Source organism: Sphaerodactylus townsendi, linkage group LG17, assembly GCF_021028975.2.
Source record: "Sphaerodactylus townsendi isolate TG3544 linkage group LG17, MPM_Stown_v2.3, whole genome shotgun sequence".
NCBI lineage: Eukaryota > Metazoa > Chordata > Lepidosauria > Squamata > Sphaerodactylidae > Sphaerodactylus > Sphaerodactylus townsendi.
Window position 1 is genome coordinate 9074291 of NC_059441.1, and position 69959 is coordinate 9144249.

At 48.0% G+C, this 69959-nt stretch overlaps 3 protein-coding genes across 8 annotated transcripts; 2 read left to right on the forward strand and 1 right to left on the reverse strand.

Moving 5' to 3' along the window:
* Positions 1-10221: 10221 nt before the first annotated feature.
* Positions 10222-29047, forward strand: BNIP2 (BCL2 interacting protein 2). 5 transcript variants are annotated; one of them, XM_048481831.1, is made up of 11 exons: positions 10222-10343; positions 13524-13655; positions 14094-14158; positions 15559-15726; positions 17988-18164; positions 18256-18358; positions 19917-20048; positions 21541-21627; positions 22558-22656; positions 23786-23821; positions 27414-29047. In XM_048481831.1, exons 2-11 carry the CDS (start codon positions 13570-13572, stop codon positions 27460-27462), a joined length of 1002 nt encoding a protein of 333 aa, XP_048337788.1. In that variant the 5' UTR covers positions 10222-10343; positions 13524-13569; the 3' UTR covers positions 27463-29047. The 5 variants fall into 5 exon arrangements, with proteins under 5 accessions (XP_048337788.1, XP_048337790.1, XP_048337793.1 ...); XM_048481832.1 differs by having other exon boundaries at positions 10282-10339; XM_048481833.1 differs by lacking the exon at positions 23786-23821.
* A 1832-nt stretch (positions 29048-30879) lies between these two features.
* GTF2A2 (general transcription factor IIA subunit 2) lies at positions 30880-37378 on the forward strand. 2 transcript variants are annotated; one of them, XM_048481837.1, is made up of 5 exons: positions 30880-31028; positions 32679-32821; positions 34559-34663; positions 35760-35886; positions 37062-37378. In XM_048481837.1, the coding sequence occupies exons 2-5, from the start codon at positions 32750-32752 to the stop codon at positions 37085-37087; spliced, it is 330 nt and encodes a 109-aa protein (XP_048337794.1). In that variant the 5' UTR covers positions 30880-31028; positions 32679-32749; the 3' UTR covers positions 37088-37378. The 2 variants fall into 2 exon arrangements, with proteins under 2 accessions (XP_048337794.1, XP_048337795.1); XM_048481838.1 differs by lacking the exon at positions 30880-31028 and adding an exon at positions 31127-31308.
* A 12764-nt stretch (positions 37379-50142) lies between these two features.
* Positions 50143-52139, reverse strand: GCNT3 (glucosaminyl (N-acetyl) transferase 3, mucin type). The gene has a single exon (XM_048481940.1). The coding sequence runs from the start codon at positions 52015-52017 to the stop codon at positions 50701-50703; it is 1317 nt and encodes a 438-aa protein (XP_048337897.1). The 5' UTR covers positions 52018-52139; the 3' UTR covers positions 50143-50700.
* Positions 52140-69959: the final 17820 nt, after the last annotated feature.

A 69959-nucleotide genomic window follows, 5' to 3' on the forward strand; every position in this document is an offset into this window, starting at 1 on the left:
TTGGATTTATATCCCCCCTTTCTCTCCTGCAGGAGACTCAAAGGGGCTCACAATCTCCTTGCCCTTCCCCCCTCACAACAAACACCCTGTGAGGTAGGTGGGGCTGAGAGAGCTCCGAGAAGCTGTGACTAGCCCAAGGTCACCCAGCTGGCGTGTGTGGGAGTGCACAGGCTAATCTAGTTCACCAGATAAGCCTCCACAGCTCAGGTGGCAGAGCTGGGAATCAAACCTGGTTCCTCCAGATTAGATACACGAGCTCTTAACCTCCTACGCCACTGCTGCTCCCTCTGTCTGGTGTTCGCTAGTTGAATTGGGGACGGGCAAGCTAAGAAGAAGAAGAGGGGGAGGAGGAGTTCGGATTTTTACCCCACCTTTATCTCCTGCAAGGAGACTCAAGGTGGCTTACAAGCTCCTTCCCCTTCCTCTGCCCACAACAGACACCTTGTGAGGTAGGTGGGGCTGAGAGAATCCTGAAGAACTGTGACTGGCCCAAGGTCACCCAGAAGGAGTGCAGAAACACACCTGGTTCACCAGGTAAGCCTCTGCCACTCAGGTGGAGGAGTGGGGAATCAAACCCGGTTCTCCAGATTAGAACCCACCTGCTCTGAACCACCACACCACACTGACAACCAGCAAGGATGCCGATGGAGCACATCCATTCCTGTATATGGCCTACTGTCTCTTTCATGTTCTGCGTTTCTCTAAGGCAGCGGCCCCTAATGTTTGAGGCTGTGAGTGTGAGCATTTTTTGGAATTTTAAGAGGGGGTGGTGAGCACCCAAAATGGCTGCCACGGGAGGTGGAGCCAAACCCAAAATGGCTTCCACAGGAGGTGGAGACAAACCTAAAATGACTGCCACAGGAGGTGGAGACAAACCCAAAATGGCTGCCACAGGAGGTGGAGACAAACCCAAAATGGCTGCCACAGGAGGTGGAGACAAACCCAAAATGGCTGCCACAAGAGGTGGAGACAAACAGAATGCCTTCCTTCTCACACCATCTGGGAGAAAGGGAGAATGGAACTACACACTGAGTAAAGAAAGCTCAGTCCTCCTTATCCTCCAGCGGAAAACTCTCCGTTGGAATGAGGGAAACCAAGAACAAGCTGTGCTTCGCACCGGCCCCATCTCCTTTCTGAAATGCTTGGCGGACGCCAAGGGCAGCCATCTTGGCATCGAAGAGCGCAGCATCAAGGAACCCTGCTGTAAGAAATGAAGCAGCTCCTTCACTTTTCCGACTAGCCAATCAGTACCATCAATTCCTCTCGGCCTCCGAAACAGGGGGAAGGGGTGAGTCAGTCAAACTCTTAACTCGCCATCTTTCTTTTTATAGCTATTTGTTAAGTTTACCAAATTATGTAGGGTGGTGAGAACCACAAAGGATTGCGAAGAGCTCCAAGCGGACCTTGATAAATTAGGTGAGTGGGCTAAGAAATGGCAAATGCAGTTCAATGTAGCAAAATGTAAAGTGATGCACATAGGGGCAAAAAATCCAAACTTCACATACACGCTACAGGGGTCAGTGCTATCAGTCACAGACCAGGAAAGGGATTTAGGCGTCTTAGTTGATAGTTCCATGGGAATGTCAACTCAATGCATGGCAGCTGTGAAAAAGGCAAACTCTATGCTGGGGATCATTAGAAAAGGAATTGATAATAAAACTGCAAAGATTGTCATGCCCTTATATAAAGCAGTGGTGCGACCGCACTTGGAGTCCTGTGTCCAGTTCTGAGTGGCAGCATCTCAAAAGGATATTGAGGAGATAGAAAAAGTGCAGAGAAGGGCAACAAGGATGATTGAGGGACTGGAGCACCTTCCCTATGAGGAGAGGCTGCAGCGTTTGGGACTCTTTAGTTTGGAGAGGAGACGTCTGAGGGGATAGGATTGAAGTCTACAAAAGATTAATTGCCATGGGGGTAGAAAAATGTTGACTTACAGAGAAATTTTTTCTCTCTTTCTCACAATACTAGAACCAGGGGGGCATTCATTGAAAAATGCTGGGGGGAAGAATTAGGACTAATAAAAGAAAACACTTCTTCACGCAACGTGTGATTGGTGTTTGGAATATGCTGCCACAGGAGGTGGTGATGGCCACTCACCTGGATAGCTTTAAAAGGGGCTTGGACAGATTTATGGAGGAGAAGTCGATTTATGGCTACCAATCTTGATCCTCTTTGATCTGAGATTGCAAATGCCTTAATAGACCAGGTGATCGGGAGCAACAGCCACAGAAGGTCATTGCGTTCACATCCTACATGTGAGCTCCCAAAGGCACCTGGTGGGCCACTGCGAGTAGCAGAGAGCTGGACTAGATGGACTTTGGTCTGATCCAGCTGGCTTGTTCTTATGTTCTTATGTTTCACTGGTTAGGATGCGGCAGGCATTTCATAGTTTTAATGCCGAGTCCTGTATTTGTTGTTTTATTGTGTTTTACCTGTTGTAGCCCGCCCTGAGCACTTTGGGGATAGGGCGGGATGAAATGCGAATAAACAAACAAATAAATAATGCTGTCACAGCTCAGTGGTTTCTATGCGAGCTTATTTGCTGCTTTAGCAAGAAGGGAATTCTGGCTGTGACTGTTCTGGTGGTTTGAGGAGCAGATAGCCTGCATCCACACTGCCAAGATCCACGTTCAAGCACGAAGCAGGGAACAGAAGACAGACAGCGGGTAACTGGATTCCATGAAGAAGCAACTGGGTTTCAGGACCATGGAAAGTTCCCAAGGAGTTCAGACGTTCCTTCAAATGATCTCTTCCGCTCCAGGTACTGCCTAACCCTCAGCTACGATTCCTAATAAGGCCAAGACCCTGGCACACTGGTGAGCCCCTATGGCTACCAATCTTGATCCTCCTTGATCTGAGATTGCAAAGGCCTTAGCAGACCAGGTGCTCAGGAGCAGCAGCAGCAGCAGCAGCAGGCCATTGCTTTCACATCCTGCATGTGAGCTCCCAAAGGCACCTGGTGGGCCACTGCGAGTAGCAGAGTGCTGGACTAGATGGACTCTGGTCTGATCCAGCAGGCTAGTTCTTAACACTTTATTAAACTTCAGCTGGAAGTTTGCAGAGCTCAATTTCCATGGAAAGAGACAAATACAGATCGTCTGTTTGCACGGAAGCCCTTCCACAGAATCTTTGACACCGAGACTCATGACGCAGCGGAAGTCATAAAATCATAGAATCATACAGTTGGAAGAGACCCCAAGGGCCATCAAGTCCAATTCCCCTGCCATGCAGGAACACACAATAAAAGCACTCCCGACATATGCTGATCCTGCCCCTCTTTAAAAACCTCCAAAGAAGGAGACTCCGCCACACTCCGAGGCAGGGAATTCCACTGTCGAACAGCCCTGACGGTCAGGAAGTTCTTCCTAATGTTTAGGCGAAAACTCTTTTCCTTCAGCTTGAATCCATTACTCCGTGTCCTGGTCTCTGAGGCAGCAGAAAACAAGCTTGCTCCCTCTTCGACATGACATCCCTTCAAATGGGGTGCTGTGTGGTTTCCGGGCTGTATGGCCGTGTTCTAGCAGCATTCCCTCCTGATGTTTCGCCTGCATCTGTGGCTGGCATCTTCAGAGGATCTGAAGATGGAGGATCTTCTATCAGATCCTCTGAAGATGCCAGCCACAGATGCAGGCGAAACGCCAGGAGAGAATGCTGCTAGAACACGGCCATACAGCCCGGAAACCACACAGCACCCCAGTGATTCTGGCCATGAAAGCCTTCGACAATCCCTTCAAATATTTAAACATGGTTATCGTGTCACCCTTTAACCTACACTTCTCCAGACTAAACATCCCCAGTTCCCCGAGTCTCTCCTCGTGGGGCATGGACTCCAGAGCCTTTACTGTTTTGGTTGCCCTCCTCTGGACCGGCTCCAGCCGGTCAATATCCCTCCTGAACTGCAGTGCAACCTCTCCATCCCCTGTATATTCATGCACATACATCCACTCAAACCATGAATGTTTTGACAGATTCAAACGAGGCAAGTTTAAAAGATGTCCATGCTATTTCCCCGCTTACTTGACTTCTACATCTTCTTCTGGGCTGCCTCAAGTTCTACAGCCTAGAGAAGAAGAAGAGTTTGGATTTATATCCCCTCTTTCTCTCCTGCAGGAGAATCAAAGGGGCTTACAATCTCCTTGCCCTTCCCCCCTCACAACAAACACCCTGTGAGGTAGGTGGGGCTGAGAGAGCTCCGAGAAGCTGTGACTAGCCCAAGGTCACCCAGCTGGTGTGTGTGGGAGTGCACAGGCTAATCTGAATCCCCCAGATAAGCCTCCACAGCTCAGGCGGCAGAGCTGGGAATCAAACCCGGTTCCTCCAGATTAGATACACGAGCTCTTAACCTCCTATGCCACTGCTGCTCCTAGAGGGAATATTATTAGCCAGAGAATAAAAACTGTCACATAAATTTGGGGCCACTGGCAGCCTTCGGTTGTGATCCAAAGCGCACCTGCTTGGAAGTAGAACTCAACAATGCATACTTTGTCTAGGGCTGAGTGCCGGCATCTTGCGCTCGACACAAGATGGAAGAAGATAGTTTGGAGGAATAAAAATATTTATGGGGTAAACAATAACGGATGCTTGCCTCTTCCGCAGAGCATAATAGGGTTTTAATGTATTCCTCCTGTCTGCATAGTGTATCTCTGTGATAATTTTATGTGACAGCATAATTAAATTGGAAAACAATTCCCATTTCCTATGTCTTTTATCTATTTATCATCATTTATTTCTTTACTTTCTCCTTCCGCCATAAATATTACTGTAAGAAGAGTTAAATAAGTTAAACCAATGCAATTACTTTTACAGATTGAAATTAACTTCATATATCAATTTGTACCCGTTTGCCTCGTGATTTTGCTTGCCGGGCCGGATCCGTTGCAGCATTATTTCACGGATTGTCCAGAGGGGTTTCCGTGTTTGCATTCGCGCGTGAGTGATGATCTGTGTGTTAAAAGCTGACATTTTAACAGTATTTTCAAACAATTTCATTCATTATCAAATAACCATTTATTACACCGTGGCAATTTCGGAGCGTTTACCGGACCCCTCGGCACAAAGCAAAACAATGATTAATCAACCAATGCGTACATTTTAATGCTTATCACAGCAAATAGGGAAAGTAACATTAAATAGTGAGTTGACAAGAGCAGAGGCTGAATTATTAATTTTTTTTTAAAAAAAACAATCCTGATGAGTCATTGGGTGAAAACTACTTTGCATGGATTTTTTCTCTCTCTCCAAAAGAAGGCTAGATAGAGCATTTAGCTCAGCAGGACTGCACCAAACCAAGGATTTAGGCGTCTTAGTGATGCACATAGGGGCAAAAAATCCAAACTTCACATACACGCTACAGGGGTCAGTGCTATCAGTCACAGACCAGGAAAGGGATTTAGGCGTCTTAGTTGATAGTTCCATGGGAATGTCAACTCAATGCATGGCAGCTGTGAAAAAGGCAAACTCTATGCTGGGGATCATTAGAAAAGGAATTGATAATAAAACTGCAAAGATTGTCATGCCCTTATATATAAAGCAGTGGATGCGACCAAGCATTCTTTGGAGTCCCTGTGTCCAGTCTCTGGTGCATAGCATCTCAAAAAAGGATATTGAGGAGATAGAGAAAGAAGTGCAGAGAAGGGCAACGAGGATGATTATGAGGGGACTGGAGCACCTTCCCTATGAGGAGAGCGCTGCAGCTGTTTGGGACTCTTTAGTTTGGAGAGGAGAGGCTGAGGGGGGGGATAGGATTGGGGGGGAGTCCTATAAAATTATGCATGGGGTTGAAAATGTTGACACAGAGAAATTTTTCTCTCTTTCTCACAATACTAGAACCAGGGGGCATTCATTGAAAATGCTGGGGGGAAGACTTAGGACTAATAAAAGAAAACACTTCTTCACGCAACGTGTGATTGGTGTTTGGAATATGCTGCCACAGGAGGGGGTGATGGCCACTAACCTGGATAGCTTTAAAAGGGGCTTGGAAAGATTTATGGAGGAGAAGTCGATTTATGGCTACCAATCTTGATCCTCCTTGATCTGAGATTGCAAATGCCTTAGCAGACCAGGTGATCGGGAGCAACAGCCGCAGAAGGCCATTGCTTTCACATCCTACATGTGAGCTCCCAAAGGCACCTGGTGGGCCACTGCGAGTAGCAGAGAGCTGGACTAGATGGACTTTGGTCTGATCCAGCTGGCTTGTTCTTATGTTCTTATGTTCTTAAGCAGGGGAGCTGCGGAAATGTGTGATTCCCTGAAATCCTTTCTGTTAAGTCGTCTGTCTTCCATAGTGTCAAAAGGACCAGAATTCTCCCACAAGCCCACTGGCCTAGTACCAAGTAAAATGCTAACTAAAAACAAAGAGCATCAGTGCATGGGCCAGAAGGAACTGAACACCTTGAAGCAGAAGTAACTGAACACCTTGAGGGGCAAAGTCTCTCAGAGTCCGGGTGGACGGCCCCAAGAGGCATCGGCTGTGGATTCCCCACGGCTCTGGCCGTTTTGCTGAAATTTCTCCCTCTTTGGGACACAACGGACTTACTCCAAACTCCTGTGAGCCAGCGTGGTGTAGTGGTTAAGAGCAGGTGCACTCTAATTAGGAGAACCAGGTTTGATTCCCTGCTCTGCCGCCTGAGCTGTGGCAGCTTATCTGGGGAACCAGGTTAGCTTGTGCACTCCAACACATGCCAGCTGGGTGACCTTGGGCTAGTCACAGTTCTTCGGAGCTCTCTCAGCCTCACCCACCTCACAGGGTGTTTGTTGTGGGGAGGGAAGGGAAGGGAAAGGAGATTGTAAGCCCCTTTGAGTCTCCTTACAGGAGAGAAAGGGAGGATATAAATCCAAACTCCTCCTCTTCCTCTTTAGTTCTCCTCCTCCTTCTCCTCCTCCTCTTCTTCTTCTCCTCCTCCTCCTCTCTAACTTTCAATTTGTCCACTCATCCATCTGTCCACTCATTCATATTTGCAGGATATGAAGCTTTGCAACACAATTAGCGGCAACTGCGCGGCCCTCCCCGTTCCCAGAAACAAACAAACAAAGCATCCAATTGACGGAAGGGGAAACGGATTCCTCTTTTGTGCCAGGGTTAATGAAGAATTACGGATTGCTGCCTGGGAATTGGCAAGGAGGGGGATTCGAACTGCTGAACCTGAGGTAGAAAGACTCCGCTGCCGATTACGGGTCCCCCAAGTGGGACCGGCAAATGGCTGTCGCCTCATAATTAGCCATGTGTTAAGTGCGACACGGGTCTCCGTGGCCGGCCTAACACATTGCTAATTACATTAACTGAGCATGCCAGAGAACGCAGGGGAAGCCAATAAGCGTCTGATGGCGCACCAATTAAGAGCCCCCCTGTAATATTTAGCTAAGCAACTCTCTGATGAATGCGTGAGAGTACACAGGGCCACTCGGATATTAATGCAAACGTTCAGTCTAAACAACAGCAGCTCCGGCTGGAGTTTTGTGAGCCACATCAGGGGTGATTTGCAGGGCAAGGCAAAGTTGAGCTACTGCCTTCCAAAGCTACTGGAGCTGACGGCATTAGGAAAGCGTAACTCCACTTAGCTTTCTGTGCTCGGGGAGGGTTTTGAATGTAAGGGCGTTTGATACCCTGCCTGCAGTATGAAGTGACACAGCTCAGGCAAAAGTTTACCTAGTGACAACTAGTCATAGAATCATAGAGTTGGAGGAGACCCCCAAGGGCCATCAAGTCCAACCCGCTGCCATGCAGGAACACACAATCAAAGCATTCCTGACAGATGGCCATCTAACCTCTCTTTAAAAACCTCCAAAGAAGGACACTCCACCACACTCTGAGGTAGTGCATTCCACTGTCGAATAGGCCTTTCTGGCCCCTTCCGCACACGCAAAACAATGCGTTTTCAAACCACTTTCACAACTGTTTGCAAGTGGATTTTGCTATTCTGCACAGCTTCAAAGAGCACTGAAAGCAGTTTGAAAGTTCATTATTCTGCATGTGCGGAATGAGCCACTGTCAGGAAGTTTTTCCTGATGTTTTCCTGATGATCTTTTCCTTCACCTTGAACCCATGACTCTTGGTCCTCGTCTCTGGAGCCACAGAAAACAAGCTAGCTCCCTCACCAACATGACATCCCTTCAAATATCTAAACAGGGCTATCAACATACCCAGCTCCCCAAGTCTCTCCTCGTAGGGCATGGATTCCAGACCTTTGACCATTTTGGTTGCCCTCCTCTGGACCCGTTCCAGCTTGTCGATATCCTTCTTGAATTGTGGTGCCCACAACTGTACACAATATTCCAGGTGAGGCCTAAAGAATGCAGAATAGAGAGGTACAATTACATCCCTCGATCCAGACACTATACTTCTATTGATACAGCCCAAAATCGCATTAGCTTTGTACCTTTCTGAGACTAACTGACAGTAGTGTGTGCAAGCTCACAATAAAATTAGACGATTTTGAAAACTCAAGATGACTTTCATCTTCATTAAGTATGTGTCAGTAGCACAGCGACGGTGCAGGTGGCTTTTTGGGGATTCCCAGAATTCCATCAGCACATTTTCCATTTCTACTTTTTGCCTAAATATGTTTATGTGATTTCCCCCATTTTTTGTTATTGGCTGCCACTTTGTGGCAAAGACAGAGCATTGCATAAGCGACATTTCTCCACAAAATAGCCCCATGGATCTTTGCTGCTTGCAGGTAAAATCTCAGGATCCCAAATAAGTCTCTTTTACAAGACAACTCAGGATCATGGGAAAATCGGCCCTGCGTGTCTGATTAGCAAATCAACTTTTCCCAGGTGTATCCATTTCAATTTAATGGGTGATCAAATACAGTCTTTTAGAGTGGGAAGTAGTGACTGTTCACACAGGGTTTTTTTTGTGTGTCCACCTAAGCTAGGTAACATAACGCCATTTGGTTTCCATTGCCTCTTTACAAGGTATGGTCTAATATTAACCTCCAGTTCCATTCTTCCTCTGTTCCTGAAGGGATTCAAGTATGGGGTCTGAAAGCCATTTGATTGACAGATGTCTGCCATTTTCTGTTTCCCAAAAGAAGAAGAGTTTGGATTTATACCCCACCTTTCTCTCCTGTAAGGAGACTCAAGGTGGCTTACAAGCTCCTTTCCCTTCCTCTCCCCACAACAGACACCCTGTGAGGCAGGTGGGACTCAGAGAGTCCCGAGAGAACTGTGACTAGCCCAAGGTCACCCAGCCGGAATGTAGGAGTGTGGAAACACATCTGGTTCACTCAATCTATTCAAGTCTCCTTGGTATTCTCCACAGGATACAGACAGAAAAGTCTTAAGATCAGCACTTGAACTCCCCCCCCTCCCGCCCCCGAAAATTCAACAAAATCCCACATGTTTTTGGGGCCTAATATCAAGTATCTCATGGCTTTAGCTGAAAAGATGGTTTATGATGTGTGAGTACCATGACTGATGTTTATAAAAAAAGACATGGGTGCAGAAAGTGAAGAACCCCCCCCCGCCTCCTATAAAACTACCTAGCAATGTGTTTGTTGGGAGGGGGGAGGGAAAGGAGATTGTAAGCCCCTTTGGGTCTCCTTACAGGAGAGAAAGGGGGGATATAAATCCAAACTCTTCTCTTCTTAAGTTTTAATGCCATGGCAGCCACTGCAACAAGCGAGCGGTAAAATGCACAGGGATCAACCTTGCAAGTACTTACGTGTAGCCTTGCTTTTTTTATACAGCAGGAGTGGTCTCATGGTAGCTACTGTGATAATGCTTTAATGTTTATATTTCTAGGCTATTTTTTAGCTTATTGTATTGTTTTATGTGTATATAAGCAGCCTCGAGTCCCTTTAGGAGACTGGCGGGAATAGAAATGTAATATATAAATAAATAAAATAAACAGCAACAGTAATAATGACATAACAGCAGTTATTATATGGCTTGAAATGTTAAGCTGTTTTTAAATTTACACCTTGTATGTATTTGCTCAAAATTGTATTGATGTATGTTGCCAGTCGCTTTGGGTCCACCTGGTAGGAAAAGGGGATAGCAATTTGAATAAATAATAATAATGAATAACAATAATGAATAACAATAATAATTACAAGCCACCCACACAAACTAGCAACGCAGAGCCTGCTCCCCCGCGCATGCGCACTCCTTAAGCGACGCTCTCTTTCCCACTGCGCAAGCGCGAATAGCGGTTTTCGCTCTCCGCGCCCGCCCTTCCTTCCCAAAGGGGGTCGCTTTGAGCGTCGCGTTGTGACGTCACGCCTTCCTGTTTCGCGACGTTCATTTCCGGGGCATTGCCAAGAGGGGGGCTGTTGAGGCCGGTTGAGAGCCAGGGTGGGGGGGAAAGGGGCAGCGGAAGCCCCCCTTCAACCCGGGGGTAGGTGAGTATTATGGGCTGGGGGGCATGAAGGTGGGCTTCAGGAGGGGAATGGGGGGGGGTCTCCTGGGGAGGGGTCTCTCCATGCCTAGGAAGTGGGATGGTTCTTGCCTCTCTCTCTCAGGGTGGGGGAGGGATCATTTGTGCTCCCAACATTGTTTTAGTAGGATATCCTTTATTGTATCTTGTTATCTTTATTGCAGTTCGTTGCCTTGGCCAATTGCATTTTTTATTATCTTTTATCATTTATCTTCTGTTATGTTATATATAACATTATATATATATATATATATACACACACACATATGCATATATATATATACACACACATATATGCACACATACATATACACACACACATATATATATGCATATATATATACACATACATACACACAGATATATATACATATATTTAAAAAAGAACATAAGAACAAGCCAGCTGGATCAGACCAGAGTCCATCTAGTCCAGCACTCTGCTACTCGCAGGGGCCCACCAGGTGCCTTTGGGAGCTCACAGGCAGGAGGTGAAAGCAATGGCCTTAAGAACATAAGAACAAGCCTGCTGGATCAGACCAGAGTCCATCTAGTCCAGCACTCAGCTACTCGCAGTGGCCCACCAGGTGCCTTTGGGAGCTCACATGCAGGAGGTGAAAGCAAGGGCCTTAAGAACATAAGAAAGAGCCTGCTGGATGAGACCAGAGTCCATCTAGTCCAGCACTCTGCTACTCGCAGTGGCCCACCAGGTGCCTTTGGGAGCTCACATGCAGGAGGTGAAAGCAAGGGCCTTCTGCAGCTGTTGCTCCCAATCACCTGGTCTGTTAAGGCATATATATCACATATATATATCACATAAAGCCCTGGCCCTTGTAGAAGCCAGCTGACCGTGAGCTCCCAAAGGCACCTGGCGGGCCACTGCGAGTAGTAGCAGAGTGCTGGACTAGATGGACTCTGGTCTGATCCAGCTGGACTGTTCTTATGTTCTTATAGCCCACTGTTCTCATCAGTGGGTTCCTGAAAGCAGCATTGGCTCTTGAAAACTCACAGCCTGAAGAATCCTGTTGGCCTCTAAGGTGCTCCTGGCCTTGGATCCAGCTCTTTGATTGCAGACCAATACAGCTGCTACTCTGAAACTGTCTCATAAGACACAGTGTGTGACAGGCTTCCCTCTGTGATACACCTCTGAAGATGCCAGCCACAGATGCAGGCGAAACGTGAGGAACAAGATCCACCAGACCATGGCCACGCAGCCCAGAAAACCCACCGGAACCTGTCTTATAAGAGTATGCAACAAAGAGAGCTTTGACTCTCGAAAGCTTCTGCCTCAGATCTTGTTGTGCTTGAAAGTTCAACTGGACATAAATCTGAACTCACCCCTGTGTTCAGTCATTTTCTAGTGGGGTGTGCATGAGAATTTCCTAGTGGACTGTTCTCATTTTTATTTTGGTTTGTTTGGGCAACGGGGTGCAGTTTGAGTTTCCTGTCTGGGGCATCCAGGTGTATTTTCTGTGCTATTGAGTGTAGTAGCATGCTTCAGGGCGGATTGTGCAGATAAGCTTCTTGGTAGATGGTTTCCTATGTTAATAGTGGGGGTGGGACTTAATTTGGCACCAAAAAAGGCAAATATATTTTCTATTGGCTTTCCCATTTGCAGTGTGTTGATCAACAGTGGAAGAAGGGGGTTTGAAAAGTTGATCCTTGGGATCTTTCTAGATCACACTAAAAAAAGCACTAGAAACATCGAGGGGCTTGCTCATTTTCAGATTGGAGTATCCGAGAAAGGGGCTATTCAGTGGCCAAGAAGGCATTGCTGATAGGTGTTTTGCAATGTCAGATGTTGTACGGAAAATGACGTATGAGTTGTGAACACCAGGCAGCTTCTGCTTTTGAGCTGAAAAGGGAAGTCTGTCGTTAAACTTATGAGCTAGATTTATTCTGTTTTGTCCAGTGCTTTCTCTGTGAAGCTCAGGTTGGCTTACGTGCTTCTTACACTCCTTAGTTTCATTCATACAACAACCTATAAGGAGGGCGACCAAGATGGTCAAAGGTCTGGAGTCCATGCCCTACAACGAGAGACTTAGAGAGCTGGGTACGTTTAGTTTGGTGAAGAGAAGGTGAAGAGGTGACATGATAGCCAAGTTTAGATATTTGAAGGGATGCCATGTTGGCGAGGGAGCAAGCTTGTTTTCTGCAGCTCTGCTCCAGAGACTGGGACATGGACTAATGAGTTCAAGAAGGTGAAGGAAAAGAGATTCCACCTAAACATCAGGAAGAACCTCCTGACGGTCAGGGCTGTTCGACATTGGAATGCACTACCTCGGAGTGTGGTGGAGTCTCCTTTACAGATTTTTAAAGAGAGGCTGGATGGCCACCTGTCAGGAGTACTTTGATTGCATTGCAGGGGGTTGGACTTGATGGCCCTTGTGGTCTCTTCCAAATCTATGATTCTAAGCCAATGATGGCGAACCTTTTTGAGACCGAGTGCCCAAATTGCAACCCAAACCCCACTTATTTATTGCAAAGTGCCAACGCAGCAATTTAACCTGAATGCTGAGGTTTCCGTTTAGAAAAAACCAGTTGGCTCCCTCTTCTTCCGCCCCACCCACTCGAGCAGGGGCCAGTCTGCTCTAGCTTGCAGCAAGTCCCATGCGCACCGCTCTGTGCCTCTCTAGCATCTCTGCCTCCTCTGCGCCCCCCGCCCCTCAGGCAGCAGCCACCCGGAGCACAGGCACCAGGCCCGCCAGCCAAGTCCTCCCTGCCCACTGTGGTGCGCGCATATCGTGCTCAGAGGCCCAGGCCAGCCTAAATGTGTGTGTGTGGGGGGGGGGGTGATGATTTTCCGCCCCCTACATGAGGAACTCTGTGTGCACGTGCCCACAGAGAGGGCTCCGAGTGCCACCTCTGGCACCCGTGCCATAGGTTTGCCATCACTGTTCTAAGCTATGCTAGCAGTAAATGAATGGCCTGAAGTTGTCCAGGGAGTTCCGTGGCAATCTGGGACTGGAACCCGGATTGTCATTTGTGGTCAAAAATCCTCTCATCTTGCTGCTACAGCCCAAGCGATGTTGACCCATTTCAGCCCTTCTTTCGCAAGACAGTTCTTGTGTTTCTGCATCTTAGTGCTGGTTTCTTTGGAAAGTGACCTGAGTCACGGGGAATGAGAACCAGTGTCAATATTTCACAGTTCTTGGCGAACGTCTTGATCAGGGGAAGGAGGCGCTCTGGATCCCATGGAGTCTTCGTCCTCCATTGAGGCAAAGCTGAGGATGGAGGGAGTGGAGCTGAAAGAGGAATGGCAAGATGAAGACTTCCCACGGTAAGAAGAAGAGTTGGATTTATACCCCCCCTTTCTCTCCTGTAAGGAGACTCAAAGGGGCTGACAATCTCCTTTCCCTCCCCCCACTCCCACAAACACCCTGTGAGGTGGGTGGGGCTGAGAGAGCTCCAAAGAACTGTGCCTAGCCCAAGGTCACCCAGCTGGCGTGTGCTGAAGTGCACAGGCTAATCTGGTTCCTCAGATAAGCCTCCACAGCTCAAGTGGCAGAGCGGGGAATCAAACCCGGTTCTCCAGATTAGAGTGCACCTGCTCTTAACCATTACGCCACTGCTGCTCTCCTGGGTTCAGAGCCGGATGTGGCACACGGATCAGTGCCTTCTCAAAGAAGCTGGCTACAAAAAGCGTTGGGGGTCTTGTGTCAAAGATTATGCACTCTGTTCTTTGTGTGTGTTCTGAAGTATCTTCCTTCTGACCTAGACCTTTGCCGGAAGATGACCATGTTGAAGAACTGCCAGATGCCACAGGAAGAGGAGACCCTTCTGGCAAGTTCTTGCCGTCTAAAACTTTTTAAGCTACAAGAAGCAGGAATTAACGCTTTACTGCCCTTAAACGTTAAGTCGTTTCTAGGTAGTTTTTAGAAGGTGGTAATAGAAGGCTAAGCCCCCGGGCCAGATATCATCACCCCCGAGGTCCTTACATCGCATGTCGATTGGTGGGCCCCTCTCCTAGCCACTGTGTTCACACAAATTAACAACTCTGGTATAATTCCCAAAATCCTGGTTATCGGCGATAGTGGTACCCATCTACAAAAAGGGAGCTACCTCTGACCCCTCCAAGTTCCGCCCCATCAGTCTCCTATCTGTTATTGGGAAGATCTATGCGACGCTCCTTTTACGGAAACTCCAGAAATGGGCTCAACAAATACAAACCATCGGGTCCGAACAAATTGGCTTTACCAGGGGGAAGAATTAGGACTAATAAAAGGAAACACTTCTTCACGCAACGTGTGATTGGTGTTTGGAATATGCTGCCACAGGAGGTGGTGATGGCCACTCACCTGGATAGCTTTAAAAGGGGCTTGGACATATTTATGGAGGAGAAGTCGATTTACGGCTACCAATCTTGATCCTCTTTGATCTGAGATTGCAAAGGCCTTAACAGACCAGGTGCTCGGGAGCAACAGCCGCAGAAGGCCCTTGCTTTCACCTCCTGCATGTGAGCTCCCAAAGGCACCTTGTGGGCCACTGCGAGTAGCAGAGAGCTGGACTGGATGGACTCTGGTCTGATCCAGCTGGCTTGTTCTTATGTTCTTACCAGAGGGAAATCCCCGCTCGATCATGCGATAGTTCTAGCCCACCTAGCAGCCAAATATGCAAGCAGGCCACATTGCAAGAAGGCAAAGCGGCAGTATTGAAAGCTCTGAATATTCTGCCCAGCGCCTTTGACTTTTTCCACACACGCTCCAACCCCCAGTGGGTGGATCCATCCAGTACCAGACAACTCGTTTTCAGTGGATTAGGAAAACGGAAAATAAACTTTTCAGTGGTATCTGTTTAAACAAGACATTTATTACGCAAGTGTGAATATTTCTGGAGCAAACTCCTATTTATCTGTCTTTTACAGTGAGGAGTGTTGTTTAAAATTTTTGTTTTATTTAGGGAATTCAATATGCTTCCTCCCCAGAGCACTGACAGGTAAAAACAAAAAGTTAACATGACAGTGTATGCTTGCAGAGGAACACCAGCCGTTCTTCCAAGAGCTGACTTGGCAACACTTGAGTTTGTTGCATTCAAAGTGTCATGAAAATAAACATTTCACTCAGACTTCCGCTTAGCTTTCAGGCAAGGCAACTATCTCAACTTGTGCCCACCTGGCTTTTAAGCGCTACTCTGTTCTGGGCCTTGGATATAATTGTCCTTTCTCTGCTTTCCTCACCTGTTAGAAGTCAATGGCCACAAAGGGAAAAAGAAGCTGCTGGCCCCGAACATAAGCCTGGCTCTGGATCGCAGCGAAGAGTCGGTTTTGTCAGACGAGTTGGATGAAAGCGGGGAGATTGACCTGGATGACCTAGACACCCCCTCTGAGAACAGCAACGAGTACGAGTGGGAAGGTAAGACTAACTTGTCTCTTGAACGAGCGTTGAGCTCGTGTCTGGGCTGTGGGCTGGTGGAGTGGAAAGCCTGCTTGGAACTCTCTGTTGCCTGCTGCGGCATAACCTTTTTGCAAGGCTGATGAAACTAGGAACAAAGAAGAAGAAGAAGAGTTTGCTTTTATATCCCCCACTTCTCTCAAAGTGGCATAGGAGGTTAAGAGCTCGTGTATCTAATCGGATTCCCCCTCTAGGTTGCCCTTGTGTTGCGTGCCATCATTGGCACGCCTGATATACTATCTAATCAGCACTGTCCCCTCCCGGCCTTGGGATCAGGTGCCATATATTATTGCTGCTGCTGCGTTTTATGGTTATAGATTTGTAAATTGTTTTAAATTACCTTCAGTTTTATGTGTAAAATGTTGTTTTTAGCCTGCTGTGTTTAATGTTATTATGTATTGTTGTTGCAGGCCTGCTGTACGCCGCCCAGACCCCTTCAGGGATGGGCGGTTTAAAATCAAATAAATAAATAAATAAATCTGGAGGAACCGGGTTTGATTCCCTGCTCTGCCGCCTGAGCTGTGGAGGCTTATCTGGGGAATTCAGATTAGCCTGTACACTCCCACACACACCAGCTGGGTAACCTTGGGCTAGTCACAGTTCTTCTGAGCTCTCTCAGCCCCACCTACCTCACAGGGTGTTTGTTGTGAGGGGGGAAGGGCAAGGAGATTGTGAGCCCCTTTGAGTCTCCTGCAGGAGAGAAAGGGGGGATATAAATCCAAACTCTTCTTCTTCTTCCCTTCCCCCCTCTCCACAACAAACACCCTGTGAGGTGGGTGTGGCTGAGAAAGCTCCAAAGAACTTTGACTGGCCCAGGGTCACCCAGCTAGCATGTGTTGGAATGCACAAGCTAATCTGGTGCCCCAGATAAGCCTCCACAGCTCAAGCAGCAGAGTGGGGAATCAAAACCTGTTCTCCAGATTAGAGTGCACCTGCTCTTAACCACTACACCACGCTGGGAGGGAGACGAGCTATGGAAAGTCTTAGTAACCGGCACTTTTGGGCATGCAGATAACTTCTCTTTTGTGTCCGTGGTAGTGATGATTGTGGAGGTGTGTTGCTCAGTTGTGCTTTTGCTGATGTGCTAGAAAATTGGAGCAAATTCAGTACAGGTCCAGGGGTTGGATCCTAGGGAATGTCACTCCCCAGTTGAAGGAGTCTGTCCCTGAGTCTCGATTCTGTTTGCTCAAGAGAAGGAACTTCCATTAAAATGCTTGCGGATTCAAGCCTCGTGTGCGTTGTCGTTGCGATGCTCTGAGCAAGCGGGGGCCGGCAGTTGTGGGTCGCTGGAATAAGGCTTTTTGTCTCTTCTCTTCTATGCGGCAGTGAGCGTTTTCCCGGAGGGATAGTTTCCATTAACAGCTCTGTCTTGGGACCCAGCTACTAACATGCAGTAGTTTTCTCACACCTGTGTGGATAAGGTTTGTGCTACTGACATTTCTTTAACCAAGTCCTGATGATGAGGACGGCGAATGCCGGAGATTTTGCTTAGTTATGATTGAGACCTCTATTTGCATGCCTGCCCCAAATCAGTGGGTAAAAATGGTTTGTTGCTAAATCAGTAATGAATGGTGCCAAATGTCACTTGGAGGTAGGTTTACACAGAGCTACGTCCACTGATCTAAGGCTTTTCAGCGTTACTCCTATTTTAAGGATTGCAACGAAGGCCGTACTGCAGAATTTCAATACCCGCGTTTTTAAATTGTGACAATTACATTGCCTGAATCAAGAAGCCCTTGGAGCAGAATTGAAAACACCTTTGGGGCGGAACTACGCTCGCTTAAAAAAAAAAATTGATTTTCAGCTAATCAGAGGAGCAGTTTATTTTAATCTCTAATACACAGGTGTCAAACTCGTGGCCCTCCAGATGTTATGGACTACAGTTCCCATCATCCCCTGCCAGCATGATGCTGGCAGGGGATGATGGGAACTGTAGACCATAACATCTGGAGGGGCGCGAGTTTGACACCTGTGCTCTAATACATTCAAGGTTTCGGAGCGAAATAAGATCTTTCACACGCCCGTGTGTTAAACCGTTCTGTTTGATCATTCGGTTAAGCAAAAAAACAAATTGTAGATGGGAATGTCTGCAGACTCGCTTCAGGGTCGCAGATCTTGAAAGCGTTTCAGCTCCTGCCAAAAGCGTGGTGACCAATCAGTTGCTTCTCACCCGTGACTGGCAGCATCGCCGCACCTTAAACTTCTTTTCGACCCCCGGACAGACGACCTTCCGAAACCCAAATCGACCGAAGTGATTCGGGAAGGCACGCTTCCGGAGTACTCGGCGTCCGAGGAGAAAGAGGAGGAGCGGCGGTGGCGCATGTTCCGGATCGGGGATCAGTCTCACCGGGTCGACATGAAAGCCATCGAGCCCTATAGGAAAGTTATCCGGCACGGAGGTGAGGAGCAACAGGAACGCTTGCTGTGTTGGGGAGGTACAAGAAGAAGCGTTCTAGCAACCTCTGATTTGTTTCCCCCCCCCCTTTCTAGGATATTATGGCGACGGACTGAATGCTATCGTTGTGTTCACTGTTTGTTTCATGCCGGAAAGCAGTCAGCCAAACTACAAATACTTAATGGATAATCTATTCAAGTAAGTTGTACTCGGTGATCGGGCCTTATGTGAACGTAATTGGTCCTTATAACCACATTGTTCCCCTTACCCGGATAACCCAAGCTAGCCTGATCTCATCAGATCTTGAAGCTGAGCAGGGTTGGCCCCCAGTGAGTATTTGAAGAAGAAGAGTTTGGATTTATAATAATAATAATAAGCCTTTATTTGGCATAACAATAATCATAACACAATAAAAAAACCTGAGATAAAAGGTACAACAAATACAAAGGTTTAAGATAGAATATAAATTATTGATTGTGCATCACCTCCAGTAAAAATCGTGCTACCAATTCACAAGTTTCATTGTCAGAATTGTCCAGAAGGAAAGGGAGTCTACCTGATTCTCCCATTTCACTAGGTATCCTAGAAAGAATATTGGAATATTTTGATCTGATATTAGCAAATTTAGGGCAGCAAAGCAGTTGATGTGCCAATGTTTCAATTTGTTGTTCACCACGAGAGCATACCCTTTCATTTCCAAGTTGTTAAATCTACCACGAATAAAAGCGGAGAGGGGAAAACATTGAAGGCGCAGCAAGGTGTGAGGGCTCTTCTCTGCATAGGATTAGTCAAAAAAATACAAATAGGGAGCCATCCTGTTTTGATATAGGGGTATTGAAAGATGTAAGGGTGAACAAGTTTTCATAGCAGCCCTAAATAAATGAATCCATTCGCTTTCCAACAATTTTTGTTTTAACAAGTTGTAGGATTCTGAACCAGATAGCGGGAAAAGCGAGTCGAGAGATAGTTTGGATTTATATCCCCCCTTTCCCGTAAGTAGACTCAAAGGGTCTCCTTTCCCTCCGCCCTCACAACAAACACCCTGTGAGGTGGGCGAGGCTGAGAGAGCTCCGAAGACTAGCCCAAGGTCACCCAGCTGGCATGTGTTGGAGTGCACAAGCTAATCGGGTTCCCCAGATAAGCCTCCACAGCTCAAGTGGCAGAGCAGGGAATCAAACCCGGTTCTCCAGAGTAGAGCGCACCTGCTCTTAACCACTACACCTCTCTGTCTGTCTAAAAACTGCTTGTATTATGATAAAAGCTGGTGGGAAGGTGGATCTTAAAGAGTGACCCCGCCCTTGCTCTTTCAGGAGCAGCAGTGGCGTAGTGGCTAAGAGCAGTGACTAAGAGCAGGTGCACTCTGATCTGGAGGAACCGGTTTTGATTTCCAGCTCTGCTGATTGAGTTGTGGAGGCTAATCTGGGGAATTCAGATTAGCCTGTGGACTCCCACACACATCAGCTGGGTGACCTTGGGCTAGTCACAGCTTTCCGGAGCTCTCTCAGTTCCACCTACCTCACAGCTCTACTGCTTGAGTTGTGGAGGCTCATCTGTGGAATTCAGATTAGCCTGTTCCACACACATCAGCTGGGTGACCTTGGGCTAGTCACAGCTTCTCAGAGCTCTCTCAGCCCCACCCACCTCACAGGGTGTTTGTTGTGAGGGGGGAAGGGCAAGGAGATTGTCAGCCCCTTTGAGTCTCCTATAGGAGAGAAAAGGGGGATATAAATCCAAACTCTTCTTCTTCTTCTTATAGATTTGTGATTGGAACGCTAGAATTGCTAGTGGCTGAGAACTACATGATCATTTACCTCAACGGCGCCACGACACGGAGGAAGATGCCCAGCCTGGGCTGGCTCAGGAAGTGCTACCAACAGATCGACAGGAGGTAAGAAGGCTTCCGAAAGACGCCTCTCTGATCAGGGCTGCCTGCCACTGCCGCGTGGCAGAAAGCCGGCTGGATCGTCCTGGATGTGTCACCTGGGTTCTGAAGAGAGCAAAAGCATCTAGAAATAGCAAGCGAACTGAAGGGGAAAGAAACTAGGCCGTTGGTCTGTGGTCCCACAACCGTGATGCAAGATCTTTTGTGGAAAGCAGGTTTAATTTGGGGTGTTGTTGGTTTTCCGGGTTGTATGGCAGTGTTCCAGTAGCATTTTCTCCTGACGTTGCGCCTGCACTCGTGACTGGCATCTTCAGAGGAACTGATGGTAGTAAAGCAAGTGGAGTGTATATACCTGTGGGATGTCCAGAGTGAGAGAAAGAACCATTTGCATTGGTTAAAATTGTTGAGGGTGCTTAAAAACACTAGAACACAGGTGTCAAATGCGCGGCCCTCCAGATGTTATGGACTACAGTTCCCATCATCCCCTGCCAGCATGATGCTGGCAGGGGATGATGGGAACTGTAGTCCATAACATTTGGAGGGCCTCGAGTTTGACACCTGTGCACTAGAATCGAGATAATGGTTAGCTAACACCACCCAGACACAGGATGTCCCTCTGCAGGAAGCAATTAAATGAATTAAAATGCCAGGCAACTGCTATGCAGATGCCCTCACTAATTGATAATGCAACTTCATTGTTACTTATAAAGGCTAAAATGGGTGGGTTCCACTCAACACATGCAAATCACACTTGCTAATTGCACCCTTGACACTTTTAACCAATGCAAACGGTACTTTCTCCCACCCTGGACATTCCACAGGTATATATATATACTCCACTTGCTTTACTGCCATCAGATCCTGTGGAAATGCCAGCCACAGATGCAGGCAAAACGTCGGGAGAAAATGCTACCGAAACACGGCCATACAACCCGGAAAACCCACAACACCCTAGTAATTCTGGCCGTGAAAGCCTTTGACAATACACAGGCTTAATTTTTTTTCTCCAAAAAAAGATGGGCGTTGTGGTCTGACAAGTATATTCAGCGTCACGCTGTGTCCCTTTCTGGGATACCTTCTAACGCGCCCACCCCCCATTTCCAGTTTTGCCAAACTCCCTTCTGTGTGAGCCTCTCAGCGGGAACCATCTGCTTTGTCCTGGCAACTAGGTTGAGGATGCAGATACGCACGCCCGTCTCCCAGGCTGGCTTCCCCTCCCAGGAAACCTGCCCAGAGCCCGACCCTCCGCAGGTAGGGGGACGTTTCCCCTTCGTTGTATCTTCCAGTCGTCTAGGCACGAGCTCTGATCTTGCTGTCGCTAGTCCAGCTCTAGTTAAGAGTCGCTCCCCTGAGACTCATAGCTCGATAGGAGTTCTTTTTTAGCAACGAGTAGAACGGTAGCAAGCAGCGGTGAAACTTTTAGCTCCTGCTGTACTAAAGCTTAGCGTTTTGCGTTTGCCTTATTTCCAGTGCTGATTGTCTTCCTGTTTAACTTCAGGCTGAAGAAAAACCTGAAATCCTTAATCATCGTTCATCCGTCCTGGTTTATTAGGACTCTTCTGGCAATCACGAAACCTTTTATTAGGTAATACTCAATATTTCGCATTAGGAGGGTTTCGTAAGGGCGCGGGCGATGCTTTAAGATATGACTGTTGTTTTAATTATGTGTATGTTTTTAGCTGATGTCTTATCTGTACACCGCCCTGAGCCCTTCGGGGATAGGGCGGTATACTAAATTTAAATAATAATAATAATAATAATAATAATAATAATAATAATAATAATAATAATAATAATAATAATAATAATAATAATGAATTGATGAGAAGCAACTGGAAAAACTTACACGATACGAAGATTTAAGGATTGAACTACAAAGACTCTGGCACAAACCAGCAAAGGTGGTCCCAGTGGCGATCGGCACACTGGGTGCAGTGCCGAAAGACCTTGGACGGCACTTAAAAACAATCGGCGCTGACAAAATCACCATATGTCAGCTGCAAAAGGCCACCCTACTCGGCTCTGCACGCATTATTCGTCGATACGTCACACAGTCCTAGATGCTTGGGAAGTGTCCGACATGGGATGTAATACAAAATCCAGCATATGGATCTTGTTTGCTGTGTATAACTGTTTTTGTATCAATAAAATAATAATAATCTATATATATATATACACGCACACACGCATATATATACGCATACACACATATATATATACACACACACATATATACATATATAGATATACATATATAGATATATATACATATACACATATGTATACACACGCACACACATATATACACACACACATATACACTCACACATATATACATACACACACACACATATATACACACACATACACACACACATATACATACACACACACACACATATATGCACACACACACATATACACACACACACACACACACACACACAAATAAATATATAACGTTCCGGTATGTTTGCTTTTAGCGGTACCCACATTTTCCCATCTCTTCCTCCAGCTCAAAGTTCAGCCAAAAAATCAGATATGTCTTCACTCTGGAAGAACTGGCGCAGCTGGTCCCCGTGGAATCCGTGGGCATCCCGGACTGCATAAAACAGTAGGTTTTGTGTCTCTCTCTTAGCCATGTAAATATTCGGCACTGAAGCTTCTGAGAAGGCTGGCTGTTTTTGCATCTGCAGTCGTCGGCCTCTCTCTTGGAAGGAGTCTCTCAGCTTACTGGTAAAATGGACTGCAGTGGCGATAGGGGCGACCCCTCCCTCCCCCCCGGACACAGAATGGCTTCTGCTGACTCTGTGGTTGCCATCCTCCAGGGGGACCAAATCAAGTAAAGATTTGCCCATTTATGGCTAACAGGCAGAAGGGACTGAATAAATGCACAATTTAGAAGAAGAGGAGTTTGGATTTGTATGCCACCTTTCTCTCCTGTAAGGAGACTCAAGTGGGCTTGCAAGCTCCTTTCCCTTCCTCTCCCCACAACAGACACCCTGTGAGGCAGGTGGGGCTGAGAGAGTTCAGAGAAATCTGTGACTAGCCCAAGGTCACCCAGCAGGAATGTAGGAGTGCAAAAACACATCTGGTTCGCCAGATAAACCTCTGCCACTCAGGTGGAGGAGTGGGGAATCAAACCGGGAGTCCTGGGCTGTTTTCCAGGATCGCTGGATGGTTGCCACCCATTCCTGGAGATTGCCTGGATCGAGGGAGTGCGCCCCCACCAAGAAAACAGCTTACTCTCCTGTGTATAAACAACCTGGAAGGGGCTCTTCCCTGTGCTGGAACGGGCAGCGTTATTGTAGGCCCGTGGTGGCAAACCTTTGGCGCTCCAGATGTTATGGACTACAATTCCCATCAGCCCCTGCCAGCACGGCCAATTGGCTATGCTGGCAAAGGCTGATGGGAATTGTAGTCCACAACATCTGGAGTGCCAAAGGTTCGCCACCACTGTTGTAGGCGAGCTCCGCAAATAAGTTGCAGAGTCCGCCTACGACAACGCTGTGCATTCCATTAAGTTTCCATCAAGATACAGTTTTCATTGAGCTGAAACGAAATCCTGTTTGTCCTGTGTCGGTATTTAAAAGAACGGTATTTAAAAGAACGGTATTTAAAAGAAGGAAAAGGTCCCTGCTAGACTCCGTCACCTTCGAAACTGCTTGTCAGGTTTTCTGGTGTACAATCTTGTACTGTATTATTATTTTTTAACTAAAAATCAAAAATTTCCCCCCACCAAGGTATGAAGAAGAAAAATTTAAAAAGAAAGCCAAAAGGTATATGCACATCTCGATCAGGGCTACATCTCTCCTGAGCCAACTTTGCACTGTGCCGAGGCTGACTGGAATGCAAACAGCATGTGTGAATGGACACACGCCCGCTTGCAGCGCCTGCCCCTGCAGCCAGCCGTAGCTCATGCTGTTCTGTGTTAGTTGCATCGGGTGAAATTGGGCGCTGCTCCGAACGTTAACTGCAACCAGAAGCTCACAGCATTAATCTTTGGGCTGGCAGAACCGGAAGTACTTCCTCCTGGAATGTAAACTCAGCGGCAGCAACAGCTCCAAAATATTCCCTGAACTCTAAATTTCTTGGCGTTGCTGACCTTTAAAAATCACCCCGACTCCCACCCCCAGCCTGCGTTGGCTTTTTAGCTTCCTGTGCTTGCCTTCTTTTGCAGTGCTGTTGTCTTTCTCTCCCCCGTTGCATGCTGGGTGTTTCTGGGGCTCACCAGTGCGTCTCTGCTCGAGTGTCTTGCAAATTCTTCAGTTCCATCGAGGGCTGCCCCTTTTGGCTGGTCAACCGTCGCTGTTGCCACTAATAACTTCACTTGATCCAGAGTGTGCCCAAGGGGACATAACGTTTCCCGATGCCTTATTCTGAAAATCTCCGCCTTAGGTGAGAAGCAGGGTGCTATCCAACAAGGCGAAGCAAGTATTGGGGTGCTGTGTCGCTTCGGTTGTATGGTTGCATTCTAGCAGCATTTCCTCACGCTGACTGCGGCTGGCTTTCAGAGTCCTTCATCAGATCCTCTGAAGATGCCAGCCACAGATGCAGGAACGCCAGGAGAGAATGCTGCTAGAACACGGCCGTGCAGCCCGGAAACCAGACAGCACCCCAGTGATTCCGGCCGTGAAAGCCTTCGACAATACATCGAAGCAAGTGTCTTTGCCACACAAGGAAACTTGGGCTGCTAAAATCTTGGGGAAATTAAACACATGCACTAAGTAGTTTTTTTTTACTGAAAGGGAAATCTGCAGCATTCAAAAGGAAAGAAGAAGAATTTGGATTTATACCCCACCTTTCTCTCCTGTAAGGAGACTCAAGGTGGCTTAAAAGCTCCTTTCCCTTCCTCTCCCCACAACAGACACCTTGTGAGGCAGGTGGGCCGGAGAGAGTTCCGAGAGAACTGTGACGAGCCCAAGGTCACCCAGCAGGAATGTAGGAGTGCGGAAACACATCCGGTTCACCAGATAAGCCTCCGCCACTCAGGTGGAAGAGTGGGGAATCAAACCCAGTTCTCCAGATTAGAATCTACCTGCTCTTAACCACTACACCACACTGGCTCCCAGCATTAGTGTTCTCCCAGCCTGAAATAGTAAAGCAAGCAAGCAAGCCTTTATTGGCATAGACAACAGTACAACAATAATACAAAACAGATTAAAAAGCATATACAATACAGGTCGAAGGAAATCTACTGGCATCTAGTAACTAGGAGAAAGTCTGCCACTATCATACAGAGAGAAGGATCAGGGTTGTCCAACAAGTAGTGTAATCTAATTAAATTGGGGAGATCGGGTAAATGTAAAGGAGTAAGATTCACATACTTGGATCTGATTTCCTTGAATCTGAGACAGTGTAGTAATTGGTGGGCCAGAGATTCAACTGAGCCATCGTTGCATGGGCACAATCTTTTAGCCTTTTCTTGCTTATTAAATCTGCCATGTAACAAGGCAGAAGGCATAACATTAAACCTGGCGAGCATTATGGCTCTCCTTTGAGCAGGGTTTATTAAGCAATACAGGTAGTGTGCCAAGTGGCCCCGTTCAAATGGGAGAAAAAAATACAGGGGGGAGCACGTTTTCTTGGCCTGAAATAGTAAAAAGAAGAGGGGAGGTAACATCTGGAATGCTTTTCGAAAGTGACTTGTGCCAGACAGGGGAGAAAGAGCGTTCTGTTTTTCGTGAAACGAATTAAGGGGCTGAATTCAAAAACTCACTCCAGTCCCTTGCTGATCAGCTGTGTCAGACTTTCCATCTGGTCATCTAAACAGCGGTGGAGGAAAGGGTTACGGGCGTAAGCAGAAGCTGAAAAGCAGGCAGGCTCAGAGGAAGGAGTGCTCTGTTTTGGACCACTCAAGGGTATCAGGCCGAGATGCCCAGGAGCCCTTGGTAGGGCTGTTTTTCTGCCCTGGTTCTAAGTGCCTGGCCATGAAAAACAAGGAACATAAGAACAAGCCAGCTGGATCAGTGACCAGAGTCCATCTAGTCCAGCACTCTGCTACTCGCAGTGGCCCACCAGGTGCCTTTGGGAGCTCACGTGCAGGATGTGAAAGCAAGGGCCTGCTGCTGCTGCTGCTCCCGAGCACCTGGTCTGCTAAGGCCTTTGCAATCTCAGATCAAAGAGGATCAAGATTGGTAGCCATAAATCGACTTCTCCTCCATCAATCTGTCCAAGCCCCTTTTAAAGCTATCCAGGTTAGCGGTCATCACCACCTCCTGTGGCAGCATATTCCAAACACCAATCACACGTTGCGTGAAGAAGTGTTTCCTTTTATTAGTCCTAATTCTTCCCCCCAGCATTTTCAATGGATGCCCCCTGGTTCTAGTATTGTGAGAAAGAGAGAAAAATTTCTCCCTGTCAACATTTTCTGCCCCATGCATAAAAGGAAGTTCTTAACCCGGACTTACTGCTAGCTCAGCCCCCCGCAGTTCAGTTGTGAATTTTCAGAAGGAAGGCCGACAGGTTTTGAAAGGTTTATATCCGCCGTTTCAGTCTCCCGCGCGCTTTGCAAACATAGTTTTAAAAAGGCACAAACTACCATTCAATAAAAAAGAATTTGCAGCCAGATCACAGCTCTTTGATCATGAGAGTGATCCTAAGCATGTCAAAATCCTAGTCAGGTATATTCTGTGGGGTTTATTCCCAGGGAAACGTCCCCGTAGGATTACGCCACCGACATCAGAGGTACATCAGAAATTAAATTAAAAATTGAGCGTGGGGGCAGGAGATAGCCAAGTAACGGGTGAAGAGTTTCATGACGTGCTCAGGGGAGTTCTCAGCTGTCTTTCTGTCCATGCTCATCAGCCACACTGTGGGAATCTCACTCTGAGTGACTTAACGCTTAAAACGGGGGCTGGGGGAACTCCACCACGCCACGGCAGAGGGAGCCTTCATTTCTTTGTAACCGTCACTCTAATAATCACCACTATCTTTAAGAGTGCAATGTCAACGTTAAGGTCTAAATAAATTGACATAGAACACGCTGGTTGTGTCAAATCTTATATTATATTGATCTACCCTGAATAATTAAACAACTTAATACTTCTGTTTAGCGCATTCTTTCCCTTTATTTCTGGTTCAACTAAGAAATAAGGAAATGTAAATACAAATAGAAGTGTTAAGTTGTTTAATTCTATGTAAGATCAATATATAAGATTGGACACAGCCAGAGTGCAGCGTGTGTGTTTTTGAGTTTATTTGGGCTACCGTCACTCTATTAACATCACCAGTTCTCATTCACAATTCTCCCCGGGGAATCCCGCTGCTCTTGTGTGTGCCGTTTCATTGAATTGCTGAGTAAAATTTATTATTATTATTTTGGTAAGAACTCTGTTGACCTGCCATTTTTCTTTTCTATCTAATAAGCAGAATTGACCAAGAGCTTAATGGAAAACAGGAACAGAAGACGGAACAGTGAAAGTTTCTCTCTCTCTCTTTTTTTTTTTTTGGCCTTTGGAGTCAAACCGAGACTGAGAAACGTGCCGACGGAATGACGTCTTGCCTTAACCTGTTGCGGCGGAAGGCTTGGCTCCAGCCTCGCACCCGGCGGAGTCTGTCCCGCCGCGTCTGTTTGCCCGTCCAGACTTATAGCTGCCTTTATTGTAACTACCTTATGCCGCAGCGTCAAGGAGCACCATAGAAGCCGCCTCTGTTTTATCTAAAGGATGCTTTTTTTCCCAGTCCATATTTATATGCATAAATGTTAAAAGAAAGCAAAGAGAATAATATATATTTTTATGACTTCTTAAAAACTATATATATATACGGCCTGCCTGCAGGGTTTTCGCAAAGCGAGCGAAGGCCGTCGGCGACTGTTGTTATTCATTTGGTAATACACGTGCACGGCAACGTTGTATAAATGGTCATCGGCCTCTCCGTCCACAGAACATCCCCCCCCCCCCAAAAAAAAACACTCTGCTAGTCAGAGATAACCAGCTGTGTGACATGAAGGCGAGGCTTCAATTTTGGATGTAACCAGCAATAGTTTTTTCCTCCTTCAGCGACTCCTCTTGGCCCCAAGTACCCAGCCTGACCTCCAACCTATTGCCTAGAAGGCTTTAAGTTTTGCACCTGATTCGCCGTGCTTGTGAACAGGGCAGTAGCTCGGGCCTCCGGGCTCATTTGAACCACGGATGTCTGATGCACACGCGGCCTTTCTCACCCAAAGGTCTGTGTTGGCACAGCCGAGCCACGTGGTTCATGGGACGTGCCAACTGTCCAGGCTGAAGACGAAGGGCGGAACTGTGCATTAATCTAGCACTGGGCTGCTGCCAAAACTGCCCCCCTCCCGTGGTATGTCCCCTCTCTCTCCCTGAAGCATAGCACATTTTGCTCTTCCTGTTGTGATGCGTTTCCCTGCCCTCCAATGAGATGGGATGGAGAAATTCACCAGGGAGACACAGGCCTGGTGGAGAGTTCCAGTTTAGCAGGGATAGAACATGACGCGGGGTGCTATTTTTCAGCGGCAGCTCCGTTTCCGTCCCCTCCTTTTTATGCAAGGGTGCACCGCTTTTCTGCCGTTCGGTAGACACACCGTGCCTTGTGCTTTTTGATCCAGCACCTTCCACGAGCACTAAATTCACTTTATAGAGTTTAAAGGAGTCTTTAAAAAAAAAAATCCTGCACGTCCACAAACTTTTTCACTTGTTTGTGCTAGTGTGGCCGCAATCCTTGTTCATGCACACCCACAAACTTTTCACTTGTTTGTGCTAGTGTGGCCGCAATCCTTGTGCATCTCGAGTGAATGTCAGTCGCAGGTTTAGCCCACGCACCAATCGCCACACGTTGACGTTCTGAGTTATCTACTGAGAAACACTTTGCTAACCTTTAGCAGAAGACTTTTCAAGGAATGTTTCGTTTGCCTTTTTGGAGGAAAAAAAAAGTCTTGTCACTTGTAAGCTACTGTCGACATGTCGCCCGTCTCCGAACAGTGTTTTATGTGGGAAACGCTAGCTGTGTTGGTTCATAAAATATAGTCAATAAATAAGTGTTTTTACAGAAAACAAGCTGGCTTCCGTTGATTGGCTCATTAGAGTTGTTCTGAAGTTGCATTGGAAAAGAGGAACAGGTGCCGGGGGGGGGCGGGGGGGGGCTTTTCTTGAGACCTGAACTCTTGTCTGCTGCTGCTTACCGATGGTCAAGTCCAGATGCCCAGGTCACCCTATAAACAAAGACTGCCTAGTAAATGGCACGATGTGACATCACCCCCCCGTGTGTCATTCATGAACTCACGCTTTACCTTTTTTCTCGGCCTGCGCCCAAACCATCCTCAGAACCTCATGAGGCACCTCATTATTTTTAAAATATTTTTATTGATTTTCAGAATATATTGAACAGAATTAGGGAAAAAAATACTAAAAACCAGATAGGGACTAAACAGAGAAGACATCTACCCAAAACTGTTAGTTAAATGTTAACATAACCATAAGCATTTTTATTGTCATTGTGCACGCACAACAAAATATACAGCAGCATTCCTCGATGCACACAATTCCAGACTCATACCCCATCCTCACTTTCCCCTTCCTCCACCCATCCCTACACAGCCCCAAACACATCAACACGAAGCCGCGGAGTTCAGCATCGCCACAGCTCTAGAGTAGAAGCTGTCTCTAAGCCTCTTTGTCCTAGTTTTGATAGACCTGTATCGTCTGCCAGATGGTGACAGTTCAAAAAGAGAGTGTGCTGGATGAGACGGGTCTCTCAGAATATTTTGGGCTTTCTTTAGGCTTCGGGAATTATAGGGTTCTTCCAAGGAGGGGAGAGGGCAGCCGATAATCCTCTGTGCAGTAGTGATCACCCTTTGGAGTGCCTTCCTATCTGCCACTGTGCAACTGGAGAACCATACACAGATGCAGTAGGTTAACACACTCTCTACAGCACAGCGGTAAAAGGACACCAGGAGTTTTCCATTCAGTTGTTGTTTCCTTAAAAGTCTCAGATAGTACAGTCTTTGCTGGGCCTTCTTAACCATAAAGGATCCCAGTAAAACATTCTAATATTAGAGAAACCATCATGGAATCTTTGCTTCGCTGTCATTTATCCGCCAACTCCAACACATCTTTACCAGCTAGTCATTATCGATTTATTAACCCTCAAGTTACTTTAATTTTTACATGATCAATTCCGCTGCACAGAAAAAACAAAGTTCCCATTTCTCATCAGAGTAGCGTTTTGCCTGTCTCTTTACAAGATGGGCTAATTTAGCCATAACAGTAGATTGATTGTATCTTCCCAATCATCTATGATGTAAGATCTTAATCAGATTTCCAATAGGCTGCAATTGCTGCTCTTGTTGCAGTTAATTCAGGATAATTCATTCTGAGAACCTCATTAATAATGACCTTTTAATTACTTAAGTTTGAATTATTTCTGCCCGTACCCAATTATTATTTACATTTTAATTAGCTAAATTTGAATTATTCCTGCCCATTCCCAATTATTATTAATGACCTTTTAATTTCTAAAGTCTGAATTATTCCTGCCCATTCCCAATTATTATTAATGACCTTTTAATTACTTAAGTCTATTCCTGCCCGTTCCTAATTATTCCCAATTATTATTAATGACCTTTTAATTACTTTATTTATTTATTTATTTATTTATTTTTATTTATTTATTAAACTTTTATACCGCCCCATCCTCTAGGGGCTACTTAAGTCTGAATTATTCGTGCCCATTCCCATTAATCCCAATTATTGTTAATGACCTTTTAATTATTTAAGTCTGAATTATTCCTGCCCATTTCCCTATTATTAATGACCTTTTAATGACTCAGGCGGCCACGCAGGCGCACTACGCGGTCGAGTTCAGACTGCGCATGCGCACTACGGGCTCCACCAGGGATACGCCGCGCGAATGGGTCGTCTCTATGGCCGCGCGCAGGCGGCCGCCTTCCCCACTTCCTTCCCCTCCCCGCGGGGAACTTCCGCTTCCGGGTTGTGTCGCTGGTGGAAGGCACCGGGGAAGCCGAAGGAGCCTCCGGTGGGTCCTTCGTGGGCTGGGGGTCTTCGGGAGCGGGGAGAGGCCTCGTCGCCCTTCCCCTCAGAGGGCGCCTCCTTAAAGGGAGCGGCGCGGGGGCGTGGCTTGGGTAAGGGGCGTGGCTTGGGTCAGGTGACCTCCCAACATGTCAATGCTGGCGATGCGGGGAAGGCATTTCAGGGGGGTTGGACTTGATGGCCCTTGGGGGTCTCTCAGCATGTCCACGGCCCAGGCCCTTCCTCCCGCCTTCTCTCGTTGGTACCCTTACCAACAGCCCTGCAAGGTAGGCCTGGGTCATGTTGTATTCGCGGGGTGACCAGCCTGGCTTGCTCAGGGCTACAAACGACTGCTATAAAGAGGCGTCCTAATTTGTCAGTCTGTAGCGACATAATGCCAAAGCCAAAAGCCCCATAAATGCAGGACAACGTTGGTTGACCGAAATGGTCAAAGGTCTGGAGTCCATCATGCCTACGAGGAGAGACTTGGGGAGCTGGGGGTGTTTAGTTTGGCGAAGAGAAGGATAAGAGGTGACATCATAGCCATGTTGAGATATTTGAAGGGATGTCATGTTGGTGAGGGAGCAAGCTTGTTTCCTGCTGCTCCAGAGACTAAAACTAGGAGTCATGGGTTCAAGTTGCAGGAAAAGAGATTCCACCTAAACATCAGGAACAACTTCATGACTGTCAGGGCTGTTTGACAGTGGAATGCACTCCCTTGGAGTGTGGTGGAGTCTCCTCCTTTTTTAAAAGGGAGGCTAGATCAGTGATGGCAGCAAACCTTTTCAAGACTGAGTGCCCAAACTGCAACCCCAAATCCACTTATCTATCGCCAAGTGCCAACATGGCAATTTAACCTGAATGCTGAGGTTTTAGTTGGCTCCGAGGCGGGCGTTACTCGGGAGTAAGCTTGGTGGTAGTCGGTAGCTTTATTTTGAAGCAACCGTACAACTGTTCCAATGGGTGAATCACGACCCTAGAAGAGGTTTGCTCAGAAGCAAGCCCCATTGCCAGCAACCAAGCTTACTCCCAGGTAAAGGATCACACTTTAGTTCTTCCCATGAAAACCAGTGGGGCTTAACAGCGCTTAACAGGGTTACCTACTCTGCTTCCCAAAAACTAGGTGTTAGGTTTAATGCTAATAGAGCCCAGTGGTCCAGGCCAGCCTGGATGTGGGCGGGGGGGGACTGCGCATGCCCACAGAGAGGGCTCTGAGTGCCACCTCTGGCACCCGTGCCATAGGTTCGCCACCACTGGGCTAGATAAACATATGTCAGGAGTGCTTTGATTGTGTGTTCCTGTATTGCAGGGGGTTGGACCTGATGGCCCTTGGGGGGTCTCTTCTAACTCTGATTCTGTGATTCTTTGACTGCCTCTGACCATGACATCTCTTCAGTCACCATGCTTGATACTCACTGGTAGACCTCTCCTCTATGGAGCTGTGTAACCCCCTTTTACAGTTGTCTGAGCCGGTGTTCATCACCGCATCCTGTGGCAGCAAATCTCACATTTTTATCACTCATTGTGTTTCTACTGTTTATCCCCTTCAAATTCTGGTACACTTATCTGAAGAAATGAGCCGTAACTCACAAAAACTCATAGCGAAATAGACCACGTTAGTGTACACACTGTGATGATGGGTTTGTTTGTTTTTAAGCTTTCGGTGGACGTGTAACACGAACATCTTTGTGGATGAGCAGTAACGATTCCAATTCATTCCCATAAGCCATGGCCTACCAGCTGTACAGAAACACCACGCTGGGGAACAGTCTTCAGGAAAGCCTGGACGAGCTCATACAGGTAGGACGAAGCTCCGCATTTGAGCTGGGGAGCGGTCAGGTAACAGTTGCATTATTCTGATGGAAACCTGACTCAGGAATTTTGCAATGGCTACCCAGGAAAGGGAAAAGATCCTTAAACGTAAGGGAGTATTGCTTTTACTGCTTCTATACCAGGGGTAGGGAACCTGTGGCTCTCCAGATGTTCAGGGACCATACTCTCCATCAGCTCTTCTACCAGCATGGCCAATTGGCCATGCTGACAGAGGCTGATGGGAATTGTAGTTCCTGAACATCTGGAGAGCCGCAGGTTCCCTACCCCTGTTCTATACTATATTATTCCCCATCAGCAGTGGCGTAGTGGTTAAGAGCAGGTGCATTCTAATCTGGAGGAACCGGGTTTGATTCCCCGGCCTGCCACCTGAGCTGTGGAGGCTTATCTGGGGAATTCAGACTAGCCTGTGCACTCCCACACATGCCAGCTGGGTGACCTTGGGCTAGTCACAGCTTCTCGGAGCTCTTTCACCCCTCATCCACCTCACAGGGTGTTTGTTGTGAGGGGGGAAGGGCAAGGAGATTGTCAGCCCCTTTGAGTCTCCTACAGGAGAGAAAGGGGGGATATAAATCCAAACTCTTCTTCTTCATCATCATTATGTACACATGTGAAAGTCAGTGAAGGCAGATAGGAAGAAAGTTGATTCATAAGAAGAAGGAGGAGGAGGAGACTCAAAGGGGCTTACAATCTTTTTTACCCCCTTCCACCCACAACAAACACCCTGTGAGGTGGGTGGGGCTGAGAGAGCTCCAAAAAACTGTGTCTAGCCCAAGGTCACCCAGCTGGCATGTGTTGGAGTGCACAAGCTAATCTGATTTACCAGATAAGTCTCCACATCTCAAGTGGAAGAGGGGGGAATCCAACCTTGTTCCCCAAATTAGAGCGCACCTTCTGTTAACCGTTACACCATGTTGGCTCTTTCCAAAAATCACTGGAAAAGATAATGCTGCTAGGAACAGTGAAAGGCAGCAGGCAAAGACGCAGAGCCAACATGAGGTGGATTGGCCTGGTCAAGGAAGCGACAGTCCTACGTTTTCAAGACTAGATAGGGCGTTTTGGAGGTCATTCATTTGCACAACACATCCTGTTGAGACATCATGTCATGACGTCTTGCTCTGGTATAAGGAGTTTTTCTCTAGGACAGAACCTGATTTATTAGCATTAGAAGGAAGCCTCCTTGGGCTGAAGGTAAGCACCTCCTCAGCTGGGAGGAGTCATAGGGTGCACCCTAGTGTGTGCATTGATGAGAGTTGTGAAGACATTGCATTTCTTGGCTCTGCTGTAGCTGCAGTTAGCACACGTACATAGCATGCAAACGTAGCGTGTCTTGTTTGATTCTCCGCTCTGCCGCCTGAGCTGTGGAGGCTTATCTGGGGAATTCAGATTAGCCTGTGCACTCCCACACACGCCAGCTGGGTGACCTTGGGCTAGTCACAGCTTCTTGGAGCTCTCTCAGCCCCACCTACCTCACAGGGTGTTTGTTGTGAGGGGGGAAGGGCAAGGAGATTGTCAGCCCCTTTGAGTCTCCTACAGGAGAGAAAGGGGGGATATAAATCCAAACTCTTCTTCTTCTTCTTCTTCTTGTATTGCTGAAGGCTTTCACGGCCGGAATCACTGGGGTGCTGTGCGGTTTCCGGGCTGTATGGTGTGCCTCGTTTTAAAACGTGATCCGTCTTTGACGTTAACCCTTTCTTCTCTCTTCAGTCTCAGCAGATCACCCCCCAGCTTGCCCTTCAAGTGCTTCTTCAGTTTGACAAGGCGATCAATTCTGCGTTGGCACAGCGGGTCAGAAACAGAGTCAATTTCAGGGTAAGACAGCAGGATGCGGGGTCGTGAGCGGCTTCCTGTTGTAGAATAAATGTTAGCAGTAGAAACACAGATGGTCTTATAGGGATGTCTGAGAGCCAGCGTGGTGCAGCGGTTGAGAGCAGGTGGATTCTTATCTGGAGAACCGGGTTTGATTCCCCACTCCTCCACCTGAGTGGCGGGGGCTTATCTGGTGAACCAGATGTGTTAGTCACAGTTCTCCCAGAACTCTCTCAGCCCCACCTACGCCACGAGGTGTCTGTTGTGGGGAGATTAAGAGAGAGGAGCTTGCAAGCTACCTTGTTCTCCTTACAGGAGAGAAAGGGGAGCTATAAATCGAAACTCTTCTTTTCCTGTTTACTGACTGATTTCCCTGAATCACCACAGGGGGCACTACGAGTACACTCTTGTCAGCCTCACTTGCAATATATTTTAGCCTTGAAGTGCGGAAAGGCTGTCTGAGAGAGATGTGTTTGGTTATTCTCCTTGTGTACTCTTTCTTGAGTCTCTGCAAGAAAGTTAGTTTCAAGGGCAGGAGCACCTAAGACATAGGTGTCAAACTCGCGGCCCTCCAGATGTTAGGGACTACAGTTCCCAGCATCCCCTGCCAGCATGACTACAAGGGATGATGGGAACTGTAGTTCATAACATCTGGAGGGCCGCAAGTTTGACACCTGTGGAAGAGATCAACAAGAGCGTCAGGAGAAAAGCGGGCCATAAAGAATGTAAATAAATAAACATGGCAAACGTTCGCTCAGCAGTGGCGTAGGAGGTTAAGAGCTCGTGTATCTAATCTGGAGGAACCAGGTTTGATTCCCAGCTCTGCCGCCTGAGCTGTGGAGGCTTATCTGGGGAATTCAGATTAGCCTGTGCACTCCCACACACGCCAGCTGGGTGACCTTGGGCTAGTCACAGCTTCTCGGAGCTCTCTCAGCCCCACCTACCTCACAGGGTGTTTGTTGTGAGGGGGGAAGGGTAGGGAGATTGTCAGCCCCTTTGAGTCTCCTGCAGGAGAGAAAGGGGGGATATAAATCCAAACTCTTCTTCTTCCTCTTCTTCATGTTTTTTTCTTCTGCTCTCCCCCTCTCCAAAAACGAAGGGCTCCCTGAACACGTACAGATTCTGCGACAACGTCTGGACGTTCGTGCTGAACGACGTTGAGTTCAGAGAAGTCACTGAACTTGTGAAAGTGGATAAAGTGAAGATTGTAGCCTGTGATGGGAAAAGTAAGTCCTGAGCCAGGAATAGGCTGCAGTGCCTTAAAGGTGGCTCAGATGGATTGTGATGTCAGCTGTCATGAATTACAACCCACTGCATGAAATCTATGGTGTGTGTCCTTGGTTAGCAGGGGTGGTGTGTATCTGGCTTTTCTGAATGGGCAAAAAAAACCCCTTAAGGTGGGCGAAAGAGTCTGGTGCCAACTACACGGTGCAGAGCTATCAAGAACAAGTGACACAGAATTTTAGAGTCTCTAAGTTTCATGGCAGCAGAGAGTGAGCAGCAAACATCGTGATTTAAAATACATGGCTTCTCCAGGCAAACTTCCAAGGGACAGCTCTGCCGTAACTTGTGGTGCCTCTACGGTCCCAAATATGGTCTCACAATACTAGAACCAAGGGGCATCCATTGAAAATGCTGGGGGGAAGAATTAGGACTAATAAAAGGAAACACTTCTTCACGCAACACGTGATTGGTGTTTGGAATATGCTCCCACAGGAGGTGGTGATGGCCACTAACCTGGATAGCTTTAAAAAGGGCTTGGACAGATTTATGGAGAAGTCGATCTCTGGCTACCAATCTTGATCTTCCTTGATCTCAGATTGCAAATGCCTTAGCAGTCCAGGTTCTCAGGAGCAGCAGCAGCAGAAGGCCATTGCTTTCACCTCCTGCCTGTGAGCTCCCAAAGGCACCTGGTAGGCCACTGCGAGTAGCAGAGAGCTGGATTAGATGGACTCTGGTCTGATCCAGCAGGCCCGTTCTTACATTCTTATAAGGGGCTTGGACAGATTTATGGAGGAGAAGTCGATCTATGGCTACCAATCTTGATCCTCCTTGATCTGAGATTGCAAAGGCCTTAGCAGACCAGGTGCTCAGGAGCAGCAGCAGCAGAAGGCCCTTGCTTTCACATCCTGCACGTGAGCTCCCAAGGGCATCTGGTGGGCCACTGCAAGTAGCAGCAGAGTGCTGGACTAGATGGACTCTGGTCTGATCCAGCAGGCTCTTAGGTTCTTAAATGGCCACCCTGCTTCTCTTCATTTACCGAGGGTGCCTGGATCCGGGCCACCCAACATTGATTTACAAGCATAGGCAGGACTGTTGCGTGAACAAGTTTTAACCTGTGGTTTTTCTTCGTTCTCCTCGTTTGCCCACCTGTCCTAACTTCTGCTCTTCTTGTTTCCAGATACTGGTTCCAACGCGGCCGAGTGACGGGGAAAACAGCCTTCCGTTCCAGCATTGTCTTGTTGGGCCGCGCTTCTTGGAAACGCACACGCCCCAGGGACTGTAACAGTGACACTTTTAATGACGGCAGACATGAGTAATCCGTGCGGGAGCGCCTCGTCGAACTGTGGCAGCAAGATCCCCGTAGCGTGTCTTCTTTGAGTTCACTCCTAGGGCACAATGACGACAAATCTTTGCTTTTTTTTAACAAAAGGAAAAGGATGACATTTGCTTTTCAGTTCATCAAGGTAACTTCTCCAATAAACCTTTTATTTAAAAGCTGTTAGGTAAGAGTGCTAATTGGAGCTGGACTCTGAGCCGGAGGTCTACTCCGGGGGCCAAGCAATCTGCAGTCTGAGTCCAAACTTAAATACAGTCACTGTCCTAATCTGGGAAGAGTACCCTAGGGGTCATCGAGCCCAACCCCCTGTTGAAGGCAGGAAATCAGAAGCTAGCCCATCCTCCACAAATGGCCATCTAGTCTCTGCTTCCAGACCTTCAGGGAGGGAGGCTGTGGTGACAAACCACTCGAGCCATTTCCTCTGTTCAGGTGCCCTCCAAACTTCAGAGTTTCGACTCCTGAAATCCTGAACGGCAAGCCGAAACTGAAAAGCCAGCCCCAATAGTAGAAAACGCGGTTCTCCTCGGAAGCTTTTTAACCATCTCTCAGTGAGAAGACGCAGCTGCAGATGTGCTTCCCTACAAGGGAGCTTAGAAATCGCTACCTTCTTTCTCTCCAGCCCACAGTTGCTTGGGGGTGTTTGAATTCTTGGAGCCGGGGGGTGCTGGGCCCAATTATTTTCCCTGGGGGTAGTGGTGTGGAAGTGTAGCATCCTGCCTTCTCGAGGGTACACACTTGCCCCAGATTTTCTGCAGCCCGTCAGAGTTCTGTGGAAGCGGTAAGTCTTATCGGTGACTGTTAGCTTAAATAGAGTTTACAGGAGCAGTATATGTCCAAATGGTACATGCTGAGTGCAATCCTATATACAGGAGCGGTATATTTCCAATATACAGGAGCAATATATCTCCAAATGGTACATGCTGAGTGCAATCCTATATGCAGGAACAGTATATCTCCTATATACAGGAGCAGTATATCTCCAAATGGTACCTGCTGAAAATCAACAATTGGGAGTTTCTCAGAGATGCCTTTCAGGCTACTGCTTGAGACGGGCTGTTGGACTAGAGCAGGGGTCTGCAACCTGCGGCTCTCCAGATGTTCATGAACTACAATTCCCATCAGCCCCTGTCAGCAAGGCCATGCTGGCAGGGGCTGATGGGAATTGTAGTTCATGAACATCTGGAGAGCCGCAGGTTGCAGACCCCTGGACTAGAGTTTTGGTTTGGTCTGTTCGGGACAGGCTTTCTGAAGCTAAGGAAGTCATTTTCAAAAGTTACACTACGCACGGAAGTGCGTACAAACGTGTGGGTGCAATCTTTGCAGTGTTATGGTATATTAAAACTTGCACTCTGGAGTCGAAGGGGCTTCTTTGTCATAACTCAGTGAGCGACATCTCCACCTCATGGGAGTACAGGGCATAGGGGTGCGCCTGCCCCCAAGGAGGTCCCTGGTTCAAATTACACCTTTCATGAGTTCACTGGGTGACTGTGGGCAGATCGCTTTCTTTTAGCCTCAGCTGTTCCATAATACAGGCCTAAATACTCAGCACCAATTGTCATACGCAACATATTGCACGTGAAGCACTTTGAACTTTGGAAAGGACTTCACAGGTACTGGGTGGAACAAAATCCCTGAGGCACTGGAATATTTTCCTAGAGGTTCCTTGGTCTTATTGTAATGCTATCTTTGTTTAGTATCCCAACCAAAGGTTCTAAAAACAAACAATTGGGTTGATCCATGGAAAGTGAAGATTTTAAGAAGAAAAGGGATTTGGGTTTATACCTCACCTTTCTCCTCCCCCCCCTCTCCCCACAACAAACACCCTGTGAAGTGGGTGGGGCTGAGAGAGCTCCGAAGAACTGTGACTAGCCCAAGGTCATCCAGCTGGCGTGTGCTGAAGTGCACAGGCTAATCTGGTTCACCAGATAAGCTTCCACAGCTCAAGTGGCAGAGCGGGGAATCAAACCCGGTTCTGCAGATTAGAGCGCGCCTGCTCTTTACCACTACACCACGCTGGCTCTTCAAAACATTAGGAGGTAAAACTACCGGACCGTGGCCACACAGCCTGGGAAATCAACAACAACTGGTTGATTCTGGCCGTAAAAGCCTCAGGCGAAACGAAATACCTTTTTCTTGGCCAGTGGATAGAATGCCGTGAAACTATCTGATAATTTGAACATTCCAGTGGTTTTTTTTAAAAGAAAAGGTCTCTCTTGTAGGTAAATGAAGTTGTTTTGGAGGGATCGGATGTTCCCTGCCTCCTAAGAAAAGTCTTAAGCCTGTTTAATTTCTGTTCTTTTGTATTCTCTTGACACAGTCCTTGCCCCCCCCCCCCCCCTTTGCCTTTGGTTTCAGTGCAGATCGCTTTCTGGTCTTCACACCAGGAGCAGCAGTGGCGTAGGAGGTTAAAAGCTCGTGTATCTAATCTGGAGGAACCGGGTTTGATTCCCAGCTCTGCCGCCTGAGCTGTGGAGGCTTATCTGGGGAATTCAGATTAGCCTGTGCACTCCCACGCACGCCAGCTGGGTGACCTTGGGCTAGTCACAGCTTCTCGGAGCTCTCTCAGCCCCACCTACCTCGCAGGGTGTTTGTTGTGAGGGGGGAAGGGCAAGGAGATTGTCAGCCCCTTTGAGTCTCCTGCAGGAGAGAAAGGGGGGATATAAATCCAAACTCCCTCTTCTTCTTCTTCTTCTTCTTCTTCTTCTTCTTCTTCTTCTTCTTCTTCTTCTTCTTCTTCTTCTTCTTCTTCTTCTTCTTCTTCTTCTTCTTCTTCTTCTTCTTCTTCTTCTCCTTCTCCTTCTCCTTCTCCTTCTCCTTCTCCTTTTCCTTCTCCTTCTCCTTCTCCTTCTCCTTCTTCTTCTACACACTATTTAATCTTCTCCTTCTACATGCTATTTAATCTTCTTCTTCTTCTACACACTATTTAATCTTCTTCTACACACTATTTAATCTTCTTCTCCTTCTCCTTCTCCTTCTTCTACACACTATTTAATCTTCTCCTTTTACACGCTATTTAATCTTCTTCTACTATACACTATTTAATCTTCTTCTACACACTATTTAATCTTCTTCTTCTTCTTCTTCTTCTTCTTCTTCTTCTTCTTCTTCTTCTTCTTCTTCTTCTTCTTCTTCTTCTTCTTCTTCTTCTTCATATTTACAAGCAGTCAGGTGGGACTGACAGGGCCTCCGGGGCAGGGTGGGTATGTCTTCCTCATCCCAAGTAAACTTTACAATGACATTTAAGGTCTGGATGATACATCAGGTGTACCTTTCCATTGTCGAACAGGGTGAGGGGAGTTTGCTCAGAAGGGTGTTTTTCAAAGCAGACTAAGCGAACTGCATTCCTTGTGCTTTAAGGGTTGTCTTCATCCCTATTGAACATCTGTCAGGTCTATGATTCATTCGAGGACGGGCTCTGGATATCATTCATCAGAAGCCTTTATTGGAACGAACATTGAACCCCTGGCTTTTGCAAAGCCAGCTCTGAGCCCCTCCCTGAATACCCATAGCTTTATTACCTCAGTTGTCTACTCCCTGCCCTGTCCCCAACCTCGTTAAGTAAAAGCCGGAAAAGAAGAGGAAAGCAAAAGTCCTTTCCCAAGGTCTAGGACAGTGACGGCAAACCTTTTCGAGACCGAGTGCAGCCCAAACTGCAACCCAAAACCCACTTATTTATCGCAAAGTGCCAACACGGCAATTTATCCTGAATACTGAGGTTTTAGTTTAGAAAAAACGGTTGGCTCCGAGGCGTGCATTACTCGGGAGTAAGCTTGGTGGTAGTCGGTGGCTTTGCTTTGAAGCAACCGTGCAACTCTTCCAACGGGTGAATCACGACCCTAGGAGGGTTTACTCTGAAGCAAGCCCCATTGCCAGCACCCGAGCTTACTCCCAGGTAAAGGATCGCGCTTTCGTTCTTTGCATGAAAATCAGTGGGGTTTAACAACGCTTAACAGGGTTACCTACACTGCTTCCCCAAAACTAGGTCTTAGGTTTAATGCTTATAATCAAGCCCAGCGGCCCAGGTCAGCCTAGATGTGGGGGGGGGGGGCGCGATTCCCCCCCCCCCCACATGATGAACTCTGTGAGTGCCCACAGAGAGGGCTCTGAGTACCACCTCTGGCACCCGTGCCATAGGTTCGCCATCACTGGTCTAGGACAGTGGTTCTCAACCTGTGGGTCCCTTTGGGGGTCGAACAACCCTTTCCCAGGTGTTGCCTAAGACTCTCTGCATCAGTGTTCTCCATTTGTGAAATGGATAAATGTTAGGGTTGGGGGTCACCACAACATGAAGAAGAAGAAGAAGAGTTTGGATTTATATCCCCCCTTTCTCTCCTGCAGGAGACTCAAAGGGGCTGACAATCTCCTTGCCCTTCCCCCCTCACAACAAACACCCTGTGAGGTAGGTGGGGCTGAGAGAGCTCCAAAGAACTGTGACTAGCCCAAGGTCACCCACCTGGCATGTGTGGGAATGCACAGGCTAATCTGAATTCCCCAGATAAGCCTCCACAGCTCAGCCGGCAGAGCGGGGAATCAAACCCAGTTCCTCCAGATTAGATACACGAGCTCTTAACCTCCTACGCCACTGCTGCTCCTGAGGAACTGTATTAAAGGGTCGCGGCATTAGGAAGGTTGACACTACTGGTCTAGGAAGTGATCAAGAGCCCATCTGGTTACCCTAGACTTGCAGGGGTCTGCAACCTGTGGCTCTCCAGATGTTCATGGGCTACAATTCCCACCAGCCCTGCCACTTAGCCTAGAGGCCCAGAGATGCCGCTGTTATCTGCGTTGCCGGCACAGTGAGAAAGAAGCCATGAATGGAGAGATTCAGTAACCCAAAGAGGCCCCAGACATTAAGCACGCCTTGACAACATCGCAATGACATCTAAGATCTGGAATGATACTTCGGGTGCACCTTTTCAACCTGATCCCTCCAGGGTTCGTTCCATTGTTGAATAGGGTGAGGGGTGGTTGCTTAGAAGGGTGTTGGTTCCACGCAAACTAAGCTAACTGCATTCCTCTTGCCCTCGGTTATAATCGGATTCCTTGATTAGCAATTCTACTGAAGCTCAACACTTTAGAACAGCAGGACGCAGAAATGCCAGACATGCTGGCACGATAAGCTTACAACGAGCCCTTCGGGGGGTGAGGTGGCCTATAAACCTAACAAATAAAATAAAACAGCGATGGCGAACCTTTTCGAGACCGAGTGCCCAAACCGCAACCCAAAACCCACTTATTTATCGCAAAGTGCCAACACGGCAATTTAACCGGAATACGAAGAAGAAGAGTTTGGATTTATATCCCCCCTTTCTCTCCTGCAGGAGACTCAAAGGGGCTTACAATCTCCTTGCCCTTCCCCCCTCACAACAAACCCCCTGTGAGGTAGGTGGGGCTGAGAGAGCTCCGAGAAGCTGTGACTAGCCCAAGGTCACCCAGCTGGCGTGTGTGGGAGCGCACAGGCTATTCTGAATTCCCCAGATAAGCCTCCACAGCTCAGACGGCAGAGCTGGGAATCAAACCCGGTTCCTCCAGATTAGACACACGAGCTCTTAACCTCCTACGCCACTGCTGCTCCGAAGACGAACAGTTTGGATTTATACCCCACCTTTCTCTCCTGTAATGAGATTTAAGGTAGCCTACAAGCTCCTTTCCCTTCCTCTCCCCACCACAGACACCTGGTGAGGCTGAGAGAATTCGGAGAGAACTGTGACTAGCCCAAGGTCACCCAGCAGGAATGTAGGAGTGTGGAAATGCATCTGGTTCACCAGATAAGCCTCTGCCACTCAGGCGGAGGAGTGGGGAATCAAACCCGGTTCTCCAGATTAGAATCCACCTGCTCTTAACCACTACACCGCACTGATTTACAGTGGAAGAGCAGTATGTAGTCCAGCAACACCTTAGATACCAAGCACAGGTGGGTTTCGACATGCCTGCCCTCATGTTGGATTGTGGTATTGGTCTTAGCTGATCCATTATTTCCGCAATCCCATCCTGGATTTGTGGACGTTTGCTTTTCGAAAAGCCATGGAGCATTATCGCTCTGTGATGCGATTTCCTCCTGTAGCCACACCGGGAATTCCCGTCAGGTTGGGGTGAGCCGTTCTTGCGGTTTTCTTTTACATAGTGCACATTTATTTCATAAAATAAACATTGACTTTGCAACTGACGATTGATAAAGTGAGTGTGTTACTTACCTGCGTCTGTTAAACAGTGAGTGAATGGAGGTTTTTTATTTTGGAAGAAGGAATCAAAAAGTTTGGACTCGGTGTGGCGTCGTGGTTAAGAGCAGGTGCGCTCTAATCTGGAGAACCGGGTTTGATTCCCCGCTCTGCCACTTGAGCTGTGGAGGCTTACCTGGTGAGCTAGATTAGCCTGTGCACTCCCAACACACGCCAGCTGGGTGACCTTGGGCTAGTCTCTGGAGCTCTCTTAACCCCACCTACCTCACAGGGTGTTTGTTGTGGGGGGGGGGGGGGGGGCGGGAAGTGAAAGGAGTTTGTAAGCCCCTTTGAGTCTCCTGCAGGAGAGAAAGGGGGGGATATAAATCCAACTCTTCTTCTCTTCCTCATGACAACCATGCAGGTATTTGAAGAACGCAATCCCTTCTCCCGTTGACCTGGTCTTCTCCATGCTAGACATACGCAGTTTCTCATGATGCTGGTAGAACGTGCGGTCAAGGTGCAGCCAACTTATCAGGTTTTCAAGGCAAGAGATAAGATAAGGTGATTAGTTTCTGTGTAGCAACCCTAGACTTCCTTGGTGGTCTTGCGACCAAGTACTCACCAGTGTTGACCAGTGGTGGGATCCAAAAATTTTAGTAACAGGTTCCCATGGTGGTGGGATTCAAACAGTGGCATAGCGCCAATGGGGCTGGGCGGGGCATGATGGGGGCGTGGCCGGGCATTCCGGGGGCGGGGGCGGGCATGACGGGGGTGGGGCGTTAATAATTTCTCTGTTACTGTAAAAAACTCTTACTGTTAAAAAAAAGTTCCTAATTTCCAGCTGGTATCTTTCTGTCCATAATTTTCTGTCCATAATTTAAGCTCATTATAGCAAGTCCTATCGTCTACTGCCAACAGAAACAACTACTTCTCCTCTAATTGGCTGCCTGTCAAATACTTAATACTTTCAAATACTTAATTTTGTTTCTAGAAATCAAAAGGAGGATACTTTCCTGAAACAAGGAACTTTACCATATTTCTAAAGCATGTTTTTAAAACAGCCCAACAGGGAGAATGATCCCGTTTTCTACCTTCGCTAACCAGCCACATAGGAAACAACTGGACTCGATGATTTTTGGACCTAATGGGATTTCAAACGGAAAAGCAGACCCAATTAGAAACCCCCTCTTGGCACGCACAAATAATTAGTAACCCACTCTCGGGAACTGGTGAGAACCTGCTGGATCCCACCTCTGGTGTTGACTCTGCTCAGCTTCCAAAGTCTCCCAAAACTGAGCAATCCTCGGCCATCCAAGTCAGGTTAGAGTTCCTTGTAGAATCCAGGTGTCCTACAGGAGCAGCAGTGGCGTAGGAGGTTAAGAGCTCGTGTATCTAATCTGGAGGAACCGGGTTTGATTCCCAGCTCTGCCGCCTGAACTGTGGAGGCTTATCTGGGGAATTCAGATTAGCCTGTGCACTCCCACACACGCCAGCTGGGTGACCTTGGGCTAGTCACAGCTTCTCGGAGCTCTCTCAGGCCCACCTACCTCACAGGGTGTTTGTTGTGAGGGGGGAAGGGCAAGGAGATTGTCAGCCCCTTTGAGTCTCCTACAGGAGAGAAAGGGGGGATATAAATCCAAACTCTTCTTCTTCTTCTTCTTCTACAACCCTGCTCACCTTTGTTTCAATCTCTTTCTGACTCATTTCCCCTTCCTCATCTCTCCCTCGTATACACGCTGTTTGCTCGTTTGGGCATCTTGTACCTCAAAACAGCCCTTGGCCTGCCAAGAGGAAGCCGAGAAGGTGGACGTTGTCCAATCTTAATTTATTTTACAGCGCAAACGGAACTGTTATCGGAGAAGCAACTCCCTAACTCCGGAAGGCAGGGTCACGATTAGGTTGGGAAACGAGGCCGGAGGCTTTTGTCCTTTATCTTAATTCTTGCTCCTTGGGTTCATAGAACACAGATATCGCCAGTCTTTAACTAACAGTGCAAAGGGTAAACACGCTTTTTGTTCCGAGGTGCCTGTGAGCGTAGGCCGCTAAGCTTTCGGTAAGCGGAAAGCCAATGGGGCAAGGAATTCTAGTGTGTACTCAAAGGAGTTGTTGGTTTTGTGTGCCTGAATCTACAAACCTAAAGCCGGCGTAATTCCTATTCTTCTCCCTGGAGCTCATCCTAAACACTTCCACTGACGTATTTTCTGACAGTCGAGGTTTGCGAAGGTATTCCAGCCAAGCAGGGGAGCGTTCACTGGAGAGCCAGCGTGGTGTTGCGGTTAAGAGCAGGTGCACTCTAATCTGGAGAACTGGGTATGATTCCACGTTCTACCGCTTGAGCTGTGGAGGTTTCCTGTGGCTCAACTCCACAAAAGCAGGGGCTGGAGAGGGGGAAGAGAGGTACCTGGATAGCTAACCAACCCTGGCATGCAAACATGGTATAGTGGTTAAGAGCAGGTGCACTCTAATCTGGAGAACCGAGTTTGATTCTCCGCTCTGCCGCTTGAGCTGTGGAGGCTTATCTGGTGAACTAGATTAGCTTGTGCACTCCCAACCCACACCAGCTGGGTGACCTTGGGCTAGTCAGTTCTTCAGAGCTCTCTCAGCCCCACCCACCTCACAAGGTGTTTGTTGTGGGGAGAGGAAGGGAAAGGAGTTTGTAAGCCCCTTTCAGTCTACTTAGAGCAGGGGTCTTCAAACTATGCCCCCCCCAGATGTTCATGAACTACAATTCCCATCAGCCCTGCCACTTGGCCATGCTGGCAGGGGCTGATGGGAATTGTAGTCCATGAACATCTGGAGGGCCATAGTTTGAAGACCCCTGCCTTAGAGGAAAGAAAGGGGGGATATAAATCCAACTCTTCTTCTTCTAAACTGGGTGTGTATTTGGTCTGCTGTTCTAGGAGGAGAGCTTCAGGCCTTTACCTATATCTTTCTCCAGGGGTTAGGACAAAGTCTTGGCCTCTGTCTCTGTTTCTCCCAGTCTCTACACCTCTACCTGCAGGTGCAATCGAAACCTGTGCCCCTGCCCTGCAAGTATAAGCCCAAAGGCAATGTAAAAGCTTTGTTTATCCAGAATTGGCTTTAAATGATGCCGTGGCTTGCAGCGCTTCACAGACAAACGCCAACCCGGACAATCCTGTTTGGCAGGATAATAGGCTAACTATTTTGGTTGGACAGCGCCCCTCTCTCGCCTGTAGTGGCTGTGTCATTCTCGTCCCTGCTCCTCCCGCTGGCTGGGGGAACGAGAGCAGATCAGAACATGTTCCCAATCGCTCTTGCAAGTTGGGAACAGTTTTGTTCAGTCGCGGAGCAGTTGTGATATCTGCGATCAGATGCTCGCGCACATGAGGCACCTGGAGTGAGCAGCTGGAACGTACCCTCCCTCCCTCTGTGAGCAATCGCCCATGCAGATCTTTATTGCACGTCGTATCCCTGCATCGTGCTCTTTGCCCCACTTTGTAACTACACTGTGGTTGCCACAGAGCCATTGGGTAAAAGTGGAATGCTCTAGGTCATAGGTGTCAAACTCACGGCCCTCCAGATGTCATGGACTACAGTTCCCATCATCCCCTGCCAGCATCATGCTGGCAGGGGATGATGGGAACTGTAGTCCATAACATCTGGAGGGCCGTGAGTTTGACACCTATGCTCTAGGCCAGGGGTAGGGAACCTGCGGCTCTCCAGATGTTCAGGAACTACAATTCCCATCAGCCCCTACCAGCATGGCCAATTGGCCATGCTGACAGAGGCTGATGGGAATTGTAGTTCCTGAACATCTGGAGAGCCGCAGGTTCCCTACCCCTGCTCTAGGCTGATTCCAGGCACACCTCCCCTGTGAATGTAATGGCATAACAAAGAACGAGAGGGCAAAAATGGGTTTGCATTATTTTATTGTCGTGTTCCCGTAGGGTGACCTTGACTAAGCCAAACTTGCATTTTTACCAAAAAAAATTGATGAATAAGGGAAAGAGCAAGGAATTGAAGACAAGTGACCTTGAATTACATTTATGGAAATACATATCGGTCTGCAAAAAGCAGGACTTCTCCACACACACACACACACACAAACACCTCTGTGTAATATCTCGTAGATCAGTGGTGGCGAACCTATGGCACGGGTGCCAGAGGTGGCACTCAGAGCCCTCTCTGTGGGCACACACAGAGTCCCCCCCCCCCCACATATCTAGGCTGGCCTGGGCTGCTGGGCTCGATTATTAGCATTAAGCCTAAGACCTAGTTTTGGGGAAGCAGTGTAGGTAACCCTGTTAAGCGCTGTTAAACCCCACTGATTTTCATGCAAAGAACTAAAGCGCAATCCTTTACCTGGGAGTAAGCTCAGTTGCTGGCAATGGGGCTTGCTTCTGAGTAAACCCTCCTAGGGTTGTGATTCACCCGTTGGAAGAGTTGCACGGTTGCTTCAAAGCAAAGCCACCGACTACCACCAAGCTTACTCCTGAGTAACGCATGCCTCGGAGTCAACTGTTTTTCTAAACTTAAAACCCCAGTATTCAGGTTAAATTGCCATGTTGGCACTTTGGGATAAATAAGTGGGTTTTGGGTTGCAATTTGGGCACTCGGTCTTGAAAAGGTTCGCCATCACTGTCGTAGATCATATACATACATAGTAGAGTAACAGCAACTGACAGAAAACCGGTGGTTGTGGGTTTCCCGGGCTGTGCGACCGTGGTCTGGTAGCTCTTGTTCCTAACGTTTTGCCTGCATCTGTGGCTGGCATCTTCAGAGGTGTATCACAGAGAGAAGTCTGTTACACACTGTGATACACCTCTGAAGATGCCAGCCACAGATGCAGGCAAAAGGTTAGGAACAAGAGTTACCAGACCACGGCCACACAGCCCAGAAAGCTCACAACAACCAGTTGAATCCAGCCATGACAGCCTTCAATAATACATTGACAGAAAACCCTTAACACGGAGCATTTCCTCAGTCATCCTAGATAGAACATCAAAACTGCAGACTTAGTTCTTCCTCCTCCCTTTAGTTTGGAGAGGAGACGTCTGAGGGAAGGATATGATTGAAGTCTATAAAATTATGCATGGGGTAGAAAATGTTGACAGAGAGAAATTTTTCTCTCTTTCTCACAATACTAGAACCAGGGGGCATCCATTGAAAATGCTGGGGGGAAGAATTAGGACTAATCAAAGGAAACACTTCTTCACGCAACGTGTGATTGGTGTTTGGAATATGCTGCCACAGGAGGGGGTGATGGCCACTAACCTGGATAGCTTTAAAAGGGGCTTGGACAGATTTAGGGAGGAGAAGTTGATTTATGGCTCCCAATCTTGATCCTCCTTGATCTGAGATTGCAAATGCCTTAGCAGACCAGGTGCTCGGGAGCAGCAGCAGCCGCAGAAGGCCCTTGCTTTCACCTCCTGCCGGTGAGCTCCCAAAGGCACCTGGTGGGCCACTGCAAGTAGCAGAGTGCTGGACTAGATGGACTCTCTGGTCTGATCTAGCAGGCTAGTTCTTATGTCCTTATGTTCTTAAACTGTTTATATCCCACCTTTCCTCATGGTTCAAAGAAGTTTGCAATGGTAGTTTAAGACACAGTGTGTAGCAGACTTCCCTCCGTGAGACACCTCTGAAGATGCCGGCCACAGATGCAGGCGAAATGTCAGGAACAAGATCTACCAGACCACGGCCACACAGCCCGGAAAACCCACCAGAAAACCCACCAGTTTAAGACGTTTTCAGTTAGAACCAGAATAAAATAGGAAACTCCCAATCCCTCCCACCTCTCCTCTCAAGAGACGCCTTGTTCAGACCCTGGGCAAACGGGCCTTGCAGGGCGTCCTGAAGATTTTGAAGTTATGGGGACTTCAGGGAGCCTGTTCAGAGCCGCAGCCATGATGGGAAAAGCCACGCTCTGGTTGATGCCCTAAGGCACAGGTGTCAAACTCGCGCCCCTCCAGATGTTATGGACTACAGTTCCCATCATCCCCTGCCAGCATCATGCTGGCAGGGGGTGAGGGGAACCGTAGTCCATAACATCTGGAGGGCTGCGAGTTTGGCACCTAAGGGGTGAGATGAGACAGATTGCTGAGCACTCGCTAGCCTACCTCACAGGGCTGCTGTTAGGATAAAACAAATCATAGAGTTGGAAGAGACCCCCAAGGGCCATCAAGTCCAACCCCCTGCCATGCCAGTACACACACAATCAAAACGCACAGCAGAATGTAAGCTTCTTGGGGTCCCCATCAGGGGCAAAAAGTTGAGGTGTACAAAAATTAAAACAAGTCTGAGGTTTGCAGCCAGGAAAAAAAAAAATTAGCATCAGGAAGCAGTTCCTCAGAAGAACTTTACAGACCAGCCTTTACCGACTCGACATCCACAAAACAGTTTCTACAAAACCAAAGCCCACCAATTTATTCTTCTGGCTTTGTTAAAAACAAAAAAAAACCTCTGGAAGTCTCTACCGCTCCAGAGAGACTGGAAAAGTGATGTCGGCCCAGTGGTGTAGGAGGTTAAGAGCAGGTGCATGCTTATCTGGAGGAACCAGGTTTGATTCCCCGCTCTGCTGCCTGAGCTGTGGAGGCTGATCTGGGGAATTCAGATTAGCCTGTGCACTCCCACACACGCCAGCTGGGTGACCTTGGGCTAGTCACAGCTTCTCGGAGCTCCCTCAGCCCCACCTACCTCACAGGGTGTTTGTTGTGAGGACGGGGGAAGGGCAAGGAGATTGTCAGCCCCTTTGAGTCTCCTACAGGAGAGAAAGGGGGATATAAATCCAAACTCTTCTTCTTCTTCTTCTACTCATCACAGCCTGTTATTTACTTCGCGGCTAGCTACTGCATTCCCACCAGCTAAACCTCGTGCGGCTTGAACGGTTTGGGATGGGGAACGTACCATAGATGTTGCTGAATCCCGGCTGCCCATCTTGGGATGGATCTTTCCCCATCTCTGAGCTTTGAGCAGACAAGGAGAAAGGCAGAGGGGCCAAGCACGTTTCTTTGCAAACCTTTGTCACGAAGGCACCAAAGCAGCTGGGCTGAAACGGTCAGGAGGCTCCACGCAGGCAAAGAACTGGCTTAAAACAGACTGAGTTTTAACTCTAGCCTTCGCCGCCAATGCTTATGAAACGGCGCGTTCTGGAATGTCTCCTCCTGTCCTCCCCACCCCGCCCCGCCGCCAACTTTTTACCTTTTCTTTTGCATCGCCCTTTGACCCGTTAAAGTCACACAATCACAGCCACGATCAGAAGTGGCCGCTGTTGTTGTGTGGCGGGAAATGTCCCAGGTTGTGATGCGTAGGAAATGTCCCAGGTTCTCCCTAGCTAGTCCCCTTATGGATGAACGGCCTCGTCAGAGCACCTTCCCGTATATCGCCTTGTACCTAAGATACTCTTCCAGACACTGTAGGGCGTATTCGTCCACTGTGGGGTCAAATTTGTTGGCTAGGAGATGGTGTTGAGCTAGCATCCATTGCAGGTCGCCCACTCCGTAGACGCACACCGCCCTCCGGGAAACACCTGTGCATGGAGGGTATGGGGCCCCTTTGGCCATGTCCCCCTCTAAATACGACCACTTCACCACCCTCGCGATGGCGTTCATGTCCGTGAGGTCATATTTATCGTTGGCAGGCACGGATCCGGGAATTCCAGGCATCCGGTGCAGAGTGGCCCAAAGATGCTCGTCTGGACTGTAAGTGTCCTTGCTCCACTCCAGGAATTCTTTTGCTATCGGGTCTTCAAGGATGTGTTGAACGAACTCCCTCGTGACCACGATGTACGCACTGCCGGTGAACATCTGGATTGAGTGTGGTGGGGGGCTCTTCTCGGTATCGGTCCGCGACACAGAATCCGTCACCTCATGGCGATATTTCCAGCGCAGCATTTTCCCAGACGAAGGTCTCTCCGATTCCATATTGTTCTGCAGGTTCAGCGCTTTCAAGGCGCGGACGATCTCCGCGTTGGTCTTGATGGGGAAATCGGTCCCGCAGGTGTTCAGCAGGTACCTCCACCGGACTTTGCTCGCCAGGAGATCCCCCATGCAGTTCAGGTCGGCTTGGACCCTGGACCACGAGGCATAGACCACCTCTTCCAGCCGAGATGCGACGAAGACGTTCTCAAAACAAGAGGCGATCGCGCGGACGGCCTCTTTGAAAGCGTCGGGGGCCTTCCTGTCCACGTGGACGCAGTAGATGTTCTGAGGGGCGTAGATGGACCGTAGCAGTCTTTCAAACATCTCAATCTTCTCATGGATCACCATGGAATAAGCGACGGGGAAGTCCTCTTCCTCTTTGCTCAGCGGGAACTGGACGAACCTCCTGCTTTCTTTGAAGAGCCCGCAGTTCTGGGTCAGGTCCAAGTAATCCTTCTCGTTTAGCGAGACCCTCTGGTTTTTCTGTTGCAGTCTCCGCAGCAGCGTCTCTTGCACAGTGCTGGCATCTCCTCTGGTGATCAGAGAGCAGTTGGCCTCGTTCTTGGGGGAGAGCCTCAGAGACTGGTAGAGTTGGTCCTTGCACCGTTGCGTCCGGGGGTCTTTGGTGTCCTCGCCCAGGTCGTTGAATTCGCACTCCCAAGAGGTGTATTTCAGGACCACCGTAGCGAGCAGCATCAAGCTCCCGACTGCCAGGAGACGCAGGGCCTGCCCAAAGAGTTTCTTCCTCGAACTGTACATCTTTGTGGCAGGGGAAGAGAAACTCCGCTTCCTAGGCAGAGGACAAAGGTCTGCTCTTTGACTATCAAACTCAGGAGAGATTCAAAAGTCTCGGCTGAACATCTCTTTGATACAGGTGCTCTCCGAGTACTCAGCTATATGCAAATGTAACCGGAGCTGCCCTGAATTTTCAAGTGCTATTCAGGTAAGGGAGGGGCTGGGAAAGTCCTGGTCGGCAGCCAGATTGGTTCACCGTGGAAGTGTTGCAATCTTAGCCAAGTGATGACCCAATGATAAGTTTATCTGGCCAAAGAAAGTAGCCCTTCATTTCTTTTTAGTTGAATGACCTTTTGGGCAGTGACTTGAATTTCTGGTAGGTCCAGTAGGTTTGAATGAGGAGCTGTACCACCAAGGTGAATAAAACAGGAAGAAGTATATAATCCTGGGCAAATATAGCCCCTGTGATTGTGTGCGTCACAGCAAGAGGATATTACATAGCCTGCTTTTGAGAGTAGGATTTGAAGAAGAAGAAGAAGAAGAACAAGAAGAAGAGGAGGAGGAAGAAGAGGAGGAAGAGGAAGAAGAGGAAAAAGAAGAGGAGGAGGAGGAGGAGGAGTTTGGATTTATACCCCACCTTTCTCTCCTGTAAGGAGACTCAAAGCAGCTTACAAACTCCTTTCCCTTCCCTCTCCCCACAACAGACACCTTGTGAGGTAGGTGCGGCTGAGAGAGTTCGGATACAACTGTGTCTAGCCCAAGGTCACCCAGCAGGAATGTAGGAGTGCGGAAACACATCTGGGTCACCAGGTAAGCCTCCGCCACTCAGGTGGAGGAATGGGGGAATCAAACCCGGTTCTCCAGATTAGAACCCACCTGCTCTTAACCACTACACCGTGTTTGGCTTCCTGAGCATCCCAGGTCTCCTTTTCAGAAAATGAAAAGGTTACATTTACAGCCCCGAAGAACTGTGACTAGCCCAAGGTCACCCAATTGGCATGTGTTGGAGTGCGAAAGCTAATCTAGTTCACCAGATAGGCCTCCACAGCTCAAGTGGCAGAGCGGGGAATCAAACCCGGTTCTCCAGATTAGAGTGCACCTGCTCTTAACCACTATCGTTCCGGGTATTCCACTGTGTGTCCAGCATTCTTTGAAATTAATTGCTTTGAAAATAGGAGACTGATTTAGAAATGCTTTGAGTGGCGGTTGGCCGTTTGCCCTGTTCGCAAGGCGCTGCGCTATCCAGTTCTCTCTGGCTCCGGACTTCTGTTCCCATGTCTGTCTTTGCTTTACTTCCTGGAGTAAGTCCTATGTTTAAACAGTGTTTGGCTCATTGTAGCTGAGATAAGGGCTTGATGCCTAGCCAAAGTGTACATTAGAGTCAACTAAAGACATGCTGTTGGTGTAAAGCTCTGATCGGCTCAGCGGCAGGAAACGGAGTTTCCTCTTAATATCTTCTTTTATGCTGTTTTTGTTCATTAGGATTTTCTGTCACTTGGAACAGAAACGTTACTTTAATAGCTTCTGCTCCATGATCAGACTGAGGCTTTTGGGGTTGGACTGTGGCGTAGGAGGTTAAGAGCTCATGTATCTAATCTGGAGGAACCAGGTTTGATTCCCAGCTCTGCCGCCTGAGCTGTAGAGGCTTATCTGGGGAATTCAGATTAGCCTGTACACTCGCACACATGCCAGCTGGGTGACCTTGGGCTAGTCACAGCTTCTCGGAGCTCTCTCAGCCCCACCTACCTCACAGGGTGTTTGTTGTGAGGACGGGGGAAGGGCAAGGAGATTGTCAGCCCCTTTGAGTCTCCTGCAGGAGAGAAAGGGGGGATATAAATCCAAACTCCTCCTCCTCCTCCTCCTCCTCTTCTTCTTCTTCCTCCTCCTCCTCCTCCTCCTCCTCCTCCTCCTTCTTCTTCTTCTTCTTCTTCTTCTTCTTCTTCTTGGTCACATCATGAGAAGACTAGACTCACTGGGAAAGATTGAAAAATGCCAGAAGTTAAAGGCAGTCAGGCAAAAGGAAGACCTAACATGGAATGGATTTATGTCCTTCCATTGTGGGACTGAGCATGGTGTTTGGCCATGCCCAGGTTCAGGGTGCCAGAGGTCTTCAGAGACTCACACCTCAGGGTACACGACCACCAGCCCCCATAACTCCCCCACCAGCCAGAGACCCCAGCCTCTAGCCCTCCTGGTCTGGGATCATAGAATCATAGAGTTGGAAGAGACCCCCAAGGTCCATCCAGTCCAACCCCCTGCCATGCAGGAACACACAATCAAAGCACTCCTGACAGATGGCCCTCCAGCCTCTCTTTAAAAACCTCCAAAGAAGGAGACTCCACCACATTCTGAGGTAGTGAATTCCACTGTTGAGCAACCCTTGCTGTCAGGAAGTTCTTCCTGATGCTTAGGTGGAATTTCTTTTCCTTCACCTTGAACCCACCTTGAACCTGGTCCTAGTCTCTGGAGCAGCAGAAGACAAGCTTGCTCCCCCTCACCAACATGACATCCCTTCATATATCTAAAGGATACACGAGCGGCAGTGGCATAGGAGGTTAAGAGCTCGTGCATCTAATCTGGAGGAACCAGGTTTGATTCCCCGCTCTGCTGCCTGAGCTGTGGAGGGTTCTCTGGGGGATTCAGATTAGCCTGTCCACTCCCACACACGCCAGCTGGGTGACCTTGGGCTAGTCACAGCTTCTGGGAGCTCTCTCAGCCCCACCTACCTCACAGGGTGTTTGTTGTGAGGACGGGGGAAGAGCAAGGAGATTGTAAGCCCCTTTGAGTCTCCTACAGGAGAGAAAGGGGGATATAAATCCAAACTCCTCCTCCTCCTCCTCCTTCTCCTCCCCCTTCCCCTCCTCCTCCTCCTCCTCCTCCTTCTCTTCTTCTTCTTCTTCTTCCTCTTCCTCCTCCTCCTCCTCCTCCTCCTCCTCCTCCTCTTCTTCTTCTTCTTCTTCTTCTTCTTCTTCTTCTTCTTCTTCTTCTTCTTCTTCTTCTTCTTCTTCTTCTTCTTCTTCTTCTTGGTCACATCATGGAAGACTAGACTCACTGGGAAAGATTGAAAAATGCCAGAAGTTAAAGGCAGTCGGGCAAAAGGAAGACCTAACATGGAATGGATTTATTTCTTCTTCTTCTTCTTCTTCTTCTTCTTCTTCTTCTTCTTCTTCTTCTTCTTCTTCTTCTTCTTCTTCTTCTTCTTCTTCTTCTTCTTCTTCTTCTTCTTCTTCTTCTTCTTCTTCTTCTTCTTCTTCTTCTTCTTCTTCTTCTCCTTCTCCTTCTCCTTCTCCTTCTCCTTCTCCTTCTCCTTCTCCTTCTCCTCCTCCTCCTTCTCCTTCTCCTTCTCCTTCTCCTTCTCCTTCTCCTTCTCCTTCTCCTTCTAAACAGGGCTATCATGTCCCCCCTTAACCTTCTCTTCACCTAACTAAACATCCCCGGCTCCCTAAGTCTCTCCTTATAGGGCATGGATTCCAGACCTTTGACCATTCTAGTCGCCCTCCTCTGGACCCGTTCCAGCTTGTCAATATCCTTCTTGAATTGTGGTGCCCAGAACTGTACACAATATTCCAGGGTCCATGGGCTACCAAGGTGGAACGTGTAGTCAAACTCTCTCTAGGCATCTCTGTCCTTGAAACGGGCTCCCGTCTCCGTTATCTCACTCCTTGAAGCTACAAACAGCTTGACCGAAGTTTTCAGAGAAGCTACCGTGGTTCTTTCTCAGCCCATTGTTTGAACTGATAAGAGACCGCTAAGAGGGCCCCGTCTCTTGACACACACCCTGCCAAGAGCAGAAGGTGTGCCGGTCCCTATTGCATCCTGTCATCACAACAGGATCCCTTCTGTGTTTGCTGTTGTGTAGCGATTGTGCGCGCGACGTTCAGGTGAAGGAAAGGTCCGCATCCTGTTTCCACAATTGTGACGGTTGTGGTGGAATCTCGCCCCTATCAGAAAACGAGGAATGGGTGATTCATTATTGGCACTTCGGGTGGCGGGAAAGAGGCACATCAGTGACTCAGAGCTTTCAGTAAGGGGAGCGTTGCTCACTGATGTGATAAGCTTTCCGGCTCGCAGATTGACATGGGTCACACACCGGCTTTCTTGTAGCAATTAGTTCAGTCGAAGTTTAGATCAAAGCAAGGGCTGCGGGGCTTTTCGGGAGGGAAGGAAATTGCTGGACAGAGGCCAGCGTGGCGTAGCGGTTAAGAGCAGGTGCACTCTAATCTGGAGAACCGGGTTTGATTCCCCACTCTGCCACTTGAGCTGTGGAGGCTTATCTGGGGAACTATATTAGCTTGTGCACTCCCCACACACGCCAGCTGGGTGACCTTGGGCTAGTCACAGTTCTTTGGTGCTCTCTCAGCCCCACCCACCTCACAGGGTGTTTGTTGTGGTGGGGGGAAAGGAGATTGTAAGCCCTCTTGAGTCTTCGAACAGGAGAGAAGGGGGGGTATAAATCCAACTCTTCTTCTTCTTTAGCTAGAGGTCTGCAGTTCTTTTTATGTGCTATCGACTAGATTAGCTTGTGCACTCCCACACACGCCAGCTGGGTGACCTTGGGCTAGTCACAGTTCTTTGGTGCTCTCTCAGCCCCACCTACCTCACCGGTTGTTTGTTGTGAAAGGGGAAGGGCAAGGGCAAGGAGATTGTAAGCCCCTTTGAGTCTCTTGTAGGAGAGAAAGGGGGGATATAAATCCAACTCTTCTTCTTTTCTATCTCGGGTATCAAAACAAAACAAAAAATTGGGGTGAGGGGGATTTTTTGCAAAACACATTTAACTCCCCTCTTGGTGGCCTTGGACCACAAGTTAATGGGATTCTGAGAGGAGAAAAGGAAGTTGGCAACGTTTTCTATCCGGAACTTGAGCCGAGCTGGGAAACATTCCTTCCTTTGGCAGCCGGGGCTGGCAGCTCCTGGTGGCCGGCCCTTCGAGCCTGGCTGGCGGCCAGGTTTGTGCTCTGTAGGGGACCATGGCTGGGGGGGGGGGGGAGAATGAACCAAGTATCAGCCATGCAGAACAATAGGAGCCGATTTCTACCCCACCCTTCCCGTGGAGTGAAAAGCCCAGAACAGCTAGTGTGTGTCGCAACCCCGAGCTGTTGAAATCACACCTGCTTCCTGGATTTCTTTCTCCTGGCTGCTGCTGTTTCAGCTTTGGGCCGAACGAAACCTGACCGATCAAAACACAGAAGCAAGACCTAAGACCGTGGAGGTGAACCTTTGGCACTCCAGATGTTATGGACTACAATTCCCATCAGCCCCTGCTAGCATGGCCAATTGATGGGAATTGTAGGGAATTGTAGTCCATAACATCTGGGGCCATGCCGGCAGGGGCTGATGGGAATTGTAGTCCATAACATCTGGGGCCATGCCGGCAGGGGCTGATGGGAATTGTAGTCCATAACATCTGGGGCCATGCCGGCAGGGGCTGATGGGAATTGTAGTCCATAACATCTGGGGCCATGCCGGCAGGGGCTGATGGGAATTGTAGTCCATAACATCTGGGGCCATGCCGGCAGGGGCTGATGGGAATTGTAGTCCATAACATCGGGGGCCATGCCGGCAGGGGCTGATGGGAATTGTAGTCCATAACATCTGGGGCCATGCTGGCAGGGGGCTGATGGGAATTGTAGTCCATAACATCCGGAGTGCCAAAGGTTCGCCACCACTGACCTAAGACATGCCTTGGTTGATCAGCAGTGGCGTAGTGGTTAAGAGCAGGTGCACTGTAATCTGGAGAACCGGGTTTGATTCCCCGCTCTGCCACTTGAGCTGTGGAGGCTTATCTGGGGAACCAGATTAGCTTGTGCACTCCAACACATGCCAGCTGGGTGACCTTGGGCTAGTCACGGTTCTTCGGAGCTCTCTCAGCCCCACCCACCTCACAAGGTGGTTTGTTGTGGTGGGGGGAAAGGAGATTGTAAGCCCCCTTGAGTCTTCTAACAGGAGAGAAGGGGTGTATAAATCCAACTCTTCTTCTTCTTCTTTAGCTAGAGATTTGCAGTTCTTTTCATGTGCTATCGAATTGAACCTGTCCTTAAACCTTTCTCTCATTGTTCACTGTCATGTTCCTAAAAACCAAGCATCCCTGTTGATCCCGAGTGTTTCTTTAAATTATTTTAAAGGAAGAAGAGGAGTTTGGCAGCTCTCCCTCTGACTTGAGACCTTCCGCATGCCCGAATTATCTATTATCATTCCTCCTTTGACTGGCTCCTGTCAGCAGCCTAGCTGCTGGTATTGGAGCAGCAGCGGCGTAGGAGGTTAAGAGCTCGTGTATCTAATCTGGAGGAACCGGGTTTGATTCCCAGCTCTGCCGCCTGAGCTGTGGAGGCTTATCTGGGGAATTCAGATTAGCCTGTGCACTCCCACACACGCCAGCTGGGTGACCTTGGGCTAGTCACAGCTTCTCGGAGCTCTCTCTGCCCCACCTATCTCACAGGGTGTTTGTTGTGAGGGGGGAAGGGCAAGGAGATTGTAAGCCCCTTTGAGTCTCCTACAGGAGAGAAGGGGGGATATAAATCCAAACTCCTCCTCCCCCTCCCCCTCCCCCTCCCCCTCCCCTTCCCCTCCTCCTCCTCCTCCTCTTCTTCTTCTTCTTCTTCTTCTACTTCTACTTCTACTTCTACTTCTATTCAGCTTCATTAGAATCCCCAAAGGTGAATCCCCTGATCCCAGCAATCCACTCCGGAGGTAATCTGAGATTTCATTCACTAGCGGATTCTTGTCTGTGGCCAGCAGGGGGAGCCATCAACACACCAGGCAAAGCTGAGCAAAGGTGGAACCGGCCACAGCTGCCCCCCCCCCCCCCCCTGTTTTAAAAGCTACAACACAGGTACACACTGGAGAAAGGGAAATAACACCCCCCTGGCCTGCGGCGAAGTTGCTGCTGCAGATAATACCTGGTCCCTGCATTTTCTCTAGGTCTCTTTCCCCAGCAGTTTAGGCGGCCTGTCTCTTGAGCTGTGGAAAAATCAATTTTAAAAGAGTGAATTGTGTAGCTTCCCTGAATGATATTATCAGAACGTAGCGACTGACTTTCTTTCTCTCCCCCTCCATTTTTTTTGATAAGGGGCCACTGGATTTTCGTTTGACGCAACCCCAAAGCAATCTTTGCTTCAATCTAGCAGGCACTGTTTTGTTTTTGCAAAATCTTCATTGCTGCGCTGGGTGAACTAAGCACAACACAGTGTTCCCAGTTCAAACATACAGCGCGCTTCTCATGAAATGTATTCCTCTGTTGACTGCTTTGCAGCTGGTACAAAAAGCGTGGTCTTATTTGCAGCGCATTTACGGCTCGCAAGTGACTATAGGACAGTGCTGGCGAACCTATGGCACGGGTGCCAGAGGTGGCACTCAGAGCCCTCTCTGTGGGCACGTGCAAACAGAGTGCCCCCCCCCCCCACATCTAGGCTGGCCTGGGCCGCTGGGCTCGATTATTAGCATTAAACCTAAGACCAAGTTTTGGGGAAGCAGTGCAGGTAACCCTGTTAAGCGCTGTTAAACCCCACTGATTTTCATGCTAAAAACTAAAGCGCGATCCTTTACCTGGGAGTAAGCTCAGTTATTGGCAATGGGGCTTGCTTCTGAGTAAACCCTCCTAGGGTTGTGATTCACCTGTTGGAAGAGATGCACGGTTGCTTCAAAGCAAAGCCACCGACTACCACCAAGCTTGCTCCTGAGTAATGCACGCCTCGGAATCAACCGTTTTTTCTAAACTAAAACCTCAGTATTCAGGTTAAATTGCCGTGTTGGCACTTTGCGATAAATAAGTGGGTTTTGGATTGCAGTTTGGGCACTCGGTCTCGAAAAGGTTCGCCATCACTGCTGTAGGACTTTGTTCAGCTAAAAATGCTTTTCTGTGCCAATGGCTGGTGTCTACTGGTTAAGGAACACACTCCACCTGTGTGTGTGTGGGTGGGTGGGGGGGTGTCCAGAGGAAGAGGTAGTAGCTACAAAGAGGCAGCTTAGCCATTGTAGGGTTGACAGCCGACAGGTGTTTAAATATTTAGAGATTCATATAGGTGCCTCTTGGGCTCCTTCTGCACATGCAGAATAATCCACTTTCTTTTAAAAAAATATATTTTTATTAATTTTCAACCAATATATAAAACAGTCCTTATTACACGGTTTACGTAATATTGAATATGGAGGAGAAATTATATGGAAAAGTAACAAAAACATAATAAAAAGAAAATACAATAACACATAGGTTCCTCTCTTTTTCTAAAGGAAAGGTATGCAGTATAGGACTGAAACATCATTATACAATATCGTTAACTGTTCTGACATCCAGTTTTCAATCATCTATTTCCCTCTGTAGTGTCCACTCTCCTGTGATATTATTGTCGAGGAACAAATGATAAAACAAAATAAAATTTAAAAATACTTCTATAACTTTCTGCAGGGTGTACAAATACTTCCCTCCTTCCACTTTCGATGCACTTTGCCGCTGTGCGGAATCGCAAAATCCACTTGCAAACAGTTGTGAAGGTGGAATGAAAGTGGATTATTCTGCATGTGCGGAAGGGGCCTATAACAGCGATGGCAAACCTTTTCGAGACCGAGTGCAGCCCAAACTGCAACCCCAAACCCACTTATTTATCGCAAAGTGCCGACACGGCCATTTAACCTGAATACTGAGGTTTTAGTTTAGAAAAAATGGTTGGCTCTGAGGCACGTGTTACTCGGGAATAAGCTCGGTGGTAGTTGTTGGCTTTGCTTTGAAGCAACCGTGCAACTCTCCAAACGGGTGAATCACGACCCTAGGAGGGTTTACTCAGAAGCAAGCCCCATTGCCAGCAACCGAGCTTACTCTCAGGTAAAGGATCGCGCTTTAGTTCTTTGCATGAAAATCAGTGGGGTTTAACAGCGCTTAACAGGGTTACCTACACTGCTTCCCCAAAACTAGGTCTTAGGTTTTAATGCTAATAATCGAGCCCAGCGGCCCAGGCCAGCCTAGATGTGTGCGGGGGGGCACTCTGTTTGCGTGTGCCCACAGAGAGGGCTCTGAGTGCCACCTCTGGCACCCGTGCCATAGGTTCGCCATCACTGGCCTATAACATACGCTGGACACCCATATTAAATACAACAAATCCAGTGCAACACTAATACAAACACGTGCTTCTCTCTTCCAGACAAAAGCAATGGTTCCTCTTCAGCTCGTGCTTGTGTAAGAGATCTTCCTGGTGGACTGCCCCCGTCTCTCTCCAACGCCACCCCTTCCTTCAGAGATAAAAACCTTTGCACTCCCACGGCATCTGTTGTGAATCCCATGGCAACATCTTTGCTAGGATATTTTCCATTGAGCGGAACACAGCGGTTAAATTTAGCTTGACAGTCACCTGACGTTTTCGGTTCTTCAGGGTTTTCTTCCCCCATCGCTGTGGGTTGAACAGCAACAAAACAAAACATGCTGACGTGCTTGGGATACGTTTCGATGCTTCTCCGTGGCTGCAGCCAACTGTCTTCTGCCTCGGAAGGAGTTTGGCAAAGCGGTCCTGATTTTAAGGCACCTGGGTTGGAACGGCCTGACCCTCAGAAGGCTGAGAAAGATGGCTTTGGTGGAGGTGGCCGCTGTCGGTGGCGTCTCTGCTAGAAAGGCTGGTTATGAAGGAAGCAAATACATGAATGAATACTAGGCCCCGGTATTTTGTGGGCCTGAGAGATCTGTCTCATCCATAGGGAGAGGAGGAGGAGGAGGAGGAGTTTGGATTTATATCCCCCCTTTCTCTCCTGCAGGAGACTCAAAGGGGCTGACAATCTCCTTGCCCTTCCCCCCTCACAACAAACACCCTGTGAGGTAGGTGGGGCTGAGAGAGCTCCGAGAAGCTGTGACTAGCCCCAGGTCACCCAGCTGGCGTGTGTGGGAGTGCACAGGCTAATCTGAATTCCCCAGATAAGCCTCCACAGCTCAAGCAGCAGAGCTGGGAATCAAACCCGGGAATCAAACCCGGTTCTCCAGATTAGAGTGCACCTTCTTCTCCTTCCTCCTCCTCCTTCCTCCTCCTTCTTCTTCCTCCTCCTTTTTCTCCTTCTAGATACACGAGCTCTTAACCTCCTACGCCACTGCTGCTCCTTTCACATCTTGATCCAGATCCCAAAAACATGGCATTACCCAGTCCCCACTAGCCACCAACGGGAGGTGGAGGATAGGCAGAGGTGGGATCCAGCAGGTTCTCACAGGTTCCCGAGAGTAGGTTCCTAATTAGTTGTGTGTGCCGAGAGGGGGTGACTAATGGGTGATTTTGCCACGTGATTTTTGCCTGAGTTACGCCCCTCCTCTCAGCAGTAGCGCGCAGAACTGGATGCAGTCTAGCAGGAGGTGCACCGGCGTGCATGGCAGCCTGCGCCTGCGTGCATTCGTTTCCTGCCCAAGGACCGGCGCAGCGGCTGCGTCCTTGCCACAGCCCCGCCCAGGAATGCCCCACCCCCGGAATGCCAGGCCACGCCCCCGGAATGCCCCGCCCAGCCCATTGGCGCTGCGCCACAGTTTGAATCCCACCACCATGGGAACCTGTTACTAAAATTTTTGGATCCCACCATTGAGGATAGCGTTGCCGACTTCAGGTTGGGAAACTCCTGGAGTTAAGAAGAGGAGGAGGAGGAGGGTGGAGTTTGGATTTATATCCCCCCTTTCTCTCCTGTTAAGGAGACTCAAAGGGGCTTACAATCTCCTTTCCCTTTCCCCTCACAACAAGCACCCTGTGAGGTAGGCGGGGCTGAGAGAGCTCCGAAGAACTGTGACTAGCCCAAGGTCACCCAGCTGGCGTGTGTTGGAGCGTACAAGCTGATCTGGTTCCCCAGATAAGCCTCCACGGCTCAAGTGGCAGAGCGGGGAATCAAACCCGGTTCTCTGGATTAGAGTGCACCTGCTCTTAACCACTACACCACGCTGGCTGAAGCCTGTGGAGGACAGAGAAGTCAGCGAGGAACAGGGCCACAGAGTCCATTTTCTAAAGCATCCATTTTCTCTGAGGGAATTGATCTCTTTCGTCTGGTGATGAACTGCAATTCCAGGGGATCTCCAGCCCCCACCTGGAGGCTGGCATCCCTATAAGGATGAAGTGTCAACAGGGGGCTCTGGCTCAGTGCTGAGATTCTGCTTGGTGTGTGTGAAAGTTCCCGGTTTATTTCCTGGCTCCACCAGTACATAAGCACATTAAATGACCTTATTGATCTATGTCACACCGGCTCCTCAGACTGGCTGGCATTTTAATACTGCAGGGTTTTTTTATTTCATTGTAAGCCATCTCAAGCAAGACTCTGAAGAGGAGGTGTAGAAATATGAAAGAAAGAAAGAAAGAAAGAAAGAAAGAAAGAAAGAAAGAAAGAAAGAAAGAAAGAAAGAAAGAAAGAAAGAAAGAAAGAAAGGAGAGGAAAAAAGAGAGAAAGAAAGAAGTAGGGAGGGAGGGAGGGAGAGAGGGAGAAAGAGAGAGAGAGAGAGAAAGAAAGAGAGAGAGAGAAAGAAAGAAAGAAAGAAAGAAAGAAAGAAAGAAAGAAAGAAAGAAAGGAGAGAGAGAAAGAAAGAAAGAAAGAAAGAAAGAAAGAAAGAAAGAAAGAAAGAAAGAAAGGAGAGAGAGAGAGAGAGAAAGAGAAGTAGGGAGGGAGAGAGAGAGAAAAAATAGGGAAAGAAAGAAAGGAGAGAGAAAGAAAGAAGTAGGGAGGGAGAGAAAGAGAAAGAGACAAAGAAAGAAAGAGGAGAGAGAAAGAAAGAAGTAGGGAGGGAGGGAGAGAGAGAGAAAAAGAGAAAGAAAGAAAGGAGAGAAAGAAAGAGAAGTAGGGAGAGAGAGAGAGAGAAAGAGGGAAAGAAAGGAGAGAAAGAAAGACAGGAGAGAGAGAGAAAGAAAGAGTAGGGAGGGAGAGAAAGAGAAAGAGACAAAGAAAGAAAGAAAGAAAGAAAGAAAGAAAGAAAGAAAGAAAGAAAGAAAGAAAGAAAGAAAGAAAGAAAGGAGAGAGAGAAAGAAAGAAAGAAAGAAAGAAAGTAGGGAGGGAGGGAGAGAAAGAGACAAAGAAAGAAAGAAAGAAAGAGGAGAGACAAAAAGAAAGAAAGAAAGAAAGAAAGAAAGAAAGAAAGAAAGAAAGAAAGAAAGAAAGAAAGAGGGAAAGAAAGGAGAGAAAGAAAGACAGGAGAGAGAGAGAAAGAAAGAGAAGTAGGGAGGGAGAGAGAGAAAGAAAGAAAGAGGGAAAGAAAGGAGAGAGAGAAAGAAAGAAATAGGGAGGGAAAGAGAGAGAGAGAAAGAAAGAAAGAAGAAAGAAAGAAGTAGGGAGAGAGAGAGAGAGAGAGAAAGAGCAAGAGAGAAAGAAAGAAAAACTTATAATCAAAACCTTAATTTTTTTTCCTGTAGGGAACAGAGCTTGCTTGCAGTTGTATGTGATTTTTTTTCTCCTCAGTTGCCAGCGAAACTCCAAAATGCAGAAATTGGGGATTTTGGAAAATGGGGCCGGGGGGGGGGGGGTCCCTCTTTAGCCCCAAATGACTAAGTAAGGCAAAAGGAAGGAGTCTGTGCTGAAGAAAACATCAGGTTCGAAGGAACGGAGATTGAAATGCAATTAAAAAGGAGTGAGTCATCAATATGGTATAGAAGTACTGTGGGATTTTTTTCTTCCTTTTTCTTTTTGTGTGTGGGAAAAAAAAGTGTTATTTTTAGCTATCGCTATTCGGGATGTCGGAAAAGTTGGCTCTTGGAAGACTAGATGGAAAGGAGCAGTTTCCACACAAAAACCACACGCCTGCTAAAGAACTCACTGGAACTGAGATCTTCGTTCGTTTGGGTAACACATTCGAATTTCTGCCGTTCACCGTTTAAAGGCATCCTTTGGCTACGTTTCTAGCAACCTACGGAGGCCACAATGTGCGAAGAAGGGGAGGCGGGTGGCGTTGCGTAGATTTTGCACACCTTGTAAAGGTGCGCAATATAATTTTCAGGGGGAAACGGAGAGCTGAGAACACAATTTCTGTTTGGTCCTTCGGCTGCCAAAAGGGGGCACTGAAATATCTCCAACATTTTGTATATTTCTATGACTTGGAGGTGGTGTAGTAGAAAGACCCAAGTGTGAAGGAATGCTGGTTTGGTTTTAGAAGGCCCCGCTGAATTTCTTGGCTTTGCGTCCCACCCAGAGGTGGGATCCAGCAGGTTCTCACAGGTTCCCAAGAGTAGGTTACTAATTACTTGTGTGTGCCGAGAGGGGGTGACTAATGGGTGATTTTGCCACGTGGTTTTTGCCTTAGTTACGGCCCTCCTCTCAGCAGTAGCGCGCAGAACTTGAAGCAGTCTAGCAGGAGGTGCACCGGCGTGCGTGGCAGCCTGCGCCTGTGTGCATTCGTTTCCCGCCCAAGGACCGGCGCAACGGCTGCGTCCTTGCCACAGCCCCGCCCAGGAATGCCCTGCCCCCAGAATGCCCGGCCACGCCCTCGTCATGCCCCGCCCAGCCCCATTGGCGCTGCGCCACAGTTTGAATCCCACCACCATGGGAACCTGTTACTAAAATTTTTGGATCCCACCACTGGTCCCGCCTCTGAGTCAAAAAATGTGGGTTTGTTAGCAGGCCCAACGGTGTGTTAGATGGAAGGAACCGGTCGCCACTCTGAAATAGCAAAAGCCTGAATCCAGGTAACGTATCTCTGTTGGTGATACGCTTACCATTTGGGGGTGGGGGGGACACAGAAGTAGTTTAGGAAGGGACATTTCCATAACATTTACTAAGAATTCACTCCTAGAGAGCCAGCGTGGTGTAGTGCTTTAGAGCAGGTGCACTCTAATCTGGAGAACCGGGTTTGATTCCCTGCTCTGCCACTTGAGCTGTGGAGGCTTATCTGAGGAACTAGATTAACCTGTTCACTCCCTCACAGGCCAGCTGGGTGACCTTGAGCTAGTCACAGTTCTTGGGAGCTCTCTCGGCCCCACCCACCTCACAGAGTGTTTGCTGTGGGGGAAGGGGGAGGGAAAGGAGATTGTAAGCCCCTTTGAGTCTCCTTACAGGAGAGAAAAGGTAAAGTAAAGTTTCCCCTTCAGTCGTGTCCGACCCTGGGGTATCACTGTGAGCAGTGATTTTATAGGCAAGCCGTTTTTGTGGGATAATTTGCCATTGCTTTCCCCAGCTATTCTTTATCCCCTAGCTATGAGCTAGGTACTCATTTACCGACCAAGAAATGGATGGATGGCTGAGTTGACCATGAGCCAGCTGCCCGGATATCTGACCCACAGGGGGCTCGAACTCCTGACCGTGTGAGTGGCAGTGCAAGCACTTAACCACTACGCCATGTGGCTCCTACAGGAGAGAAAGAGGGGTATAAATCCAAACTCCTCCTCCTCCTCCTCCTCCTCCTCTTCTTCTTCTTCTTCTTCCTCTTCTTCTTCTTCTTCTCTTAAAATGCCCAATTTACGATAGCCTCCAGTTAATCATTTTAGCATCTAGGGTCAGTTCAGGCCTGAATTCTACTTTAGGGAGCTGTCGTCAGGTACGAGCTTTTGCAATCAATAAAGGTTTCTGATCGAGAATCCAAAGTCTCGTGTTGACTTCAGTCTCAGAACCTGACAGCTGTAAATGCCTTTGATGTCCCCCGCCATGCTTTCAGACCCATTTGAACACTTAGCAATCTGTGGGAAAGGGGCATAAACTTCCATAAACTGACAAGCAAAGGATCATCTGGTAATTAGTACTCGGGTTGTTTATTATTATTATTAGAATGTGGTTCCCCCCCTCGGCTGCAATATTTTCATGGCACAGAAAAAAACGATGATAAAGAGACAGCCAGATTCCCACGGCACAAGTAAGTACGGAGCCTATGAAATGGATTGATGAGAATACTTTGTTTGAGCCAAGGGTGAGGTACTGAATCTCGGATCTGCGCAAAGCTGCTAAACAGGCAAACGCTTTGGTTAATTAAATATTGTGTTGGAATAATTGATTTTATGATTACTGCGTGCCTTGCAAGATACATTTGGAAAAAAATATGGGTTCTAATTTCAGTGGAACGAGCTGAGGGTGCTTACGGATTTGTTGCTCCCCAGCTAAAATGAATTAGTGGTGTCTGCATATTAAAACAGGGTTCCCCCCACGCACCCGCCCACTTCTCAGCACACGCACACACACACACACACACACACACGCTTACCAAGTTAAATGAAGACATTGTCAGCGCTGTCTCCTCTGATGGGTGAGCAAACTTTTCCTGTCTTATGGAAACATCTTGGTGCTTCTCTTCCTACTGGTCTAAAGCTACCAGAAGCTAAGTTATGTGCCATCTATTACGTTGATTTTAGTATGCTGCATTTTAATGGGGTGGGGCTATTTTATTTTGGAGAGGAGACGTCTGAGGGGGGATATGATTGAAGTCTATAAAATTATGCATGGGGTAGAAAATGTGGACAGAGAGAAATTTTTCTCTCTTTCTCACAATACTAGAACCAGGGGGCATTCATTGAACATAAGAACATAAGAACATAAGAACATAAGAACAAGCCAGCTGGATCAGACCAGAGTCCATCTAGTCCAGCTCTCTGCTACTCGCAGTGGCCCACCAGGTGCCTTTGGGAGTTCACATGTAGGATGTGAAAGCAAGGGCCTTCTGCGGCTGTTGCTCCCGAGCACCTGGACTGTTAAGGCATTTGCAATCTCAGATCAAAGAGGATCAAGATTGGTAGCCATAAATCGACTTCTCCTCCATAAATCTGTCCAAGCCCCTTTTAAAGCTATCCAGGTGAGTGGCCATCACCACCTCCTGTGGCAGCATATTCCAAACACCAATCACACGTTGCGTGAAGAAGTGTTTCCTTTTATTAGTTCTAATTCTTGGCCGAGGCATTTTCAATGAATGCCCTCTGGTTCTAGTATTGTGAGAAAGAGAGAAAAATTTCTCTCTGTCAACATTTTCTACCCCATGCATAATTTTATAGACTTCAATCATATCCCCCCTCAGACGTCTCCTCTCCAAACTAAAGAGTCCCAAACGCTGCAGCCTTTCCTCATAAGGAAGGTGCTCCAGTCCCTCAATCATCCTCGTTGCCCTTCTCTGCACTTTTTCAATCTCTTCAATATCCTTTTTGAGATGCGGCGACCAGAAGTGAACGCAGTACTCCAAGTGCGGTCGCACCACTGCTTTATATAAGGGCATGACAATCTTTGCAGTTTTATTGTCAATTCCTTTCCTAATTATCCCCAGCATAGAGTTTGCCTTTTTCACAGCTGCCATACATTGAGTTGACATTCCCCTGGAACTATCAACTAAGACGCCCAAATCCCTTTCCTGGTCTGTGACTGATAGCACTGACCCCTGTAGCGTGTATGTGAAGTTTGGATTTTTTGCCCCTATGTGCATCACTTTACATTTTGCTACATTGAACTGCATTTGCCATTTCTTAGCCCACTCACCTAATTTATCAAGGTCCGCTTCGAGCTCCTCGCAATCCTTTGTGGTTCTCACCACCCTACATAATTTGGTATCATCTGCAAACTTGGCCACCACGCTACCCACCCCTACTTCCAGGTCATTTATGAATAGGTTAAAGAGCACTGGTCCCAATACGGATCCTTGGGGGACACCACTCCCCACATCTCTCCATTGTGAGAATTTCCCATTTACACCCACTCTTTGCTTCCTGTTTCTCAACCAGTTTTTAATCCATAGGAGGACTTCCCCTCTTATTCCTTCATTGCTGAGTTTTCTCAACAGTCTCTGGTGAGGAACTTTGTCAAAGCCTTTTGGAAATCCAAGTAGACAATGTCCACTGGTTCCCTTATCCACATGCCTATTTACATCCTCAAAGAACTCTAGTAAGTTTGTAAGACAGGATTTGCCTCTGCAAAAGCCATGCTGACTCTTTCTCAGCAGGTCTTGCTTTTCTACATGTTTTATAATTTTATCTTTAATGACAGATTCTATTAATTTACCAGGAACAGATGTCAAACTGACTGGCCTGTAATTTCCCGGGTCCCCCCTAGATCCTTTCTTAAAGATTGGTGTGACATTGGCCATCTTCCAGTCTTCAGGGATGGAGCCTGATTTCAAGGATAAGTTGCATATTAAAGTGAGAACATCAGCAATTTCATGCTTGAGCTCTTTAAGAACTCTTGGGTGAATGCAATCTGGGCCAGGGGATTTGGTAGCATTTAGTTTATCAATGGCTGCCAGAACTTCTTCCTCGTCTACCACTATCTTCTTTAGTTCCTCGGATTCGCCTCCTAAGAAGCTTGGTTCAGGTGCAGGAATTTTCCTCACCTCCTCTTGGGTGAAGACAGATGCAAAGAATTCATTCAGCTTTTCTGCAATCTCCCTGTCATCTTTTAGCACACCTTTTGTTCCTTTGTCATCTAACGGGCCTACCGCTTCCCTTGCTGGCTTCCTGCTTTTGATGTACTTGAAGAACTGTTTGTTGCTGGTTTTGATGTTCACAGACACGCGTTCCTCATAATCCTTTTTTGCCTCCCTTACAGCTAACTTGCTTCTCTTTTGCCACCATTTGTGTTCTCTCTGGTATTCTTTATCAGTTAAGTTGGACTTCCATTTTCTAAAAGACATCTTTTTTTTCCTAATAATTTCCTCAACGTCCCTTGTTAACCATGGTGGCTTTCTTTTGGACTGGGTGCTGCCTTTTCTAACCTGTGGAACACATTCCAGCTGAGCTTTTAAGACTGTGTTTTTAAATAACCTCCAAGCATCTTGGACATTTTTGACTCTCTTGATTTTCCCTTTCAGCTTCCTGCGCACTATCCCCCTCATCTTTGAGAAATTTCCCTTTCTGAAGGCAAATGTAACTACATTAGTAATTGTCACTTGTTCGCATGCAGAGATACTGAATCTGACAGCATTGTGGTCGCTGTTCCCTATCGGCTCAACAACACTGACTTCCCGCACCAGGTCCTGGGTCCCACATAGAATTAGATCTAGGATCACATCTCCCTTTTGTCGTTCTACAACCATCTGCTCTAAGCCACAGTCATTTAGCATATCCAGGAATGTTCTCTCCTTA

Excerpts from the sequence above, each read along its gene's own strand:
- BNIP2 (XM_048481831.1), top strand. The coding sequence starts at position 13,570 with ATGGAGTCTTCGTCCTCCATTGAGGCAAAGCTGAGGATGGAGGGAGTG. Across the intron at positions 15,727-17,987 it reads CAACGAGTACGAGTGGGAAG|ACGACCTTCCGAAACCCAAA; the intron begins GTAAGACTAACT and ends ACCCCCGGACAG. Across the intron at positions 18,359-19,916 it reads TTAATGGATAATCTATTCAA|ATTTGTGATTGGAACGCTAG; the intron begins GTAAGTTGTACT and ends TTCTTCTTATAG.
- GTF2A2 (XM_048481837.1), top strand. The coding sequence starts at position 32,750 with ATGGCCTACCAGCTGTACAGAAACACCACGCTGGGGAACAGTCTTCAG. Across the intron at positions 32,822-34,558 it reads GCCTGGACGAGCTCATACAG|TCTCAGCAGATCACCCCCCA; the intron begins GTAGGACGAAGC and ends TTCTCTCTTCAG. Across the intron at positions 34,664-35,759 it reads GAAACAGAGTCAATTTCAGG|GGCTCCCTGAACACGTACAG; the intron begins GTAAGACAGCAG and ends CCAAAAACGAAG.
- GCNT3 (XM_048481940.1), bottom strand. The coding sequence starts at position 52,017 with ATGTACAGTTCGAGGAAGAAACTCTTTGGGCAGGCCCTGCGTCTCCTG.